Consider the following 69,995-nt stretch of genomic DNA (forward strand, 5'->3'; position numbering starts at 1 on the left):
ACGGCTTTGCTGCCGAACGTGACAGCTTCGAGCACTGGAGCGCGTTGTGGGGCAGCTCTGTGCTCCATAGGCACTGGGGCCGGGTGCTGCGCTGGGCCGTGGGCTCCGAGCTGTGCCCACACGGCAAACCAGAGCCCAGCACCTGCCTTGTGCCGCCAATGGAGCGGGCCCTTCTGTTCTCTGAGGTGTTGCTGTTGGCGGTGATGTTGGACTGGATGACGTCCAGACAGGATGCCCGGGGAGGTGGTGGGGTCACCGTCCCCTGGAGGAGTTGGAGGAACGTGGGATGTGGCACTGAGGGACACAGTCAGTGGGCATGGCGGGGGCTGGTTGGGCTTGTTGATCTTGGAGGTCTTTTCCGACCTCAACAATTCTATGACTCCAACCCTTACAATACTGTGTCTCGACAGCAGCAATGATTGCAAATAATGGCCAAGAAAACACCACTTAGGATCCATAATGCTCTGTGTGGTTAACAAAATGAATGATCCAAATATTATTGTAGTCAAGATAGCCTACAGATTGTATAGCTAGATTGTCACGATGGAAAGAGACAACTGAAACAAATGAAAATGCTCACCCATGTCCTAGGCTCGCAGTAGGAAATTACAAAGGAGCAATCTCCAGAAAGAGATCCTTCCCCAGTGGTGGTCAGCCCTTAAATGGGGTCTGGGAGAGGTGGAGCCACACTCCACCCGTTCTGGTCACACAGGTGCATTGCCTTCACCTGTGCTCCCATGCTGACTCGGTGCTCACCGCAGGTGATGGATCAGAGGTTCAGGCTGTGATTCAACAGTTCCCATATGCACTCTCTTAGAGTTCCCTTTTCTTTTGCAATTCAGTGTGTGCTGACACCTGGCACAGCACAGCTTGATTGCTCAGCAATGAAACCCCAGGCAGTGAACTGCCCACAGCCAGTGTGCGACTTACAGCCTGACTTACAAAGAGCCCCCCAGCACGCTGGGAAACCTTCACAGAATGCCCCTTGGAAAAGATGTGAGGCGCACGCGAAGCGCTCTCCGGTTAGCCCTCTTTCCAGGCTCTTCGTGCTCGGTGTCTGTTTGCACAGAAGCTGGCACTGGCTGCCTTGGCTGATCATTCACCCGAATCCAATATCCCACACCTGATCCCCGAACGGACCGCGACGCCTGGCACTGATATTAGCAGCAAGGCAAACAGCAGCGGGAGCCAAGTCCATGGCACCACCACCACCCCCTGTGCCTGTCCCCTGTCTGGCTGAGGGACAAGTGGAAAGGAGTGCCCTCACCCTGCCCCACCACTGCACCCCGAACTGGGGGAGAAAGGAGACTCTCTCCAGACCTGGAGATCAGAGAGCTGCACCGTGCTGCTGTCACACTGCTGCTTTCCCTGCTCAGCTGCATCGCTTTGTTTCAGAGGAAGACAGAGATCTCTCCCCCCTAATCGAGGTGCCCATCCAGGTGCTGCAGCTCTGAGCCCTCCGTGGTCAAACCCCAGGGAAACACGGGCACAGCAGAGGGACCAGAGCGGCATTTCCCCCACATCAAAGGGGCCCTTGCCTGAATCCTCCTGTCTGTAGCCTGGAGAAGGGGGAAGATTGGTTCCTATTAATAGCCCCGCATCCCACCAGATCCCAGCCTTGTGAGGAGCCATGAAAGACTGCGGCATCTGATGCTCTGAATAAATGAGGTAATTTGGGCAGAAATGTGTGCTCAGCAGCCCTGATTCCTGCCTTCCCCGGTCTGGGAGGAGATGACAGTGACAACTGCTCCGCATCGGTGCACTGGAGCAGAGCAGCTCAGAGCCTTCGTGCCCAGAGAGCCCACAGTGTGGGTGCTGCAAACCCCAGCCCCTCCCGACCCCACAGCAGACACCAGCAGCTCTCAGTGCTGATGGCTGCACCCAGCTGAGCTTTGCCAGAGCGCAGCCCATCCCCATCTGCCAAACAACACTCCTGTCCTTGTAAAGCACACCAGTACATTATCTTCATTTCACAGCTGAGGAAGCTCAGCTCCAGAGTGGCCAGCATTCCCACAGGCCAGGCACTTGGGGGAGGTACACATGTCATCAAACAGCCACGCAGCAGCGCAGACCTCAGAGCATCATTCTTCCAAAACACACTTGGTGTCACCCCGCGCTGAGAGCACAGACAGAGCACCGCTCAGCTCCCAAGCTGCGACACCGCTGAGAGCATCCTTGCTGCACAATGCTTTGGGTTGCCCTCCAAACGAGCTGGCATCGCCACGCACCGCACTCGGAGCAAATGAGACCTGGAAATGGTCGCAATTAAACACTAAAAGCAATGATGCGCTCCTTTCTGCTTGAGCAGAGCAGGGAAGGGCTGCGTGCCTGCAAACCGCACACGGCAGAACGCAGAGCACCCTGCTTGCCCTGCAGCACAGCCCCGTGTCTGGGCAGATAACGATCTTTGCCTTCGGACTTAATCTTCTGTAAATCTCTCTCTCTCTTAATTGCTTATCATCCGGAAATCTCTGAGGGAGCCAAGGCCACGCTCCCTCTCATGTGATGCAGCCGTCCTCTCCTTTCCTGCTGTGATCCTGCTGCAAGCATGCACCCAGAGTGCCCAGTGCTCCCAATGTGCCCAGAAACCCCACACTTGTCCCCACAGCACAGACATCACCCAGAGCCCAACCTGGAGCCAAGGGCTGGATGTAGCGAGGCCGCTGGGGACAGCTCTCACACCTTCCATCAGTGACACGTTAATTAATGGAAAGGAGAATCCTGAAGAGGGATGGAAAGCATCAGAGAAAAATGTCGTTCGTTTTTCCCTGGCTTCCCAAGAAGTCTCCCAGCAGCTGATCTCTGCAGCACCGCCATAATCCAGTGATACATTTTAATCCCATTACGTTGCCATGCGGCGGCTCACAGCCCGCTTGGCCTATGGGGAACAGATGTTCCCTAATTGGCAATTCCGCTGCCCAGGAGTTGACATCACTGAAAATAGTTTCTCTGCCTTTCGTGTTGACATTGAAAGCGAGACCCTGCCGTGGCTTTTACAGCCTGAAATTACATAATGGCAGCAGTGGCTCCCACTGCAATTACCCACCTCCAGCTGCTGCGTGCCGGACTGGAGCAGTGCTGCTGGCACCGGGCAGCCAGGGTAGCCGTGATGCTGTGTGCTTACAGACGCCTTTGGGCGATGCTATTGGAGGCAAAGACAGAACGCAGCCCAGGAGCTCTGCTGGGCTGCTCCTGGGTTTGGGACGAGCAGCAAGCAGCACTTTCCCAATGAGGAGCACGGGCACAGCCCCAGCCCACCGCAGCCTCCCAAACTTGGGCTCAGCGTTCCCACCTCCCGCTGCCAACTGGGACCATTCCAGGCACCTGCGCTCACCCGGCCATCCCCAGCTGTGTGTCCCCAGTGCCATGTGCCTTCAGCACTTCGTGCTATTCTCCATTTGTTTGTGTGCGGAGCGTCTCGTAACGGAGCTTTGGGAAAAGCAGTGCTACGGGGCGCAGGGCGGGAGCCGCCAAATCCCCACCGCTGCTCTAATCCCCTGATACATGTTAATCCCATTATGTCTCCATGTGGCTGTTTCCATTTCTAGCCTTGGAAGATGTGATGTTTCTTAATTAGCATTTTAGCTGGATGGGAGGGGGGTTCGTTTGCCATGAAGCTCTCCGGTCTTCCTTTTTCTCCCTGTTTGCACTGGTGTCAGGAATAAAAGGGCACAAACCGTGCTGGGCACTGTGCAGAGCAGCAGCAGGACCGGGACACAGCCGTCCAAAGGATGGTGGGTACAGGCTCTGCCATCCCCCCCACTGTTCACCTGGTGAGGAAAAATAAAGCTGAGTTTGACAGCCCAGGGAACAGCTTTAGCAGCAGTCTATTGGCACGGCAGCTGAACCACCCACAGGCAGGGAGAGCTGCGTGGCCGCCAGCACAGCATTAGTGCCACTGAGCAGCACAGCACATCTTGGGGACACCGTCAGGGACAGCCCCAATGGCACCTGGGTTCAGTCAAAAATCAAAGCGAGCAGCGGTGCCATGGCCCTGCCTGGCACATCCTGCACAGCCTCAGGCTTGAACACAGCTCTGGAGGAGTGCTGGGCTCCATGGGGGGGTTTCCATGGTGGCAAAGCTCTGCAGCAGCTGAGGGTGGGCGCTGCAAAGAGGAACTGCCATCACCCTTCAAAGGCAGCACTTACTGCTCATATCAGCTGATGGTGGGATGGGATAGGGTGGGATGCAAGGGGATGGGATGCAATGCCATGGAGTGCACTGGGATGGGATGAGATACAAGGGGATGGGATGCAGTGAGATGCGATGGGATGGGATGGGATGGGCTATGGTGAGATGTGCTGGGATGTGCCTTACCCTTGGCAGATGCAGGTGATGGGGCCAAGGTTACCAATGAGCACTGGTGAGTCAGAACAGGAGCAAGTGCAAAATAACAGAAGCACTTGCTCAGCGCGTTGCGCTCAGCCAGGAAATCACATCTCCTCCCACATGAGCCCCATGGCGGGTGGTGTGCAGCCCACTCCCATGCAGCAAGGCGCCCAGCCAGGGCCTCTCCTGCTCCTCCTGCTGCCCATGCTCTGCCCATGCTGTGGTGCTGCATCTCCTCGGGCCACCAAGCCCCAGGGACTGCCATCAGGAGGGACAGGTCCCCATGCTGCTGGACCCATTGGCTTCCACTGCTCCATCCCAGCGGGGTCAGAGAAAGGCAGCGCTCACATCACGCTGTGGTCCAGCACACGGCACAGTGTAACAGTGATATTTACACCCTGGGGGGCATGAGAGTGGAGGACAGTGGAAAACCCAACCTCAGCCACATCTGAGTCACCCCAGGCCCCATCTGAGCGCAGCGAGAGGGAAATCCCCCAGTGGGTCAGCTCACAGAGGATCCTCCTCCAACACACTCACATTTTCCCCTCCTGCTGTTGCTCCTTTCCCCTGAGACCCCCCAGTGTCTCCTCACCCCATTCTCATAGTGCCGTTTCCCTCCACCCCCCCCAGGTGCTGCAGTCTCCTGCTGACAGCCCAAACCCCACTGCAGGGACGTGGCAGTGACAGCAGCACACGGGCGATGTCACCGTGCTCATCGAACCCCCCATCTCTCCCAGCAGGAACGCTCAGGGCTGGGATCGTTCTGATGTTTTTCCCTTGGCACAGATTTCTGCAGGCAGCCGGTTCCGCCGAGGCGACGCAGTGAGGTGCTGCCAAGCACGACGCGCAGCGGGGCTGACATTTCCGAGCAGCATTTGGTGGATGATTAATGCAGCACAGTGTGGGGCCGTGCCAGAGCTGGCGGTGACGCGGGGCACAGGGGTGCAAAGCCCCACTTGCAGGGCTGGCAGCCCCCAGTGTCCCCATTTGGCTGTATCAGTGCCAAATCCACAGCAGAGCATCCATCCCCACGCTCCGGGATGTGCCTCCAGCCGAACCTGTTGGAGCCCACGTTCAGGTGCAAGCGATGCACCCACCCCAGCGGTGCCGCCCACCCTTGCATCCTGCAGCTCTTGCTCCTGGTGCAGCCCCACATGCGTGCACTGCAGCACACAGCCGTGGTGATGCTGCAGGGAGGGGGACCAAGCAGAGCTGCAGCTGTGCATCCCTTGCAGCTCTGAATGCAGCGCTGCACCAGAGCTGGCGCTCAGCTCAGAGTGTGAATGATTAAAACATTCTTTAGCATTGTTAATGCAAAATTAAAGGCTTGTTGCTGGTTAAAGCAGTTATTAAGCAACGCTATTAAGCATCCACAGTGCTTAAGAACTGCTTTATTCAGCACTGGGGTGCTCTGAGGACAGCAGTGCTGGCTGCAGGGTGACACCCCCCTGTAGCAAGGAGGGGACCACCGGGTGCCTGCGAAGGAAGGGCCCAGACAGCGACTTTGCAACTCCAAGCTTTATTCGGTTGCGGTGTGACTCACACGGAGGGAGATGGGAGGTGAGGCCGTGGGGGCAGCGGCAGGTGGGGGCAGCGCTCGGCCCCCTGTGCCCGGCAGTGCGGGGGCTTCAGTTGGAGGGGTGGTAAGCGCCGCGCTGGTGCCACTGCATGTCCCGGATGCGCCGCACCGATTGGATCTGGGGGTGCTGGGCGCCGAACTCGGAGCTGTCTTTGTAGTCACCCTTCTCAAAGAGGTACTGATAGCCTCGGTAGCCGGGGTACTGGTAGCCCACCCACCTGCGGGCAAGCATGGAGCATGAGTCCATGGCCACGGCATAGCCCGATGGCCATAGTGTGACCCATTGGCCACGGCACAGTGCCACACGGGTGCATCGCCCACTCCCCTCGCCCCGTACTCACGTTCCGCTCTGCACTCGCACGGAGGAGACCTTCTCCTGGTATCCGTGCGCGTGGAAGCTGGGCACATCATCGTCGATGATCTCGATCTTCTTGCCGGTGAAGCTGGGGTTCTCATACAGCACAATCTTGTGCTCCTGGCTGTCCTGCAGCGGGGAGAGCGAAGGTGGGGATCAGCACTGCCAGCCCCAGGGCTGGGCAGGGGGCAAAGCTTGGGGGCTGTGGGGAAACTGAGGCAAGGGGTCCCCCCGTCACACCCCCCCAGCAGCCGCTCTCCTCTCTCGGGGCACCGCCTCCATTCCCCATCCCAACCACCCCCCGGGGGTCCCTGAGTGCTGCCCCTCCGCCCACGGGGCTGGGGAGGGCGGGGGAAGGCGGGGGAAGCCGTCGGGCTGCAGACCTTGGTCTGGCGGGTGGGTAGTGGCTGTCGGGGTGCTCTCACCACTTTGATGGGTCTCAGGGAGGTGATGCTGTCACTTCTCCGGCTGTTGGTCCATGAGTCCCAGCGGGGGTACTCCCCCTTCTCAAACACAAACTGCTCACCCTTGCAGCTTGCCTGCTCGTAGCCCACCCAGCTGGAAGGGAGCAGAGGGTGGGCTTCAGGGGGGGGCTGGGAGCCCCCGCTGTGCCCCCTCTTTTCTGTGCTACGAAACACAACGAGCACCACAGTGATGGGGGAGCAGCCTCCATCCAAGGCAAACCCAGATCCCTTTCTCCCAGGACCCCCCACCCCCGTTGACGTACGGTCCAGAGTGCACGAGGATGGAGCCCACTTTGTCCACCCCAGCGTCCTTCAGGTTGGGGCAGGCACCGCTGAGCTCATGGCAGCGGCCCTGGAAGTTCTCCTGCTCGAAGATCGCGATCTGCAGGAGAGCGGGACCGTGAGAGCAGGGCATGGCCCATATTGACCTCAAAATGCAATCACTGACCATAGGGCCCCCACCCTCATAGCACAGCCAGTGAGGTGCATCCCCGCGAGCCGCCAGCTCAGCAATGATTTCATGGTTCAGTGGGGTGATGGGACAGCATGCATCACATCTGCAGGGACAGCGGGGGACTGGGAACTGATCCTGGGTCCCTGGGGTGCATTGGTCACAGAGGACACCCCGCAGGGCAGAGCAGCCGCACGGACACCCAACCAACCAGAGGGGTTAGGGTGCCCTGGCCCCACGCACTGACCTTGGAGCTGGCGGGCTGCTGCTTGGAGGCCGGCATCTGGTGTTCGGAAGCCATGCTCAGCCGGGCGCGCTGCTTCTTCAGAGGGAAGCTCAGCGTTAGCGGTGCCAGACAGTGCACCAGGGACTGTGCTTGAGACCCCAGCTCTGTGCCCACATCCACACCCCATACCCAGTGCTGAATCACGCTGAGCCCCAGCCTGACCGTGTCCCCACTGTGCTGCTCGGGGTTCAAAGCCCCATTCCCCATGGGGTGAGGGTCCCAGTGTGGAGCTGGGATGGGCCCTGTGCGCCAAACAGCCACAAACTGGGGCGGTTCTGGTCAAAAATAGTATGACTGACTTAGTGCCCAGCTTCGGGCAGCACTGCCCCTGGGTTGCCCTGTCCGTGCATCCAGGTGAGAGCTGCAAGATGAGGTGGAAACAAACCCAGAAAGGAGAGGACAAAAAGAGAGAATCCTTACCAGTGAGACCAGTACCGCCTGAGCCAGTGGAAGGTTGGGACCGAGGGGTGGAATTTATACCGCCTCGCAGCAGAACGGTGCCCGGACTATTTACCAAATAGTTAGAGCATGATTCAAAGCGAGAATGCTGGATTAAACCCCAATGAAAACCGCGGTCAGCTGACCCGTCGGGCCATTGTCTCCCGAAACCCCAAGTCGGGAGTTATTTCATTAGCTTTCACATTCGCCTCACCCGCTTTGTTGGGTTTGTTGGCAAGGAGATTTGGAGTTTGCATGCATCAGCCGAACGCATGCCAAGACCCAGCGCAGCCCCTTGCGAACAAAGGCCCGGCAGCTCTGCTTCAGGAGTTTTGGAGCCAGGGACTTGATCCCTCTGACAAACCGCCGGGAGCACCCAAACTGCTGCCGTCAGCGGTTTCCTCGTGCAATGCCAACCGGGGCACTGGAGCAGCAAACACCTGAGTTACCCATCCCCAGCCGGGGCATCCCCCAGCCCTGCGCCAGGTGGGGTGAGCTCTGCGGGGCCTCCTGTAGCCCCAACCCTTTCTGAGGCTCCCAGTTTTGACTCAGTGTGGGTTCCACCAACACATGGGGACAAAGACACTGTCGGATCCCGACTGGGTCGCATCCTGTACCTGCACTGTGCCCACGGGTGAGCACCTGTGGCTGAGCAGTTTTCCTGGGGCTATCAGCCCCACCTCTACAGCAGCAGACCCCTCCTGTGTCACCCCATGTGTCACCCCACAGAGCAGCACACCCAGGGCATTCTGTGGGGTCTGTGCTCCCCACCTGCAGCCCCTTCTGCCCCAGCATCACAGGAGGACCTTGGGGTTCCTCTGCCCAGCACTTGCTCTGATGCACACAGGAGAGCAGCACAAGGAGTCAGTGCCACAACCTGATTACAATGTGGGGCTCGGGAAGCCACCCCGTGGGGCCACATGGAGCTGTGGGTGACTGCAGGAAACCACTTCACGCGAGAGATGGCTTTTGGCAGCTCCAATGTGTGACCCATTGATGCAACAGATTCAGAGCAGGATCATTCTCCATCCCCAGCACCAGGAGCAGGGGCACACAGTGTGAGTGTGGCCACATGCCCAGCTGCCACCACCATCCCCCCATGAGGGTTCCCACAGCCCGAGGTGAGAGTACGTGCCCCACACCCATAAAAGTAGGTAGATACTAGTAGAATCGTAAAAGTAGGTAAGGACCTCATCCAGTCCAACCAGAACCCACCCCCACCATGTGCACTAATGTACCCCCACGTGTCCCAGACAACCACACAGGTGTGGGTGCTCAGGCAGCTGTGACCCATCCCCCATCTCTTCTGCCAGTCCCAGACACCACTACCACTTCCATGCCCCACACAGCTACTCACAGTACCCACTGCCACTGAGCATGAAGGCCAGGATGGGTCCTGCCCCAATCCCAGGGCTCACAGCAGGGTCCAGCAGTTGGCCCCAAGGCTCTGCCCTCCTTCCTGCTCCATCCAGGACAGCCCCATCCCAGCGTGGCAGGACCAAGTAGCACGGGGCCTGGGAGATGCCCCATGTGCTCCTATGGCAGTGCTGTGCATGCACTTGGTTGGCACCAGGGCCACATCCACAGCTGAGGTCACAGCATGCCCAGCATCCCTGGGGGCCACGCCAGCACCGAACACATTCACAACCAAAGCAGCTGCGGGGATGTGTCGGGGGGATCAGCCCAGGGAGCAGTGGCTCAGAGCTGTGGTGCACAGTGCAGGAGCAGCCCCAGGTTCTGGATGAGGGATGAGCAAGAGGCTGAGGGCCATGCAGGGTGCTGGGGGCTATACATGGGGCACAGCCCCACACCAGGTGCTGCACCGCGTGTGAGCTGCCCACGTCCCCAGTTGTGCTCCTGCCTCAGTCCCACTGTGTGCAGGGGCAGCGCTCCCACGGCCCGGGCAGATGCTTTGAGAAGGGAACAAACCCTTGGCAGGCGCCCCGAGCCGCAGCCCTGGGGCTGTTGGTTTTGGACAGCCGCAGCCTTTATGTAACACCGTGCCCGCTCCCCATCCCGACCACGCAGCGCCGCCGCCTCAGCTCAGAGCTTTATTGAGGTTTTTGCACAAAGAACACCAAACTGATGGCACCGGTGGTGGCATCACCACCGCCCATGGCGGGGCCGGCGCGGCGCTCAGCTGTTCTCAAAGCAGCCGCGCTGGTGCCACTGCTGGTCCCGCACGCGGCGCACCGACTGCATCAGGGGTTGGTTGGCATCCCACTCGTTCCAGTGCCGGTACTCGCCCTTCTCAAAGACGTGCTGGCGGCCCCGGTAGCCCGGGTACTCGTAGCCCACCCACCTGCGGTACGGAGGCAGCGCTCAGTGGGGCTGTGGGGACAAGGTGCCGTCCCCAGGACAGAGCAGCTGCCCCACCCCACCGCCCTTACGTTCCGTTCAGGGCCCGCACGCTGGCCACGCGGTCCTGGAAGCCGTGGGCCCACAGGCTGGGCACGTCGTCGTCCACGATCTCCATCTTGCGCCCGGTGTAGCCGGCGTTCTCAAAGAGGTGGATCTTGTGGTCGGGGCTGTCCTAAATGGGACACGGGTTAGGGATAACCCCGCGACCCCCTCTGGACCCCGCACTGCCACTACTCACGATCTGGAGAGGGCGGAGGGACATGAGGCTGTCGCTGTTGTGGCTGTTGGACCAGGAGTCCCAGCGTGGGTAGTCGCCCTTCTCCAGCACAAACTGTTCCCCAGCAAAGGCCTGCCGCTCGAAGCCCAGCCACCTGCAGGGCAGCGTGTCACCACCCCTGCACGGGGACATGGCCCAGGGTGGGTGTACCCCTGCCCCACCCCTGACTTACGGCCCGGACTCCACCTGGATGGAGCCCACCTTCTCCAGTGCTTTCTCGACCACGTTGGGGAGCTCCTCGCTCAACTCGCACCTGCGGCCCTGGAAGTTCTCCAGCTCATAGATGGTGATCTGGGGGGGCAGAAACAGCACCAGCTGCTGTGTGCGGGTGTGCATCCTGCGCCAGCACAGTGCTGAGCTGAGCACTCAGGGTCCTGGAGCCTGCTAGTGCCATGTGGGTGTCAGCATCGCATCCCCGTGCTGGGGACAGCACTCCTCTGATGGCAGAGCCCCACCACCTCCCAGGCGTGCTCCAGCCCTGGGAATGAGCTCAGATTTGGGTATTTTCACCTCAAGCCCAGCAGACGTGGGACCCCACTGCCTCACCAAGATCAGTGTGCAGCCGATGGGGGTGTCCCAGCTGCAAGCCCCCGTCTTAGGTCACAAAGTGGCAAAGGATGGAGGCGACACACACGTCCCTCAACCCAAACCCACCAACAGCAGTTCGCCACCAGCCGAACCGAGAGCTGCGGCAGTGCTCCACCTCCTGGAGCCGCACGCACTGCAGCCCAAGAGGAAAAATCACGGGGAGGTGAGAGATGCACCGGGACACAGCTGCGGCCGCAGGTGGCCACGCATTGCCTGCACTCCAATGGCACCAACGCAGCCGGGGGTGACGTTGCCACCACGCAGCACTGGGGTGTCAGCAACACCACGGTGACCAACCACGAGCGCAGGCAGCGCATCACCGCCATCCCCGCGTACCTTGTAATTGCCACCGCGCTCGCCCGCGCCCTCCCCAGTCACCATCTGCTCGGGGGGACTCTGCTGCTCGCTCATCATGCCTGGAAAACCCAAATCGCGGCCGTTAATGCAGCTTCAGGTGAGGCACCTGTCCCTCCCCCACCGCTACGGGGTTAATAGGAGCGGGATCCAAGCAAGCCCCACGCGTGGCGTTACGGTTAATGACGGTTAATCACACCCCGCGGCACCGCTCCTCGCCCCAGCCCGGCTGCACCGCACACCTCTCCCGCTGTGTCCCGCGGCGGTGCCCGGCTGCGGCCGCGCTATTTATGGGCTGTGTCTGCCCAGGGCAGCACTTTGCTCGGACGCTGATGCAGCAGCCGCGTCCGCCCGATTCCGTCCGTGAGATTTCCTCTGAATAGCGCGGGCGCGCGGCGCTGCATGGGAGCGGTGTTGGGATTTCTCGCGGCCGCCCCTTAAAAATGTGCCGCAGATTAACGTCGAAATCGGCGTCAGCACGTTCACGGCGCTTCTTGCCAGGACCTCTGGAAAACTCTCCCATCAGCAGCAAAGCACGAGCAAACACTGCAGAGCAGTGCAGCTCTCAGGGCTGCTGGAGGCAATGGTGAAGGCACACAGAGCCCCAGAGCCGTTAAATATTGCTCCCGACACCAAGCCATGTCCTGCCCTGATGGACACCTTTCCCCTCCTTGTAATTGATGAGGATGTAGGAAAGGCCACAGCTGCTGCCTTGCTCCCAGTGGCAGAGGTCAAATGATGAGAAAAACCCTTCACTCCTTCCCAACATCTGTACTTATTTGGGGCAGAGTGGGGCGCGCACCGTGGACCCCTCTTGAGGCAGAGACTGGGCCACGCCCAATGGCACCGGGTATGGGATGCTGCCCTGGGATCACACCATTAGGTTCCTCAAATTCATGAAGAACTGATGAGCACGCTGCTGTGAGGGCTCGTTCCCACCTCACCTGAATAGCAAACGCAACACACGGTGGCAGCAGAAGCAAAGAGAAATCAATGGGCGTTCTTTGGCGTGAAAATAAAGGTGCACAGGAAGCGTACTGCAGTAAGCTCTATCACGGATGACGTAGCAACATATCCACAGATCTTTTATTACACACCTGCAGAGAAGGAAGCAGGTACGTTCAATTCTTACATAAAGAAACAGAGCAGAAAAGACACTTTCCCATCCAACACCATTCTAAAGATGCTTTTTAATCAGACACGTAAGCATTAAACATTTCTCAGTAGTAGGTTGAACTACTAAATACAGTAAGTTTCAGTGCATTGTCCAAGCAGACGTGGAAATGCATACACATTTGTTCCCCAAACACAGAGCCAATGTTGCAGGCAAAGAATCTCTGCCTTGGTTTGTCGGGGCCCACAACGAGTGCCAGTGCTCCACCGCCAGCCCGCTGCGTCCTAGAACTCAGCCCTAAGCATCCTGGTAAGCAGGGGGGATTTACCTGATTTTCAGACCCTTTTTGAAGTGGGACAGAGCTGGTGAACGCTGCCTGAGCAGTCCCAAGAGGTACGTGCACAAAGCTGACCTCAGCTTTGCCTTTCTTCCACCACCATGGAACAACAAGAAAGAAGGAAAACATGTGCAATTTGCTTAGGATTGGCTACGGGCAGCTCTGCTGGATGACTCCAGTGGGGTGGACGTCCACGGCTCAGGGTTGGAAGGTGGGGTGGCGAGCTGGGCACAGCAGCAAGGAAGGGTTTTAATTAGGGGGTCGTACTGGTGGGGAGCTGCTAGTGAAAGCAGATCTGGGCCAGAGGCGTGCAGATGGGACCTGCCTCCTGCCGGGCTGCTGTCGCTTCCGACGAGCGGAGCGGGCTCCTCCGGGAGGAGCACTGGCACATGGGTTTGGCAGCGACGGGCTCAGCAGACAGCAGCGTGGGCAGATGCACCGCCACGGGAACCCTGCTGGAATCAGAGCCCTCTGAGGAGGATCAGAACGGGGGAAGGGAGAGAAGAGTTCAGTGCTGGTGCTGCATCTGCAGGAGCGAAGGACGCCCGCCCGACGCCGGCACAACGGACAGCTCCTTCGGGGCCGCCTTCCTACGGGTTTGATGAAAAGAGCACTTCACGGGGGAAAGAATCAAGCGTGCCCTGAAGGGACACCTTGCTCGGTATGCCAGAATCTGCATTCAAAACACAAACACACCGGAGATATCAGCGATATCCCTAGCGGCCACGTTAACACCTGAGGCGATCCGCACCGACTGGAACCTCAGCCACAGCAAAAGGAGGAAAAGAAAAGATTCTGAGAGACCGGAGATCACGTTTAGGCTATCCCACACAATCAGCATAAAAATAACGACTTAAAACTGGTATTTACAGATGAACGAATAAAAATATGAAGTGGGACTATCCAAACTGCTATTAAAGTGACATTCAACAGTTAACTGGAACCCTGATACGAGTAGAACATCCTCCCTCTTCTCCCTTCCTTTTTTGTTTTTTGTTATAAAAAAAACAGTATTTACATTGTTTTTTAATATATATATATATCTTTTTAAAGAGAACTGGTTGACATTATTGCTTGATCTTTTTTTTTCAGGAAAGACACTCCAATGAGGCAATTATCCCACATGCTGACAGAACACTGAACATACCACTTCCAAAGTGACCAAAAATTAACAATTTGTTCATCTAAATAACAAAAAAATGAATGATAACCATCTGCAGGATCAGCAGACGGCACGGAAACAGAAGCCAATCAAAAATACATCTTACAAAAACAATAATCATCAAGTTTCCTTTTTCAGTATGGCAGTAAACATCATTTGTTCTTTCACTCTCACCTTCTCAATAGGAGCTGACTTAAAAAAACAAAAAAAGAAAAAACAAGATAAATTTGATTACAATCCTTTTGTTCATAACCAAACACAAAGCCCAGCCTACCACCCAGTACATCCACCACAAGTTCAGGTGCTGAACATACGGGTGGGAATGAAGTCTTTGTTCAACAGTGAGGGGACTTCTTCAGTGCACAGCACTCCGACATCGTACGTGACAATCTTTTGAGACTTTCTGAAAGTTAGTGCTATGAACCACAGGTTCTTCTTCCAGGTAGCTCTAAAGTGACCATCGTCCCATGTCCAAAAAGATACAGCTTTGTATTTGACTATGAGTATTAAGCAGCTTTCTCCACAAAACAGGAAGGCACCATGCACATAGCAGTTGAGGCAGGAAGCAAACAGCAGCAACATGATGTGTGAATTTTAAGTTCAGATGAGTTAAGGCTTCTGTTAAACTTCTTTATCTTCTTCTAGATAGAATCGCTATCTGAAAAGGAAAAATAAAGAGAAACTGTTAAGTAACTGAATGACACAGTCAAGAAATATCACGGAATCATTAAGGTTGGAAAAGACCACTGAGATCATCTGATCCAACCGTAACAGCAGTGAAACACTTCCTAATGTCTGCAGACAAACATCTATTCACTGGTGCAGTGTCATCTTGCTCTTGTCCTATTTGATACACTAAACGTCCAAGAGCTGCCCAGAATGCTGCTGAAAAACAGCAAGCCCATACTGAGTGCAAGTCTCACTTTACAGAATCATTATCCTGGAATCATAAGAGTTGGAAAAGCCCTTGAAGGTCATCTAGGCCAGTGGATGTGTCGCTGCTGCTCAGTGGAAGCACTGTGGAATGGCAGCACAAATGGGCTGAGTGGTATCAAACCAAAACCAACTGCAGAGAATAAGAGGAAACGAATCTCAAAAGCTGCTCTGCCTCAGTACAGATTCTCTTTAATATAAAGATGTGTCCAGGAATACAGGTCTGCTTTAATGCTTACACTTAAATAGCTACTATTCTGACACGTTAAGGAGATATTGTCCACATCTCCCTTTATCTTTGCTTGCTTTCATTCAGCAAAGCCCTGCTTTCAGCATCAGAAGGTACCTTTATCAAACCTGATTCTCATAATGGCTCTGTCTCTTCTTTGATTTCAGCTCCTTAAGCCACTGAGGAGATTTTTCTTCTGACCTAGGATATAAAAATAGACTCTTTATTCTTTAGTAATGAAAATTCAACAATGAAACAAACCGAAAAAAGAATTACACAATTTTGTCTGGAGCCTCAGGAGCCCTCCTTGCATCTCTCTGACTCTTGTGGAAGTCTCTCACCTTTCTTCCTTCTCTACACTGGAGGGCAGTATTCTGCTACCAGGAGCTCCAAGGTGTGGTTTAGGGGATTTGAATGGCTGAGCAGAACTTGGCTCACCAGGACTCTCAGACTCATGTCTTTTCCGCAGCTGGGCCTAAAAAGTGAAAATAAAGAGCAGGAGTCCTTTTTAAGGCAGCAGTTAGGTTAGTTAGTGCAATGCAAAACACATCACACATTTATGAAAACAAATCATCTGACATATTCTGCCTTCACTCACCTTGAGAACAGAGTGGTCCATCCCTGGAAATATGGGAAGCCTCTGAGCTTGGACAGAAGACAATCTCCCAGAACGCTGTGTCTTTTCTTCCTCATCAGAATCTTCCTGTTGCATAGGTTTCTTCTCTTCTAAACAATTGGTTTTGTTTTTTCAAAAAAGAAAGAAACAGGAGAAGAGAAAACAATTATTCAGCAAGCTTTCCACCTCTAACTTGTTCTAGAACTCTGCCTCCATTCAAAAATGTATTAAGAATAATAGTAACACACCACTGAAATGAGTTCAGTGCTCCAATAAAGATCAAAGCAACAAACATCCTAAATACTCCGCAACAGGAAGATTTCTTGCTGGCAGACAGAAGGGAGAAAAAGGTACTCCTAAGTTAATGAAAGCTGCCCTGAAGAGACCTGAGAGTGACCACGCAGTATCTAAAGGGGCTGTAAGGAAGAAGGGACAGACTCTTGAGCAGGGCCTGTTGTGATGGGATAAGGGAAGTGGTTTTGAACTCAAAGAGGGGAGATTTAGGTTGGATGTAAGGAAGAAGTTTTTACACTGAGGGTGATGAGGCACTGGCACAGGGTGCACAGAGAGGTGGTGGTGCCCCATCCCTGCAGACACCCACGGTCAGGGGATGGGGCTGTGAGCACTGGTGGAGCTGTGGGTGTCCCTGTGCACTGTGGGCAGTGGGACCACGCACCCTTTGGGGGTCCCTTCTGACTCAAACCATTCTACAATTCTATGACCTTAGTTGATCACAGGACGTGAGATTAATTTAGATCAGAAGAAACGTCTGAAAGTTACCTGTTCTACCCCGTGCTCAAAGCAGGGCTCGGATACAAAGCAACTGAAAAGCAAAATCCGCATGCTACAGTTAAACATGCTATAGTATGGCTGTTCCACAGCCCCTTAACTTGTTATTTTCTCCACAAACAAGCTTGTCTTATGTCAGCTGCCAGAACTATTGCAGATAGAAGTTCTCCTTCACTTCAGCCTCCTGTAACTCAGGGCAGCAGAGCCTCCTTCCACGTTGCAAGGGATGGAGGGGAAGGTGTGATTCAGAGGATGGCCCAGAGGTGGCAGACAGAAGCTGTTGCTGGACTGACACAAGTCCAGGCGTCTTCACACGTTCAGAAACTACCCCCCTTGCAACCAAGTTGACCACATCTCGTTATTTCAGACAGTTGAGGGATACCTGTGGAATCTTTAAACATCCAGGCACTACCCGGTTCTTCCGTCAACGAAAATCTGTTTTCATACTCCAGCCCTCGGCTCCTCCTCAGAGAGTGGGAAAGAGGAGCCCGATGGCGTCTCTTCTTGCTGAGCTGTACACGGTTTTTCAGTGCACTGGAGTCCAGAGTAGTGGTTTGCTATAAAAAAAAAAAAAAAACAAAAACAAACCCCTCTGTTTCAATCAGAGTGAAACTAAAAGCCATCCCTGCCATAAAGGCCCCCCCACCCTACTTAGAAACACGAAACTACACAGTTTAACTAAATGATGTATATTTGCCTGATTATTATTCTCGTTACACAGAACTACAGTAAAGAGAATTCATGATGAGGATACCCTACACTGTGGCTGAGCGGGTGCAACGCTGGGCCTTTCATCTCTCTTGGCTGTGGACGTCTGAGCTGCATGAATTAGTTTCACTAAATGAATTAATAAATGGGATTTGGGTTCCTGAAGTGTTTTATGAATGCAAGCCTTGCTAGCTTGTAACAGTGAGGGCCAAGAAGACGACTGGGATCTAAAAAGGGCAACTACACTAAGTTCTGGTGTAGTTGAGGACTGTAATTTAATTGTGATGACAGACTGCCATCCACAGAAATCCCATGCCAGCTCACCAGCAGCGAGGAGACTGCAAGTGGAGCAGCACAGCCTTGAGAGAAAGCATTACTCCCTAGATGCAAAAGAAAGTTATTTATAAACATCTTTAGCTATAGCCTTCACCCTTAACCTTTTCCAAGCAGGAAGACAGCTGGAAAAATTCAGAATGATAAAGAAAAGACAGAAGACGACTGAGGGCAAAGTCTGCATAAGGAAATGCTTTGCAGTGGCTGGTGCTGCTAAAAGTACAGATAACACTGAAGGAGAACTCATGGTAACTCACATCAAGGAAGGAGAAGTCAGTGGTCTTTCCATCAGGATAGGTGTCTCCTGGAGGAGGTAAATCGGTCCCGTCAGTAGAGTCGATGTCAGTGCTCGAACGGTCCAGACTTGTGCTCCTTTGGTCTTTTGAGAAGTCACAGCGGTCAGCCAGGGAGGCAGGTTCTGTTTGAGAGGACAGGGATGATGGCTGGCTGCTTGGTGGCTGCTTTCTCGTGGAAATGGCATCATTTTCTGATGAAGGAGATTCAGGCACAAAGCTGCAGACGAAGAAAATGAAAACTGTGAGACTTCACTGTGAACGAATACATGAAAGGATATTTTGGATCACACACTAGCAGTCGTGAGGTAACCTAACACACTGGAATCTAAACACACTTTTTAAACAATAGATCTCAGCACGTGAGACAGTCCAAAGGCAATTGAAATCCCAGAAGGAATGCACTCAGGAGCCCATTGCTGAAAAACTACCACCACCAGCCACTGGGACGTGAGATAATTTCCAGCCTGGCACAGGGAACGCTGCACAGAGTGTTCCAGTCTGTGGGCAGTGAATGCTGCTTCCCTCCTCCACCAGTGGGCCCCGGGATAATTAAGGAACAGTACTAATGAGCTCCAGGGGAAGGCTTAGTCTCATATTCTTTACCTCAAATGATATTTGCTATCTGGAGCATTAGGCCTTACATCTACTGAAATGCAGAAGAACACAGAGGAAAAAAATAGATGGTAATCCGAAGACTCAACGCCTTTCATGGAAATTAAAATGTATGAGAGCTGTGCTAAAGGATCCTCCCTGATCTCACACATCCACAAAGCCTCTCCCCTTCTGCAGCCCAGCACTTCAGCTGGTGCAACTCAGTGCAGCACTCACCCTGAAAATCTCTGGGAGAATGCAAGGAGAAGCACAGCTCCTCTCACTCAACCTGCACTGCATGGTGATTTCTAATTCATCACGTCTCCGATGGGTTCTCCTTGCACAATTCCATCACAACGCAGCTCAGCACAGAGAACAGCACAATCTGTGTGTTCTGCACAGTGTGCTCCTCAGCTGAAGAGCAGATCAGGGGGGAAGATTCCCCCTGGAACAACAGTCAGATATTGTAACGTAAAATATGCTTTCAGCTCCCGTTATTGAAAGGGACTATGTATCTTTTTCTACTGCTTGATTAAGGTTTCAGATGTGATGAATATATCCACACACTGCTTTGAGCACATTACCAATGCTTGCAAACACTCGCCCTATGAAAATCTATCATGTGCAATCTAAAAAGCAGTCTGTTTCCCATGAAAGTTAATTGTTTTTCCTTATGAAGTCCGTCCCGATCTGAAACAGAGGATTTTCTATGACATCAACCTGGAAATGCTCACTCAAGTGCTTGAGGAAACAGCTATCTTGTAGATACACTAATCAGGAACCCAATTCCTGCCCCCAAATTCAACCACGTCCCTCCATTCCAAGAAGCTTTAAGCAGTGAGCCCGGAGCAGCCCTAATGCCTGATCCACAGTGACTCAGCCCTGGGTGACAATGATCCTTCCTCCCCCTCCAAGCAGCTCAATGAGCAGCAGGACCATGTATATATCCTGTTGCCACGTAGTCACGGTTCATTTTGAAATTCCCTTCCTCTCTCAGAGAAAATGAGTTCATACGCAGATGCATCAATGAAATGCTCCTGAAGGGGATAAAAGAATCCCCTTCACAGCTCTAGTACTGGAAAATAGCAGAAGGTGGAAGCTTCACGCAGAGCTATAGGCATCGTTACACTGTAAAGTAATTAAAAACTAAACATTTGCTACAGAGAAAAAAAAAATTCCAGGATGCAAGGACTGAGAGTTCAATACTTTAATAAACCAGAAATGTTATCTGCTGCTTTTCTAATCCTCCAAGTGTGAAATAGCTGTCTCTTCAGGAGCTGAGAGAAGCATCTTGGTTAAGAAACTGATTTCCAAAAACACCTATAAGGTACTAAAAATCACAGGTTTTTGGTTTTTTGGTTTTTTTACAGAAGAGCTGGATGCTGGCATGTCACTCTTTCAGCTAAAAGCTCCCCTTGACTTTACAGGTGATAATATTTATATATATATCTATTTATAACTCAGAGTTCTCAACTGTAAAACACACCAAGTGGAATTGACATTAATGTCTGCTGTAGGAACTCAACAACACAGCATTAAAACAGAGCACGGAAAACGCCATTTTCCATACTACCTTGAGCAGAGAAGACATTGGCTCAAGCAGTATAGATCACAGAATCACAGACTGGGTGGGCTGGAAGGGGCCTTAAAGATCACAGAGTCATGGAATCACAGCATGGTAGAGCTATAAGAGATCTCTGAGCTCCCCCAACCCCTGCCATGGGCTGGTTGTCCCCACCAAGTCCCAGAACTGCTAGCATAGCTTGCTTAACCATGGTCAGACCACATCCTTACCTACCTGAGGTGGAAAAAGTGGACAGTTACAGCAGAACCTTTGCCTACCCCCAGCTCTACAAATTAGATCCCCACACAAGTAGATAACCACTTTCTAAATGTGCCAATATACGTTTCTAATTGTAATTACAGAAACAAATGCAAAGCAAAACTACACTACCTAACTTAGTTAAAGCCACTTCATGCATTTAATGGATAAAATATACTTTTCTTGTCTCTTCTATCATTTTAGCACTATGAAATACCATTCTGCTTGTGTTTCACGCGCCAGCAGACTTGTTAGATCTATTCCAGTCAAAGCTGTTTTTGTCACTGCCTATAGAAGTGGTGATACTGCTTTCTCCCTGGAGGATGGAGCTTAAATTCCAAACCTCACTGATGCTGGTGGATACTCGAGAAATACCTCTTCACCTATAGACTAAAGAAACCTTACACTCTCTGCAACAGGAGCACGTAACTTTAGGAATCCATACATGTGCATGAGGGGACACACACTTGAGTGTATGCAGCAAAAAGAAAAAAAAAATACCCAAAACAGAAGAGTGTCTGCTCCCCATGAAGCAGCTCAGGCAGAATGTGTGCACAGGACAGAGGGGACAGTGCTCACCTGTCCCCACTGCGCCGCTGCTCGCTCCAGGTGCCGTACTGGCTGTCGGGCTCCTGCACCAGTGTGTCTGTGTCCTTGGCTTCAGGGGGCTGTCTGGTGAAGCACTGCTTCAGCTGGTCCTGCAACAGAGCAAACGAAACCCACCATCATTCCTTTATCCCTTGGCTGAATGGCTTTGGTTTTATTTCCCGTTCTGGTTTTGAATCCATCGATTCAACTCGGACAAGAGAAAAGCAAGAATCAACTTAAACATGGAAAAAAGGCTGCGAGGTCTGAACCACAGCTCTGTACAAAATGAGCACCAGTTTCCTGGGCAAACGACCTGTCCTAAAGGCAAAAACCAACTAGTCCATTTCAGCAACCCTTATCTCACCCATGCAACAACAGTTCTGCACAGAGCCTCCCAAGCACACAGGGGAAACATCAGCTCCACTGACATTTCAAGCTCCCTAGCTTTAAAAAGCGCTTTCATTTTTAAATGCTTCCTTTGGAAGACCTTCAAAATAAAAATCATCAATAAATAAATAAGCAGAAGGCCAGACACTAGAAAGCCTTTGGCAAATGGATGGGTGTTAGCGGAAAGTTTAAATACAACGCACAAAGTAGGGCAGATTGCAGAGCTGGTGGGCTGGCTTTCCCCCACCGTGTTCTACTCTGACCTTTCACGCCCCCAAGGAATTACCTGAAGGAGGCAGGAGGCCCATGAAATAAAAAGGGAATCAGTCATCCAAGGACCCTTCTCTTTCAGGGACAGAAGTGGGCCAGCTGCTGCTGCTGGCACCCTACAGCAGATTGATGCTCCTTTGCTCCAGAACACAGCACTGCTGTGCCTTTTGCTTTGCACTTGCATGGAGATAAGCACCGAAGTTAGAGTTACCCAAACACTCACACCTGTTGCCCTGCACAGACACAAACACAGCTCTCAGTGCTGTACCACCTGCATGGCTTCTTTTTCCTTATCCCCCCAAGTATACCATCAGCAATTGCCATTTTCTAGTTCTATCGCACCCCTTGCTGCTGACAAAGTGGTCTATTTTAATGCTAAGTAAAATAAAGCAATGAAAGCCTTTGCTATTTGTTCCAATATTACAAAGCATCATCACCAGACAAGTCAAATTCTCAGCCTGCAGTACTTGAGGTGCCCATTTGGGGAGATACACGAAACAGGTTCCTTGCTTTTCATCTTTCAGACATTCCTCATGGCTCATTCAGTGTTATTTTTAACCTCCATTTCTTCATATACCCACGGATGGACAGGAGGAAGATGAACTCCTGCATTTTTCCATCCGTCCATCCCCACACAAGTCTGCAGCAAGGTGCTGCCCCTGGCAGCCAGAAGAACGGCAGGAGAAATTGCCTTGTTGCTCTTAGAAACTACGCAGCATCTCCTCTCCCTTGGCATGGGCAGTGTGGTTGGGTTTCCACTAATTCCCCCTGCAGCTCCAGGCCCCACACTGGGGCAGAACCAATGCTCCTCCAACAGACACGAGCCCTCAGGGCACATGTTGCCCATTGTGTTTAAAAAACACTTATCATATAAATTGTGGTTGTAAGGAGAAAACATGCTCAACACAGATAACAGCAAAGACATTCAGACACAAATGTGCCACTCAGCTGAGGGTTCTCCAAGAGCTCTACATGAGTGTTGCTTCACGGCTGAAATGCTTTTAGACAGGAACGATTCCAAATTAGATTATACAGATACATCTGATTCTGCTGGCATTACTGCTTCCCTTGGAACAGCTTGGTGCTCCTGACAAAGAGCATGAATGGAAACAGCACTCAAAGCTTTAAAATACGACAGTGTAGGGAACGTAACAGAACACTTCTGGATGTACAAGTGATGTTCCCCGGGTCTGCCACCAGCCCGGCACATCACGCAGCTCACAGTGCACTGTGCCATTCGCTCACACAAAACACAGCGGACCAAAAACCCCAGCAGAACTGACCTGCTCTGGACAGGGTTGGTTTGTTTTTCACGTGAGATAATTATTAACACAATGAAGTTTGTCTATCCCTTGGAAGAGACCAAGCTCGAAGGTCGAGGTGTGCATGACCAGAGCTGGGCCAGACACTGCAAGTTCCTCAAGAGTATCGTCTGTAAAAACAGATTTTCAACAGGAAAAGGCAATAAAAGCGAAGGGCTTTGGTCTCTTCTTGGCATATAACATAAACCCAAGTGAAAAATTTCCTTACTTATAGTCACTGAAAGCACACAAGGAAGATGTCCCCAGTCAAACAAACACCACTCTCCATCATCCAGTACTTGAATGCGGTAACTGTCCATGATTTGACCAGTAACTTCCTCATTCCAACAGCAGCAGCCACGATAAACACAATTTAATTTTCATGTGGAATAGAGCAGCAGAGCTGGACACTGACTCACGTTTCACTCTACTTCTTCTAAAAGGAGACGTCACGATTAAAGCTCTTTCAGGACACTCTTGGAATTAAGCTGCTTTGGCAATAGGCCAGGATTGATTATTCCTGCCATTTCCAGTTCCTGAAAATGATGTGCACACAATATTGCTCCTGCCAGTGTCAAAATTTACCATAACTGAGAATGAATGCATATATTTACGTGAAAAAGACATCCGTGCTGCTGCGAAATAAAGACTTGGCACGCGAGGAGCACCAGTTGAAAGAGATCTCATGAGGCAGAATCTGCACAGACAGCTTCAAAAATAAATCTTTGTTTGCTAAAGAGGCTGAGACATCAGACAGCCAGCATGACACCCTGCAGCTTGATGTGCAAAAAGGAGAATCTGAATAGGTACCCGCATAAAGGAATGGAGCTTTGACCATCCACGTTATCAACGTGAAACTCAGAGAAAAGTTCTGCAGCTTTTTAAAAAGATTTTGTGTATGCAGATACACACACATATATACACATACACACAGATATATTGCTACACATTAAACGAAAGCCAAACAAAATCACCAGGTGGGCCTTAGAAACCATGCAACGTTGGGTGGGGTGGGATCGGGGGGATGGAATGGGGCCCTGGACAGCCTGAGCTGGAGGTTGGCACCCAACCCAAAGCAGGAGGTTGGAAAGGGGTGATCACCAGGCTCCCCTCCAACTTCAGCCATTCTACAATTCTGCAACATGGATATTTCCACTTCCTAAGCACCGGAGCAGCAGTGCAGGCAGAGGGATGCCCGTGGGTACTTACTATGCGGCGGACGAGCGCTGCCCACAGGGAGAAGGTCATGGCTGGGACCAGGCTTGGTGCTGTGGGGCAGTGGGTCCCACGGAGCAGCTCCCGCAGCCGCCCGCCCCACCCAGCCCTGCTGCTGCAGATAGCGGTTCCAGGAACCGCAGCTTGCTTTCTGCGAGGTTTAAAGAGCTCCAACTCCACCCGTGTGCATGGATACGCAGGACTGCCCTCCGCAGCCCCAGCAGTGCTAAGCTATGTAAGGTCCTCAAACAAATGCTGGAGTATTGACAGAAGAAATGGGACGAATCCATCTCAGATCCCTTGCATCCCTGCTTGGGGCACTCCCAGCTTTTTGTAGCCCCACTTGGAGCTTTGCAAGGAACCAGGTGACCACGTGCAATGCCTTCTAGCCACAGTTTTCACACAATTGCAATCCACCTGCTCCCTCCACTGAGGATTCCAAAGGCAGTTTGGAGTTTGTCATGCTCTCTGTACCCCGAAAATAGAGCTGCTGGGACTTACTGCAAACTCACCCCACACCCACCACGTGGTCTCAGCACAAGGCTCCAGCGCAGCAAGGGATGAGCCACAGCACACAGATTTGATGCTGTTATGGTAGGAAGCGAATCTATTTGCTTCTTTTTTTTTTTTGCTGCATGCTTGAAATCAACACCTCCCACTTGGAATGCTGTATCTCGCAGCTCTTCTGCACAGTTAAGGTTTTTCCAGGCAAGATGCAATTTTAAACCTCAAACAAACAACCCTGGGAAAGAAGGCTCTTCACTTCCAAGTCTGGGATTTAAAATGCACATACGGCAGTGGGATTTCCTGCCAACAAATGAATATCTGGAAATGGTGCACCGCTCGTTTAAAGCGAAGTCCCAGACAACCTAGGAGCTGTGTGCATCATCTCCCTGAAACAAACCTGAGGAATATCAGAGAGTCCAGCTGTCAAAACAAGTTGGGAACAAGAGGCACTCTGCTCAGCACCCATCGCTGCATGGCCCACGTTAGTGCTGCCAGCCACATTCATGGCCCGTTAAACCAAAGAGAAGTTATTAAGAATGAAAAAGCATGAGCTGCCTCCGTGCTGGCCCTCATATCTTCGTTAATTAAACCGAACAGCTCTGCCCCCCTCCCCCAGCCTGAAGCGACACAAACACTCCTTTCTGAAAGCCCACTTGCTACAACTCCCTTCTCGCTGCCACAATGGCTGTCTGCAAATTTAACGATAAATGGACCGGACACAAAGTATTTTTTGAGAGTGATTTGTTGGGCTTCCAGAGAACACTGGGGCCAAATAGGTCTATAGCAAAACAGTTGAGCTCAGAATAATGCCAGCGTGCATTTGGTTCTCTTGCAGAAGGAGCTGGGGTAAAGCAAAGCTTTGGTGCAGATGAATGCTCCCCAGGAGATGAACCAAAGAAAAGAAGCAACTTGCCATACTTCTTTAGCAGCATAAGGGGATAGCTGAAGTATTTACCACAGGGTTTATATGATGACACAACAAAGATGTAATCCTCAGGCTTCTGAACAGAAGCGTTCCAACTTTTATGACCTCCAGCAAGGAAATAACCAATGACACCAAATCCCTTCCAATGCTGAAACCTCTCAGCGGCGCCCAAGAATCCCCTGCACAGCCCAGAAGCATGGCAGTGATTTACCCATGAGCTCTTTCCCATACACAAAGCAAGCAGGAGCAACCACCAAAGGTATGACTTATTACTAAATAAGGAGCCAACTTGCCACCTTCCCCTCATGTACGAATTTACAGCGGTGCAGGTTGGTGGGGACCTCAAAGATCACCCAGTTCCAACCCCACTGCAGCAGTGCACTGGAGAGCACAGCGGCACCAACTCTCCACTTCCACAAGTGCTGAGTGACCTTAAGTTGGAGCACAGGAGCTGAGCACAAGCTGAGCTAAATGCATGCACAGAGCTAAGCACGTGCCAAAAAAATGGCAGCTCTGCTGCTGCCTTCAGCAAGTTTGCTGGAAAGGTGACCCCACACCCCAGGGCTCCGTGCTCCACAGAGCGAGCAGTGCAGTTGCCCTCTGCAGGTTCCCCATTCCCACACTGCAACCCCATCCATTTCACTTGTTTAAACAGGTTTCGTGTTCGGGTGGTTTTAATAAACCCAACACCTCAACTTCAATACAAATGTCACCATGCTAACAGCGTAACAATGGTTACCAAATATTTTCCTCCTCGTTCTTTTGTGCTCACCTGACAATATTCCAGCACGACCAAAAAGGAGATTAGCAGAGAGCTGGGCCAAAAAAACCGCAGAGCAGAGCTGATAAAAGCAATGCTGGAAATGGCCCATCGCCCGATGCCACACCTGCCCCAGGAATGTGACTTGGATCACAGCGAACAACTCTCCCTGAGCCCACATCACACAATGGCTGAGGTTAGAGGGGACATCAGAGATCCCCCAGCCCCATCCCTGCCGTGGGCTGGCTGCCCCCAGCTCACAATGCCCAGGGCCCATCCATGGCCTCGGGCACCTCCAGGGATGGGGCACCCACAGCTCTGGGCAGCAGTGCCAGGGCCTCACTGCCCTCACACTGGGGCTGCTTGTGTATGTACAGCTTACAGCAGGTAAACAAACCCAGAGCCCTCCTCCCCATTCACCTGAGGCTCACAGCTTCTATCCCATAGGAAAAACAGCCGGGGCTAATCACTGACTGCAGGGCAATGGCACTCGTTTCCTTCCAAGTGCAACTTCAGCCACTGCAAACACAGAGGGGCACGCAGAGTCACGCCGACCTGTGACAAACGCTCACCCCTACCTTACACCAAAACACTTCCCCCACTGCCAAACCCCTGACAAAGATTTCTACCCGCGCTCCAGCCAGCTGGGAGCAGACATCTTCACCTAACCAAAAACCACCTCACAAAGCCGAGATTGTGCGTGGGCTGCCCACCCCCACAGCCTCCCCTGGCTCACGGCTTACAAGGTCGGGCGGCTCCGCGCTGCTCTGCCTCTTCCTCAGCGAGGAGAAGCGCTGCTGGCTGCGCACCGAGAAGCGGCGGAAGGACTCACGGCTGCGGGAGGCGAAGTGCCTGAAGGAGGACGTCCTCTTCAGGGGGGTCCGGGGGCCGGCAGCCCGCTCGTGGGCCACCGCTGCGGTCACCAGGTTGAGTGCTTCCTGCAGGGATCGGCGCACCGTGCCCATCCACTGGGTCATGTGAGTTTGGGCCACGGTCAGCTTGTCTCCCAGGTAATCCATTTTTAATTTTTTATTTCTTCTTCCCCCCCAGGATGTTCAGCAATGTATTTCTTCGTGGCAGCCCCAGTCGGATTCTGCGAAAGGATTGTGCTTGTAAAATATCTCCCGTGAGCGTAAATAGCACTAGGCTAGCGCTGTCAGCATGCTTCTGTATTTAAATGGAGACGTGTGGCTGTAGACGGACATTTGTCAAGCAGGAAAAAAATAAAAAGATTTTCCTACTTACACTCACGTTTGCTCAAAATATGCTTTATTCAGCCATGTTAGGGAGAGAGAAACGAAGGTCTCAGTCCTGGAAGTCCATCTCGTTTACCAGCACGGATCAGTCTCTTACTTTCTCATTTTGGAGCTGGGTAAGCATCTTCCTTCAGAAGCCAACTTTGCACGCTGCGGGCAGTATCAGAAGGACAGCATCCTCCCAGCAGGGCAGCAGTTCAGCACACCGCGCCGCGTCCCTTCCTTGCAATCCATGCGGTCGCCGGGCTGCTCCCTGCCCAGGGGCTCCGGGCACACTGTCAGCAGCAGCCACCACCCACTGCCCACGGGGCCATAGTCACACCAGCCCTGATGGACCCAAGGCCGTGTGCACGTGAGAGCTGCAGGGCAGCGTGCTGAGCGGTGCGGAGCTCTGCACTCCCCAGGCTGAGTGCTCCGGAGCACCGCTGGCTCTGGCTGCTGGCAGCTCTTGGCCGTCCGCCCGGCTCCTGCGAGCTGCTCCCGAGCGGGGCGGCCTGCCTGGAACAATGCGCGGGGTGACACAGCCGCAGCGCCGGGAAGGAGCTGGGCTGGGCCCTGTGCAGGCAGCGTTGCCATGGCGACGAGGAACAGCATCTCTGCCTGCAGCCGGGCGGGCACGGAGGGGCTGGGGGCCAGGCCGAGCCCCCACAAGGCGCGGGTGGGGCTGGGGATGCGCAGCCCCTTCCTCACGCCGTTCACTAAGCAATCCAGCCATCCCATCAGCACCCGTCAACGATTAACCCGGGGCTGGCCACATCCCACATGTCACCTGGGCATGGTGACACCGCGACCTGCAGCACGCTGGCTGTGGAGAATGGCAGCAGTGTACGGATCTGCCTCGCACAGAGGTGCTGGGGGGGGCAACACTTTGCGTGCCCTTCTCACCCCACAGGCCAGAGCTGCTTGCCGTCCTCAGGGCTTCTTTTTGTTTCAATGCACTGCATCACTCCCCCCATCCCCTAAACCCTCGGGGGGGTGGCAGATTTAATGGAATGAATAACTTCTAGGCAATACGACATGAAATGGTGCTGCTTTAGGGTTTCACTGTATGGGGAGAACTGCCTGGAACCATGCCTACAAAGGGAAGAAACTCCATTTCCTCTGAGCTTAAAGAGCTGAACTCCCATCAGCCAGGAACTTCTCTCTGAAAAAAGCTGTACTAACAACATGGAATGTACCATATCCCGTTTCTTATCCCAAAACACCTTATATTTTTTCTGAACATCCTCAAATTAGCAGTCTAACTGAAACCCTCCATGCTACAAGGGAATCCAACCAACAGGAGAACTCATTCTTCCTTACACAGCCCTTCCTCTGAAGAGCTGCTGAGCTGGTTTTGCACACGAATGGAAGGAGATATCCCCGATCAGGTGACCCTAGAACAGGGCTTTTCTTATATTTTTAAAGTAACAGGAAAACAAAAAATTAACACATTATTCTGACTCAGTTCAGTGATGTACAACTGCATCCCACCAACAGCATGGGCTCCTGAGCTCTGCACCCAAGTTGGCTGAAGCTGACAGATGGGGCTCAGCTCAGCTCCCCCTGGACAACCCAGAAAAATAAGCTAAGTATGGAAGAAGGGAATTTTGGAGGAGCATCACCTCACTGATATGCACCTGTATATCAATGCCATGGAAGAAACATCTCCAAAAACACATTGCAATGGACCCTGCGAAAACTGGAAAGCTTATTGCACAATTCTGTTTTATTTTTCCCCATCAAAAGCTTCATAGGCTGACTTCTACAGCTCAGCCCTCACCCCATTGCAAGGCTCTGGGCACACGCTGCATCCAGCGCTGCATTACTAGTCACTGCAGCAGCAAAAGGGGGCCTCATGCCAAGGTTGCTGGATGCTTTTGTTATCCACCTCGACCCCACCTACAACCTTGAACAAAGAAATGAAAACCCTCATTTTCTCCCCTCCTTCAGGAGAAGATTAAATTCTATGGTTACATTTTCCAAAAACCTTCTTCCAGCTCTGAGCTTTACCTGTTCTCAAACATATATAATCATGCTACGAAGGAGAAATGAAAACCAGGCTGCACAGAGCACACACTGCTATGGCAGGCCACAATGGCAGCACGGCCCAAGGAGTGGTGGAGTCACCATCCCTGAAGGAGTTTAGGGAAAGGGTGGCTGTAATACTTGGGGACATAGTAGGCATATGGTGGTTGGTGGATGGTTGGACTGGATGATCTTAGAGGTCTTTTCCAACCTTCACAATTTTGTGATACTCCCTGGGTTCATCAGACACTACAAAATAACAGTGTTTGAAAAAATGTCCTTATTTTTGCCCCAAAACTCTCTACTTTGCCAACCAACACAATTTACATAGACACCTATGCTGATCTACTTGCTGCAACTCCCATCAAGTAGAAAAAAAGACTGAATGAAAGGAGTGTTTTAGCACAAGAACTTTGGACAGTGTCTATTAGCAGTGAAATCTCTTGCGTAAGCTGAAACAACAGGTATTTTGTTAATATTTACATCGAATATAATCACAGAATGGTTTGAGTTGGAAGGAACCCCCAAAGGCCATCTGGTCCCGCTGCCTGCAATGCACAGGGACACCCACAGCTCCATCAGTGCTCAGAGTCCAGCCCAATATTTGGTTTCCTCTCTTATATTCATTCCAATCTGAAACAGAGCAACTTAAGTTCATGTGCAGTTTTAATTTACGCTTATTCTGAATTATTGTTAATGACAATGGCATCAGAACTTGACATTAAAGCTGCTCCCCTCATACACGTACCCAACTACGAGGGAGATAGACATCAGATTCTTGGCCTGTTCTTTCCAACATTTGGATATTTAAAAGCCAAATTCACATAGCTATGCAGAATGAGGGGAGAAAGCAGCAGCAAAGACCAACCACTTGCAATACCTTCCATCCTTCAGCTCATAAAAGCAGCATGATCCAGCCCTGAGCTCCACACACGCACTGTGTGCTGTGCTGAGCTCCCATCCACATTCCCCTCCTGCGACCACCGCCCTTCCTCACACACTTCACTATCCCATGCGATTTCGGCCCATTGTTTAAAGTCTGAGCAACTCAGGGAAAGTGCCTTACTGTTTCTGCAGGGCACAGGCAACACTCAAGAACTTCACAATACATATCAGAGCGCTATCAGCTCAGCGAGACAGAGCTCTGTACCTCTTCTGCCTCCTTTAAGAGAAGTCATATTGAAGTACAGTACTTCAACAGCAGTCTATACATGGAAGAGTTTAACGAGTTGCCATCAGATGAAATGAAAGAGGGACAGATGCATGAGGTCAGCAATAATATGCTTAATGCACCTTTTCTCTGTACAACTGCTAGGTTTAAATATGATTTTTAGTAATCACTGCAACGGAAAAAATGCCAAATGTTTCTGAGAACATCAGTCCTTCTGTCTGCCATGAAGCAAGGCGCAGCCAAACATCCTGTCCATGCACTGCTGCTGGACCTTGAATTGTTTCAGCGCGAAACAAAGCTATCAACGCGAACGCTTAGGGAACGTGCTAAAAATACATGATGATGTTTGAAGGCTCATGTCCACAATCATTCAGCACTTCCCTTCTATCTCAGCTGAGGAGGAAAGACTGAAAAACAAAGCAGAAACAGGAAACTCCTACAGCACAGCTCTTCTGGAAAGTACTGAGAACATTTTCTTTACATTTACGTACGCCAAAAGGATCGAGCCAAGCAAAACACGGATAAATAAAGGTTGTTGGGTTGTTTTTTTCCTCCTCTCCATTTATACTGATAAAAAAAACCTACTGTTACAAAAGGTTTTTGTTGCCCCATCTCTAAAGGCGCTGCTCCATTCCTGGAGGTGCTCAGGGCCATGGATGGGTGCTGGGCATCCTGAGCTGGCGAGGAGCGGCCAGCCCACAGCAGGGACTGTGGCTGGGTGATCTTTAAGCTCCCCTCCAACCTCAGCCATTCTATGATTGCTAATAAGTATTACCACACCTCCACAGCACAGACTGAACATTGCACACCAGGTAGATTCTACTGATTGGCCACTTCTATTTGCAAATGAGAATTGGTCATACAAAACCAAGAGACCCCCAAAGAATCTTCCTGCTTTGCTTGCCAGAAGTTTTCATTGCTGCCTGGCTAGAGAAATTCAGTGTAATTTTTCTTTCTCGTAGAAGACGAAAACTAATTGGGGCTACTGAAAATATAAATCTGACTTCGGGAATTCAGAAATGCTTAAAGGAAAAGCACTCTCGTGCTCGGAGTTGCAGGGCTCTGTCCAACTGGATCAGGTTCCCTGCCCAGGTGGGGACTCCATGGTTGCAGAGGAGATGAAGGGCACTGTTCCCCCACCAGGTCTGGGGCTCTGCAACCCCTCCCTGCTTCTCAGCCAGACCTGCTGCACTGCTGTCCCTAAAATATGCAGCACTGCAAATCAAATCCTGACAGACATCCACTCACATCTGACATCTGCAACCTCCAACTTAGCGACCAGAACTTTCCAGGTATGCAGTTAGCAAACAACACACGCCATCCTTACCAGCCCCGGCCATGAATCACTAAACCAAATACTACATTTTCCCAAGCTTCATTCGTGTTTAAGTTTAACTTGGGAGTTAATTTTTAAGAGAAGCTGCAGCACACAGTCCCTGTGCAACTCGAGGAAAGTCCCCCCAACAAAGAGCTACTTTCACCGCGCTCAAGCCGCTCTCTCCAAAATGCCATTTCCTTTCAGTACAGTAAACACGCGCTGCTGTATTAACGAGTCGCAACTGCTGAAAGAACAGAAACAATAGTGGGAACTTGGCCGTCGCCCAGCGGTAGCGGCATGGACAACAGCATGGGAAAGCAGGAATTGAGTCGAACCAACTTTACAGCAACATATGGGCAGCAAAGGTTACCCATGGGCCGTACGTGCAGCTGTGGCACAGCCCAGCATCAGCAGCCTGTCCCACTGCTCCCTGCACAGCTCAGCCTTCCCAGACGTGAATGCAGAGCACGTTACTTCCTCAAAGCATTTCATGGTAAATTGAACTTAATCCCTTTCCTATCACAGCAGACGAAGGATGCTGCGTGTTCCCCGGTGCGAGATGGGATGTGGCTGCAGTGACACACAGTGGCAGCGAGCTCCAACATGCCGGGGAGGCAGCAAACTGCTCTGCAAGGACACAGCAGCTGAGACCTTGTCAAAACAAACTCTGGATCTTGATTTCTAGCTTCAATAACCCAAATGGCTTTCAATTTTGTGATTACTGTTCAATGACTAGCAATAATCCCAGCAGGGCTTTAGCACTCTCCAAAACTAGAGCTGAAAAATTGTCCCGAGTTTGAAATAGAAGAACAAGGTATGCTGAGCAGGAAGAAACCCAGCGCTCTTCTAACCCACATTTTGACCACACAGTTAAGGATATTTTTAAAGTTCATCACCCTGCAGGTTAATCAAACACCATCTTAACAAATGGAAGAGTGTCTGAATCAGCACCCAAATGGGGCTGTAGGAAAGAAGGGGACAGACCCTTGAGCAGGGTCAGTGTGATAGGACAAGGGGAAACGGTTTCAAACTCAAAGAGAGGGGATTTATACTGCGTGAAAGGAAGAAGTCTTTATTCTAAGGGCAGTGAGGTGCACAGAGAGGTGGTGGTGCCCCGTCCCTGCAGAACCCACGGTCAGGGGACAGGGCTGTGAGCACTGATGGAGCTGTGGGTGCCCCTGTGCACTGCAGGCAGTGGGACCAGGTGGTCTTTGGGGGACCCTTCCAAATCCAAACATTCTCTAAGTCTATGATCCTAGGAACGTCCCATAAGCTTATTTGAGATGGCCCCTTCCCAGTACACAAGAAAACATACAAGGAACAGTGTTGTCCCACAAGCTTCTGGGAATAACAGTGAATTCGTGTTATAGTGGAACAATGGCCATGCTTAGAGCATCTCAACATTTTTCAAAGTTTTCAGCATCTTCCACCACTCCCCTATCCCAGATGTGGTTCCTGTCACCTGAAATTAACAAAACATACTGCATGACATGCTGGGATGTAACTATCTACCTACATGGGATATCCAGAAGAGGCCAACACCTTGCTTTCCATGGCAGCATGGTGCTCTCTGGTAGCTGCTCCCAGCTCTGTTGGCTCCTAACTCTCTCCCAGCCAATCTGACTGATGCTCACGTAGCTGTCCATTGAGCCCCCAAGATTTTGACTGCCTACGGCCTCAGACACCCCAGCAATAGTGCAGCTGGAAGCCCCAGGGCCCTGCATAGGGCTGAACCAAGCTCCCACTGAGCACCCAGCAGAGCTGCTGCTCGGAACAGGAGCCCATCTCTTCTGGAGCCAATCCAGAGCTTTCCTCTCTTTCCAGCTCTGTCCCCACTGCAAGAAGCCTGGCCTCTGTTTGCAAAGCTGGCTTAGATTACCTGGTTCTAATGCACCTGATTAATTGTTTATCAATGTGCTCCTACAGCTACATTAAAAAGAAATTGCATCATGATGTTGCAACATCCTGTAAAAAACCCCAGGGCAGAGCAAGAATTGCTGATAACTATGATGGTTACGGACAGGAACAGAACCACCTGAGACCAGTGGCACTGGCCATCAGACACTGAGCAGCACTGCAAGGGCTTTCTGGGCAAGTCAGATCCAAAGACGTCTTGTATCAGCTGCAGCAAAGCTTCTCACCAGCTGTAAAAGGGAGGATGAATACACCATGTACCCTGGAAAACACTCAAATATCATCAATATAGCTCAGGTCACTGAGCGACTGGCATTTGAATACATGATTACAATAAACAGCCAATTAAAGATGATGAGCAGATCGGTGCTAGGAAAAAGGTATATGACAGAACAGAGAAGGAAATGACGATGTGATGAATACTGAGAGCAATGACTCAGCCCCCACACTTCAGCTGTGGATGTACAGACCATGGCAACGTGCTGGTGAGGAAGCCCTGCTCCTCCCCTGCTCCAAGAGGCATCGCTTCATCTGACCAAACCAGACCCTTACATCATCAGTCAGGAGCCTCTGCATTCCTGAACTGCCATTGCAAAGATTCATAAAGCCTTATACAGCCATCTGCAAGGCTCCATTGACTCTCCTAGCTTTTATCCCCCTTTATTTACTTTCACCTAGCGGGTACAGTTGAAAGAATAGTTCTCAGAAACTTCTGTTAGTCCATCTGCTGCCACCAAGAAGCACAATGTTTGCTCCTCCCCCAGGAACTTGGCTTCTCAGCAACCCCTGATCCGATGTTATGCATCACAAGTAAAGGGGACACAACCCTAAAGGGAAGAGCCATGGTATCTCAGAGTGCTGCAGCATGCTGCAGTAACGGTGTCAACAGTCCTGGTTTGATAAGCTTGCTTATCTCCTTGCTATTACAGCTCTCATTGAATTAATGGATGGAACACTATGGCCCATCAAGGCATTCTGCCCCCAACACAGACTGCTTCTCAGGAACACTGAGCTCTCACCCCAAGCACCATGCTGACGTCTTGGTGACCACTGACCGCTTCCCATGTGCTCAGGCTGACCACAGACGTTCCTGTGCTCAAAAAAAACCCACCACCAAGATGTTATTTTGAAAGCTTTCCTACACGTCACAGCAATAAGTGCCCTATTTAAAGGTGAGGAGAGGCAACAGCATGTAGTTAGCCAGTGGTTGGCACTCAGCATGTCCAACACCACTACTGTGCAGGACAGCAACATACATGACAGAAGAGATGTAATCTACCAATAACTCCCAGCAGTAGCTTTAAAAATGGATTTTCATGATAATGTTCTTTAATTAAGAGCTGTATCTTCTCCAGGTCTACCTAATGAATATCTTAGCTGCCCAAGATGGATTAAATAACACAAAGCTTGACAACTAACCCTGACATCTCTGGTTACTCCTGATACAGAGAGAACTGATAATTATCTCCTTTGCAGCCTTCACACACACACACACACACAAAAAGTGAATGCTGTGCTTTCCCCTTAAAACTTCTTAATACTTATATAAGTTTATATAATTCTATGAATATCACACTTATTCTCCAAGAGTCTTTTGCAACACTGAGAGGTATACAGTAACGCTTATGGAATATTTCCAGGTCTCTAAAAGACCACATTATACAGTCTGAAATGCCCGAAGAGTTCCACGTTCCACAATACTACAGCTTCCCAAAGACTTTACAGTAGAAAATCTCATCTCACTGCCAATTGAAGCACATACACAGCAAGGCTTGGAAAAAATTAAAGAAACTAAAGCGTGACATTGGACCTAGTACCTATTGGACCTAGTATCTGTTCATGAAGGCTTACAGAAATTCATTTCATCTCTTCAAATGTGACTCTGTGTGACAAAGTGAAGCCCCCTGTGCAGTGGCAACCCACCCAGCATGCAGGGAAAGCAGCACGCTAAAAGGAGCTTGTCACTCAAGAGGGGCCTCAGAGCTGTTCAAAGAGGAAGTGCACGCTGAGAAAGAGAAACCTACCAAAACAGTCACATTAGAAATTGTGAAAATACACAATTCTGACGCTGTTAGCACCGGCTGCTTCACTCACACAGCCAGCAGCAGCCCTGGTTGCAGCAGGGAAAGGGAAGCTCTGGGAAGCAGAGCCCAAGGGTTGCTCCTGAGCAACGGGAAAGGATGTTGCGAGTGTGCAGTATGCAGAACTACAACTCTTAGACACAAACAAGGAAGAAATTCCAGGCAGAGCATTTTTCAGAAGCACCTCTAAGCAGTCCACAGCCTCCTCGTTTTAAGCTGGCATGAAAGACAAAGCAGCCTGTTGCATCAAATAAACCTCAAGATCAGAGAGACCATGAAAGAACAAAGCAACACCACTGCTGCCTACGAACTACCTTGCGACTTTTGCTAACAGCTCAAAACAGCCCAGCCCTGAAGTGTGACGGCACCGAAGAATCCACTTACCCACAAATACTGCAAGAACTTCAACAAACGCGGGCAGTAGTAATACTCCATTCTTCCACGGGGCTCAGCTAACGCTGAACCATCGCTGCCTGGGCCGGGCTGCCCGCGCTCCCCTCCTCCAGCAGGAGCCAGGAGCACACCCACACACTTAAAGGCAGCGCGCCTCACCAGCGACACTATCTGCACCCGCATCGCCAGCTGAGCTCTGCGCCTTTAACAGATGCTGGGGCTACTTATGGGCAGCGCTGAGCTCCCACGTGACTTCCCCACTTGTGATTGAGCATCTCGGAGTTTGCCCATCTCGTTAATCCGCGGTCTAGATCGCGAGCTGACCTTATTTGTTCTCTAATGTGCAAGGGGAAAAAAAGTACAGATGTGAAAGAAAAGCTGCTTTTAATATAAAAATGCCTTGCGTCTATTTCTTCTCGGCCACAGAAATGTGGGTTGTTGGTTTTTTTTTTGTTTTTTTCTTATAAATATATATATAGGGCTGGAGTGCTCCCAAGAAAGCAATATTACCAAAAAAGGAAAAAGCCTGGAGAAGTGAGGCTGCCACCCAGCACCCATCATCCCCAGGGCTGCTGGAGTAGGAAACCAGGGTGGTCGGAGTTTGGTGGAAAGCACCACTGGGGACACAGCACTACGAGCTGCTTCTGCTTCCTCCAAGCCATACCCTCAGGTTTTTCTTCTAGGCTGACTCAGTTTTCAGGCTAGCAGAACAATCTACACACGACTGGTTTCTGGTTTCCATCTGGAGAGGAGCTCCCAGAGGCTTTACACTATCAGAAGACAAGAGAGCCTGCTTTTTGCTGGGCACAGTGGAGCGGCTGTGGGCAGGCTTGGGTGCACTGGTGAGGTAGGATGGGCCCCCACTACCCTTCATCCGTGCATGTTTATAAAATATTTACCTTCTTTTGCAATTCTGTTTTAAAAGTCAGATCATGATTTTTGTAAACCATTCCCACCCACACATCAGCCCCAAATAACTGTGTTTGTGTATCGCTGCACTATGGATACCAGATTGTCTCACCAAAGAAAAAATGAAGATGAAAATAAAATGATAAATCAGATTAAAGAACCAGAGGCTTTGGAAGCTGCCGCGCTCACCCCAGTTCCAGTATCAAGCACTTTGCTTTTAACCATACATACGTTGGTTTTAAGCCACAGCTGCACCCAGGTTGTCACTTCATCATCATAGAAGGGTTTCAGCCAGAAGAGACATCTGGTCCCCCCTTCTGCAGGGCACAGGGACACCCACAGCTCCACCAGTGCTCACAGCCCCATCCCCTGACCATGAGTGTCCTCAGGATCGGGGCACCACCAACTCCCTGGGCCCCTGCTGTGCCAATGCCTCAATGTCCTCAGTGCAAAAGCTTCTTCCTTACATCCAACCTAAATCTCCTTTCTTTGAGTTCAAAATCATTTCCCCTTGTCCTGTCGCACAGACCCTGCACAAGAGTCTGTCCCCTTCCTTCTTATAGCTGAGACAATGGCACAGGACCTCCAGGTCCCCCAGCCCCAGAGCTGAGCACCTCCTCCTGCCCAGGACCCACATGGCACATTCCTCACGTTTTACCTCCCAGGACTCCTATCAGCCCTGATGACTGAATCAGACACCGAGGTTTCTGACCCAACGTCAGAATTAGAGACCTGTGTCAGCTGAGATGGAACAAGTGATGAAAGATACCACTTGAAAACGTCTTCCATGATTCACATGGCTCACCACAGCACACTGCAGCTATGGGATCGAGCTGTGGGTGCCCCTGTGCACTGCAGGGGAGTGGGATCAGATGGCCCTTTTGGATCCCTTCCAACTCAAATCATTCTGTGATTCTGTGTCAGAATGCCTTATAGTGCTAAGCTACAACTTCTACTATTTATAACACATTCAGTCACTAGGTAAAAAAAATAATAGGAAAAATTACAATCAAGGTTAGCTAAGAGCACGAGTTGACCAAACCATTTATTTCACAGTGGGGAAAATAGAGAGAGATAAAGTACAGTCTAGAGCTTTAAATCCTAGGATTTTTATATTTCTTCCCGCACTGATTTTATAGCAGAAATTAAGTTCTCAAGTTCATTCCTAATGAATAAATCACCAAGAAAGCGTTGCTTTCTCTACTGCAGGAAAGCAGGTAGAACAAGGCTGTAGGCTGATGAAAAGGACAACTGTTGTGACCCTAAGCCTCCACTAATAAATTTTCCATTAGGGAAAATTCATTCTCCCAAAGAGCAGTCAGGCATTGGCACAGGCTGCCCAGGGAGATGGTGGGGTTACCATCCTTGGAGGTGCTCAAGGAACATGGAGATGTGCCACTGAGGGATACGGCCCATGGTCATGGTGGGGATGGGTTGATGCTTGGACTGGATGACCTCAGAGGTCTTCTCCAACCTTAATGATTCTGTGATTCTAAGAGTGAGCATGGGTTGGACTCCGTGATCTCAGAGGTCTTTTCCAATCTTAATGATTATGTTCTAATCCTCAAGAAACAGGAAAAACCAAAAGATTCACACAGAGGAGCACAGACATGGCACTAAAAAACATGACCTAATGACAGCACTCAGGAGGAGGTCAGCTCAATGGCTGCACTTGATTTTGAACCTAGATTTTCCAGCACAGTGACTCTAGGATTCCATTCCTCCACCAGAGGGAAGCATTACAACATATAAACAGCAGAAGTCCTCTTCCTCCAGATGAGCACAAGGCATTATTGGCCTCAGTGCTCTGCTCCACAGCCTCCTGCAACATCTGTGTGGGGCTCTGGGCCACATGAAGAGCAAGTGAGCTCTGTTACCCCAAAACTACTTCTGACAGCAGTTTTCTCCCTCATGTTCTACCTCGTCAACAGCTCTCTTTGCATATTTGCACTACAAAAAGGTGACACAGTAACTCTAAGGGACTGGATGACAACTACCAAGTCTATAAGCAATCCAGACTTCCCACTCATGTTTAGTCAATCTGAATCCAATGCCAAGAATGAGAAAGACAAGTGGATATCAGTCCTCTGTACCTCCTGTGAGGTTTTAAGCCTAGAATCATAACAGTATGTGCTTGTTTCCAAAGCTTTTGTTGGGAAACTTTTTTGCAAAGCCAATATAGACTGTCAAAAGTCGTTGTGTCAAATTTTCTTTTCCTCCAGTAGCACATAATATAAGCCCACCAGCACTTTCTCTCCTCAGCTGCAGCAACAGCAGCATGAGCAATTACAAAAAGCTCTGAAGTGAGCAATGCATCCTGTCGCCACACGAGTGTGCTGGCAGCCCAAGAGGATGGATGAGGATTGACCTTGGGACAAGGAATAGTGGCATCTTTCTGTCATCTTCTCTACAAAAATAGAACAAATTTTGAGAAGATGCAGGACAGACAGATTTTCTAAATCTATGAAGATGTGCTTTTAGAATTATAAGAGTGCACTCTGAAGTAGCTGCAGGATCGATTCTAGTGCGCCAGAACTGGTTTTATGCACAAGGTTAGAGAAGAAACAAAAACACAGCACCTGCAATGAACCAGAGCCAGTCCTTCGAGTAAGGAAGGATTTCATTGAGAGCATCACCACCTTCCATAAAATGAGAGTTCTGTGTTACTGATATGCTATTTAAATCCCTTGTTTTCCACAGAACACACTGACGTTTCATTAATTTTCCAACTTTTGAAAGATACAGATCTTTACTCTGCATTTCAGAACATTGGGAGATAGGACATTAAATGTGTCCTCAAATCAAGTGCATGTGTGGGCTAACATCATGAGGTCCTGCAATTTAGGATAATATTACCCAACAACTGAAGAGGGAATTTACCACACTAAGACAAAAATTGGACTACTGAGAAAAGTAAGCTGTGATTACTCTTGTAATTAGTTGTCTATTGCCTACAGAATGAAAATTAAACCCATAATTTTTCAGACTACGATACAGTTCTATTTGTCCACAAGGATTTCCAGAAAAGATCTCAATCACCAATTTTCATTATCTAAGCTGAGAAAAGCAAGCAGCTTAATGATCTAGTCCCACGCCTCAAGAGTTCAGGATGAAAAATCTCTGTTTAGAAAGAAGCATAAACAAGCTGTACAGTTAATGCTTTATGTTTGGAGACCTGGCATAGACCAGAGCGGTGGAAGTGTTCCCTACTAGTTAAACCACAGGAAGAACATCTGCTCCTCCTGCTAATAAGGCACATGCTCTCCTTCACAGCTATTTGCATAACAGTGAAAACAGCTCCGAATGGAGCAAGCCAGGCTGCATCTCCATTCTCTCTCCCCTAACCCAAGGACCTCCTCCAAAATGACATACCGTTCCGCTCTCCGTCCTCCTGTCTTTGTAAAAAAAGCTGTGACTTCTTCTCTGAGTAGAAACGAATGAAAATTCTCTTCCATCTGTTTTTTCTGAACTCTGCTTGGTCCACTCTCTCCTAGGAGCCTGTTAAAATAAAGGTATAGGCATCACTAAAAATACATACGTAGGCGTATATAAAACATCCTTTGAAACTACAAAATGGAAAAACATTGTACCCATCAGCACCCAAGTGGCTGTGCATTCAGGCATTAACCTGTCACTGTTAGGGAAACTACCTGCAGTTCCCTAACATTGACACCAGCACTGAAGTTTCAGGAACAAATGAGGGGAATTCAATAACCTGATATGTACGTATCAAAATCTCTCCCTGGCTTTCATTTTTAGTTACAGGAAGCAGTTAGATACCATTTGGCAATACCTTTTTATCCTCATGGAAGAAAGATTCTGACTGAGATGAGACCTTGGTTTTCCACTCATTATCCACGCTCTCTGGTGGGAAGCTCTGCCTGGAGCGGTATAGGTCCTTTCTTCCCCTTACTTCATGCACAAGTGGCACACTGTCTTTTCCTTGGCGACTCTTTTCTGAATAGGAGCGTCTCAATTCTGGGGGTGCACTTCCTAAGCCAGACGTGTAGCTCTTCCAATCTTTTGTTTTACTTTTCACGTTGGAAGAGTCATTGGCACAGGTCACCTTACTCGCACCACCTCTGTCCTTTGTTACAGAGCTTCTTGCTACACTTTTGCTCCAGTCACCTTCCAGAGTCACGTCTGAGAGCTGTTCTTTCATGAACACCTTCTTCTGTAATAACCCATCGTTGGCCTTTAAGGACAACCTGGAAGCAAAATTAACTTCCAATTTTTGGTCCACACCAATCACATGTACAGGCTGTACCTTGTCAATCACAACTTGTGAACTTTGGTTCCTGGAAGTTAAGTTCACATCTTGATCATCATCAATGATGAATGTTTTCTTCGCAGTGAACTCCACAGGAGAATTGACAAACTTATCTGGAAACAAGCAGCTCGGATTTTCCCAGGGAGGAGGACTTAACTGTTTTCCGTCTTTGGACTTCTGTTTATCAGACTCGAGCCCGTGGGAATCCAATTTCTCTTTGCTTTTTTCATTTGGAATCAATTTCTCTGGCCTCTTGCACTCTTCCACACACTCACTCTGTTTGTTACTAACAGCATGGTGATCTGACCCCTTCCACTCTTTCCATGTATAGGAAGAAGTCACCCTGTCTGGCACGTTCCTTTTGTTCTTTGATTTGTTCCTAACAAATAAACTATGCTCCTCGGAGGCCTTGTCTTGAATACTACTGCCCTTCACCGATTCTTCTTTATATTCTGCCATAAGGGCATCAATATCAAGAACCTGGGGTCTGTAACCATCCTCAGCCTTCCTTCCAGATACACCATAACTGCTTTCACTGCTCTTCCGCATGACTACTTCACCATCTTTGTGTGGCTGTGCAAAATGCAGGGTGGACTGGGGTTCATGGTAAGAGGACACCTTTCCTCTGCTGCTTTTGAGATCGGTTTGAGCCATATTTTCCCATTCCTGTTTTAATAGGAAAGCATCAACATCTATAATTTTCTCTTTCGACTGATCCAGACCTTTTTCATAACACTTCTGGTTATCCTTTCCAGATACATGAAAATTACCAGATGCAATGTTTTTGGAAGATGCATTATCTTTATCCTCCCCTTTTACCCAATCCTTTTTAACGTACACTTCTCGTGACTCTTCTCTACAATCCGTACTCACTATGCTTTTATCTGCTTTGGACCTACCAGAAAAAACAGGATCCACATTAACTGTTCCTCCCTCGCTTGAGCTAGAAATTTTCTCACTTACACTTGTGCTAGCAGTACCAACAAAGCTTTTCTCTCTTTTGATACCGGGAATTTGATAAGTCACTGCAAAATACGTTGCCTTTGGTTCAAAGGTAGAACTCTGATTTTTCAAGTACTCAGCAGAACTGCCAGGAGCAGTGTGGTTTGCCTCGTTTCCCTCCAACCGCTCTTTGATATTTCTCTTTTTAAGTGAACCTTCTTCCAATTGCAATGAATCTGTTCGACTCAGCCTTTTTGAATTCTCAGGCATCAGCCAGCTGATTTCCTCTGTCTTGACAGAACCATGAGGCAAGGTTTTCCTTCTCCACCTTTCAGAAATCTTCATCTCAGAAATGCTACTTTTAGTTCTCCTGACCCTTTCTTCTGAATCTATCGCTCTGATTTTTTCTCTGTTTTCAGGAGCAGTACTATGTAAGCCTAAGTCTTGGTCCAGGCTTCTCCTCACAGCAAAAGCTCTAGATTCCTCTTTCACATCAGGATGGGGGCTACTGGAAGATTTACATAACTTCCCACTTAGAAGCACTGAAGATGAATGGACCTGATGTTTATTTATACTGGTTGAGACAACTTCATGACCAAAGCTGGTTCCAGATTCATAGTCTATTCCTCCTTGTCTAAAACTGCTTTTCTCAGAAGAGCACTTCATCAGATTAGACCTCCCTGTTTCATCAATGGAAGAGTCTTCACTCTTTTCTGATTTAATTTCAGCATGTAGCTTGCTTGTTTTCTCATTTATTCCAGAGCATTTACTTCTGCTTGTAGAGTAAGGTATTTTCTCAGCTATTAATACTGGATCAGTTTCAGTTTTACCCAAGTCTTTTTTCTGTTCAGATAAAGTGCATTCACTGGAGAAGAAATCATTAGGATCCCTAGAAGCAGACTTGCTTGGAAAAGCTTCTCCCACCCACGAACGCCTGGTATGCCCCAAGGTCACCGCACTGGGCTTCACTTCGAGCTCACCACTTGTTTTCGGTGGCAAAGCAGTTCCAGGAAGGTCATCAGCAACATTGTGCCTTTGAACGTTATGGTCAAACATGGTGGCTCGGACAGTTTTAAAGCAGGTTTTTTCTGTCACTGTGGTTGGTTTTAATCTTTTTTCAAGGCTGCTTGTGAATGAGTTTTCGCTTTGATGAGAAAAATGTTGGCCTTCTTCGGGGAAGCTCCCCTTTGTCTCTGTCTGATCTGTTCTGTTGGTTATTTTTAAAACCTGCCGTGATTTCCAAGGGTTCCCAGCAGCATGTGCTTCAGTGGAATCTGAGCTATGAGCAAGCATTGTCATCTCCTTGCTCTGGAACAAGAAAAAAAACAACAGTTGTGACTGTCACACACCTTTAGATAAAATGACACATACTTATTCCTACTACACAGCCTTTGAGACACCAGTAATCTAAGCAGCAATGTGTGGCACCAGCCTGAATTACCTCACAGCTTAATTTTCACCACCACGTCCTGCAAGGGTGCAATCATTTGTTCAAGTTAAAAATTATAACATTTAGAATTAATTTAAAGGTCTTAGAAAAAAAAAAAAAAAACAACACCACCACCACAACACTGAAGAAATTGAGAATGATTTTTAAATCTCATCTGTACTTCTCCAGGCAGAGCAGGGGAATGTTTTTAATGCTACTTCATTGTCCAATTCTGAAAACAGCACTTCCGTTAATGGAAGATTTTCCTTTTAAGGTGAATTTATCTCCTCTAAAAGGAAATTAATCTATGGCAATTTTTTAATCAAGCTGTGAGTTTCTTTATCACACACACTCCTGACTTAATCCTACATAGGAAAAAAAACACGCAGCCAAAAGAACTCGTAAGAAATATGCTCAAAACAACATTAAATCTCCAGCGCCATGAAGTGTCAGCAGAGAAGTTGTTTTGAAATGCCAAAGTGCTCCTTAGAAACAAGGACAGACGAACAGCTTTTACAGCACTGTGCTGTCTGTACAGTATTCCATGGTCAAAACTTATAAAATAAACATCATTTAGGAGACTGATAAGAAACACACAGCATGTAATAAGGAATTGTGACTCAGATGTGGAAATTTGCTCATGCTATCCTTATGGAAAACAAAGGATAATTGCCATGTGGAACCACAACAGCTGTTGTCTACATACATTAAAAGTTCCATTAAAGTAGTATACTAAATATGTTTTACTTTATACCACTGCATGCCTTTAACAGCATACACACTTAGCTTTTTAAAACCTCAACACCGACACCATCCACACATACTTCAGCAGTGCATCTCCATCCAGTGTCTAAAGATAGACTTACACAAGTAAACCTATTAGGATTATGCCATTCCTAATACTCCTGATGCCCATTTTAAAGTCATTGATTGGTAAAGATGCCTGGGCTGCAGAGGCTCTTTGCACTCCAAAGTAAAGCCTAACTGAAGGCTGATTCCATTTTCTTACTTTTTGATGTTCTTGTGTTTCGCTCCCAGAGCCATTCCTAATTTCAGCAGCTTTCTCAGGCTTCACTTCACTGGTTGATGATGTTGGACTTGAAAACCTAAGACACAAAAGGGTCCGTTCAGTTCTTTCAGATCCACTTAGTTAACATTTACACTTTCTACCAAAGCAGCCCAATGATACATCATCTTATCTGAAAAAGAAATCACCCAGAAAGTATTTATTAGAGAGGAAACATTGCTACTTCATGCCACAACTAATCGTATTCAGTGATTTTACTGGGTCTAGACCAAAGGACTAACAATTTTTCAAGAAGCAGTGTAACTCTAAGACTTTTGAGATGCATGATAATGCAAATTAGTAAAAGAAAAAAAAGTTATTAATGTTCTCATGCCTCAGTTATATTTATTTTCCATATTTCCATCCCAGTGCTGGAAGGGATCCTTGAAGGCCACCTGGTTCCACTGCCTGCAATGCACAGGGACATCCAGATCAGGCTGCTCAGGGCCTGATCCAGCCTGACCTTGAATTATGGAAAACAGTGAAGTCAAGAGAACTAAGCAGGACTTTTCTGAAACCTACATCTTTGTCAGGTCTGCAGAAAGTGGTCGCGACTGAAGTGATCTGCGTAGATTTCCTGGCTTAGCATCAGTGCTTTCTGTTGTCAGTTCTTTGATTCTCTGCTGGATGTTCACGCACTTGTTTTCCCTCTCAGCAGTTGATGGGACAGCCTCTGAATCTACAGAGGTAGTGGGATTTTCTGACATGAACAAACTGATGTGTTTTTTAACGCTACCTCTTACAATACTGTTTTCCTTTTCTGAGGAAGCTGCAGGGCTTTCACAGCTGAGAAACACACACGTTTCCTTTTGATCCAACCTCTTCCCTTCCCTGCTTGTTCTGCTTTCACCAGTGGTTTCAAAGGCTCTCTCAGAACTATGCAAGTTAGTCACTACACCTGGTTTTGTCTCAGTTTGCTCAATTTCAGATTTATGCTTGGTTTCCCATGTGTGTTTTCCTTTATTTAGGATGCCAATGTCCTGACTACTGCATTTCAAATTTGTTTTTGAAGAGCTGCTTCTATTAAATTCAATTTCTTCACTTTTTGGCCGCATTTCAGACTGATCATGGCTGCTCACATCAGTAAAAGAAGTTACTGATACGCTCTCCTTGCTCTCATGGGATGAGCAAGTCTTCTTGCTCGAAGAAAAGTCTTTAAGTTCAAATTTAGCTGTCAGGTCCATGGACAAAGGCCTTGGTTTCCTAACCCAAGATTTCTCTGTAGGAGACTTTTCCTCAGAAGCTTCCACAGTACGCTGCTTTTGATCTCTCAGAGACTCCAGAAAAATAGCAGATACTGGTCTAGGTTTTGGCCTTTGCTGCACATCTATAGATATATCAACTTTATTGTTTATGTTATTTGCATCAGCATTGTTTTTATCCCCTGGAACATCTTCAGTAGCATCTTTCCTTTCTCCAGCTTTGAGGGAGTTCCAGGCAACTGGTCGAAGACTGGAGGAAAGTGATATCTGCCTGTGAAGAGACCCTTCAGGATTCCTGGACGTCTCAGGCGAAGGCTGAGTTGGTTTCTCCAGCTTCACACTGCACTGAGGCTCTTTTGTCTGCAGAGTACTCAACACTCTGTGGTCATCAGCAGCCCTTTTTCCTTGGGCCAGGCTTACCTTTGACTGCTCTGTGCCCGCCGTCTCAAAAAGAATGACAGTATTTGCATTGTGACCACTGTAGTATGTCATGTTTGTGACAACTTCGCTGCCAGCCTTGCTTTCATTTCCAATTACTTTTTGATCTACTAACGGAGGAACATTTCCACCTGATACCTTAGCAGATGGTTCTTCAGAAGGCTTTCTAATAAGACTGCTCGATCTGAACGCTGTAATAGGGGCTTTTACATTTGCAAAAGTATCTGAAGGCGTATCTTTAGAGAAAGGTTTGGGGAAGAGTCTTGGCCTTGATCCCAGAGACGGCATTGTTGCAGATCTCAAAGTGCTCCCAAATTTGTTCTTCTCTTCAAGTGTTAGTGATGCTGAAGGCTCCTTTGTTTTTCTGCTTACATCTGAAAGCACGCTTACATACACTCGCTGTGATTTATCTTCACTTCTGATCTCATTTAAGTCAGGTACTGTCGTCAAAGACGCCAAAGTAGAATTTATTTCAACTCTTGTTGCCATAGTTGTAATTACACATTCAACAGAACTGAAAAATTCCAACAAAGAAGAATCTGCAAGGAAAGAAAACACAAGCATTGCTGTAGAGTCAGCACAAACATCAAACAAGTTTATTCTAACTGTAATTCAGGAGGTAGCTAAGCTCAAATTAAGGCGTGGTTCAGATACGCATGTGCATCACAGAACAAAAAGCTCACTTCTCTTAAAAAAAATAAACAGCAAAACACACCATTATTCATCACTTAGGCCCAACAAGCAAAAAATATGGCAAAACCTACAAAAGCATCTGTACAGCACTGAGTTATCAGTACTCAGGCAAATTTCACTGGTTAAATTGCTCTAAAAAAAAACCCAAAGAAACAACAGAATTTCTTTGGGAAGCAGGCTTCCCCATGTTAATGTACAAAACCTCCACTTCTTTTTACAGTACACATAGCTGGGAAGTATATTCTTTCACACTACCAAAAGTATAGAGGTCAGTGTGACAGAAACAGCTATGACCTGCAACTAAACAGCAATACGCACATATTACAAAATACATGTCTAAAAACTCTGCTGCTACTCACTGTGATGTGCATGTTCTGCTGCAGCTGATGGATCTGAGCCCACTCGCTTCTCATAGTGAAGAGCAGCTTGCCAAGATCACACTAAGAATGAGGGGAAGGGATCACTTCAGCGGAGCCCATTGGTTCTCTCCTGCAAACAAGGACAATTCAGAGTGTCATAGCACTCAGACCTACGTGGGTAAAACCACTGGAGACAAAAACCCTGAGCATTTCAAGGATAAAAGCTGATTCCTGCTCAGAAACAGAGGCATTGGATTTAACTGTATGGAGTAAGAGAACGTGTCATTTTCAGTTACTGAAGAATCAACAAAACATTACCACCCAAAGCCTGCTGCAGCTGTGAAGGGTAAATAATTTGGTCAGCACACAGCCATGACATGCCAACACCGTTAAACCCACATTTCAATGAGTGCTGTCTGCAAATTCTAGTGTTGCCAATCACTGGTTAAACACTGAGCTCTGTGTTACTGTAATCTCAATTACTGTAATTTACTTTCTATTCTAAATCTCCTTTCCACGACAACGTTATGGGAAGGGCCTACCTGGAGGCTGACCTTCAAATGGCCCATTTTCAACTTAAACACGGCTTCTACCGTGACAAAGCAGTTCTTTCCAACATCTCACTGATAAAGGCAGGAGATTAGTTCTGCCTTTAATCACACTCTTACTGAAGAGATGAGGGAAAACTAGCAGCAAGCACCTCCCCTCGGCCTCACCTTGCCAGGCCCCTTCACCCACCAATGCACTTGCAGTTCTGCCCTAACTGCTCACCCCAAGCCCCTCCAGTCTGTGACCTCTTCATTCCAAAATAGTCCTCGACCCAATCAGCTTATCAGAATCAATCTGTTCCTTCCACGATCTCACAGATCCTCATGAAATCTTCCTCCCTCTCCCGCTCCTTATTCTAAGAAACACCATCGAAATCCGATTAAAATGCTCTCACATTCCAAGGATGAAAGGCTTTGTGAAGAGCAGCTATGCCCTGAAAGCAGAAGAGGAACACTGCTGAAACAAGGGCGATGCTGGCAGGGAATAGTGCGAAGCAGGAAATCAAGATGCACATTTCATAGAACCACAGAGCTGTTTGAGTCCCAAGGGACCCCCAAAGCCATCTGCACCCATTGCCCACAGTGCACAGGGACGCCCACAGCTCCATCAGTGCTCACAGCCCCGTACTCTGACCGTGGGTGTCCCCAGGGATGGAGCATTTAATGGTGCCTTTCAGTACTCAAGCATCAAAGTTCTTTTTCTCCAGAAAAGAAGGGAGCACAGAGCTTCTTACACGGCGTAACAGTTGATCCGCAGTGGAACGCAAGGTGGTGGCTATATAATGCGGGACATAATCCTTGCTCACAGCATTCAGCGCCTTTTCCCCAGCCAACATTCCTAAAGCACCATTTACCCATTCCCCTTATGCTCACTGCTTCGTTTCACTGCACTGCCCTCAGCTTCCAAGCTGAAACCTCATTTTTCTGCGTGAACTCACAAAGTCTGTTTCCGGGTTTTCAGTTCAGATAACTCAGCTATCCTACAAGAGAAATGTGACGCCAAACTGAAAAGAAGAATAAAAACATCAGAAGCACGGAATTGTTTGAGTCGGAAGGGACCAATAAAGCTCATCCAGTGCATGGATATTTGGGGGAAAGAAGCAGCACTTCACCCTGCTCACACTGCATCCCACACATCCTGCTCCCTGTATCCTGATGCTGCCATGAGCCCCGCACGTACCGACAGTGCTGGTGCCCAGTAATGCTCCTTCTGCCTTCAGCACCTGGCAGCGGCCTCTTCTCTCGCTCCTCTTCCTCAGCTTCAGCCCACCCATGGGTGCGTGGGACCTTCCTCCCCTGCCAACCCACTACGGGGTGCAGCCGACATACGAGCCCTGTGTGCACTCAAACCGCCTTCAATCCTTCCCGCCCTGAGGTGTTGCCTTCATTTCATTTTGTTTTAATTAAGCAATCTATACTCACAAAGCACAGCGATGTTGCACAGCAGAAACCAAAGCGGATTACTCACTGCAGGGCATTATTCTGGCCATGCTGGGGAGGGAAGGGCTCCGCGCAGCTGCCTGCCCCGCCGTGCCCACCAGCGCACCGCTGTTACTTACATCAGCACTAAGTCCTGTAAGCCTATTAGGACAACAGGAGCAGCAGCCTGCAGATAATTTTTCCACCATGAATCACGTGATTACGGCCAACTTCCTTGCTCACAGACAAGCATGCTTTAAACAGTACAAAGATTTGTACAGCAGAGTGGCAGCAGCTCCTGAGCAGCCCGCGATGCTGTTGGTGCATTCATTTGCTCTTTGTCAGTACAGCAAAGCACAGGAGCTATCACCAACCATTCCCGTGTCAGTGCTGGATTTATTTCATTGCTTCTATGAGAAGGTTTTCCCACTAAGTGTTTCTGTCTTGAAAAAGTTAATTTTTCTTCCCCCCTACCCACTGGCTACGCATTGGAATCAAAGCCTACAGCAACCCTTCTTAAGCAGCCATCCTTCTGCTGCCTCCTGCAACGCTCAGAGCCACTGATAGGATCTGCCCTGCTAATTATTTAATCCCATCACTTATCATGCACGTATGAAGAAAGATTGGCTTAACCGTGTGCGTGCAACCCACCAAGAGCATAAGGCTTAGTACAGCACAGCCAGGAAATACAAGGCATGGTAAGAGCTTCAAGAGAACACAGCTCGTTCTGCTGCCAGTAGTCAAAGTTTACTGTTAGAAATCCAAAAATAAGTACTCCACATCTCACCAGATAGAAATGACCTGCAACGTCCTGCATGTCTTTAATGCTGATAGTTCCAAGAACTGCAAGACCTCCATTCTCCATGTGCAAACACGATTAAAGCTTTTAATCCATAAAAGGTCAAAGCACTTTTCTTTAGGAAACTGAAGTCCAGTCTCATCCCAAGGGTGAACTGCTCCACCCTGACATTTTCTCCCATTGCAGAGAAAGGTTAGGGCTTTGTTAAATGAAGAGCTGGCCTATAAATAGCAGCATTTACAAGCACTTGTAAATCTCTAATTGCTACTGCCAGCGCAATTGCATAACTATCATCAGTTAAAGCTTCACTGAGACTCAGACATGCACTGAAGAACAGAAATATTTTCCATCTATTTGATTACGTGCTGGCATCTCAGTGCTGGAGGGGCAACCCAACACCTTGTATTTTAATATACATCACATCACTAATTTCAATATCCTAACCTGTGTTCAACAACGGAGTTAAACAGGTACAAGTCACTCAGCACATAACTTCCGTAATTACACGCGTAATCAAGTCATAATTGTGGTGCTAAATACAATGGCATGCCTGCGTAATGGACAACATAAATCTAAGAGGACCTCCTTGAAGCAGCAGGACAATCAGTTGGTGGGACTATCAGTAAAACATACTGTCAGAGTAGGATTCAGTGGGAAAATGCACCCAGATGTAACGAGGGGATAACCTGCACAAAAAAAGTTAATTCAAATTGTCCTCTTCCGCAGCTGTCAGCCCTATGCAACTTCCGCAATGCTGTTTGTGTCACATCTAAAAAGTGACCAGACAGGATCTACCCACAACAGCCACCACTGCTGGCAGCGAGCAGCGATGCTCCCAGCACCCTGTACCGCTGTGGTCGGACAACAACTCCACTGCTCTGACCAACTCTGTGCAAAGCAGAGTCCTGACCAGGTCCTTCCCTCCCGCTGCACCCTTGCCAGCTGGCTCTCCCTATGGCAGCCCCACCAGGAGCACACTCAGCATTTCCTCTGACCCACACCACTGCCTTACTGCGCCCCATTCTTCTGTCATTTCATCCTCCTCACCCATCTCATTGCAGACTTTGCTTCTGAGTTTCACAGAGGTCCTCACTTGTGATGAGAGTTTCACGAGAGCCAGCCAGAATGAACCTTACCCGAAGGAAAAATGCTCTCAAACTGCGGTGAATCAGGAGTTCTTGGTACCCTTCCGAGTGAGTCATCCCCCAATTCCCAGCGAGCGCTCTGCGGGAGGGACTCCACCTGCCTCGTTAGTGGGTGGGTATTTTCAGAAACCTCAATTCTTTCAGCAATTGAAACAGAGAACAAAAACAGAATCTCGATTTCTGCCAACGCTGGATGACATCCAGCAGGAACAACGTGAATTACTTGTAGGGCTGAAGTCAGACTAGGAGCGTGCTCGTGCAGAAGGTCAGCACTCCCAGCGGGTCTCAGAAAGCTCTGCTCTGTTTGCTCGTGTACATCAAACATTTGTTTTTTGTGGTCAGCTTCAACTCCTGCTAAAGTTCCTATAGGCTTTGTCCTTGGAAATGCATTCTGCCCACAGACAACGCCTGCAAATGACTTCCCCAGCATGACATGCAGCTCTACATGAAAACAGACGTTCCAGAAGCACTTGTGCTGCATACCAGATGAAACACTAACGACTGGGTTTTGCTAGGAGCGAGAAAACTTGACTGTGGAACTCAAGGAAAAAGTAGGAAAAGACAAAGCAAAGCACTTACAGGAACGGGGCTGGTTGGTTCAGGTCAAGCTGTATTCTACCTGCAGCTTTGCAGAAGGGGTTACACCCCTGGCACACAGAGTGTGAAGAGTTAAACCAGTGAGCTGGCACTTCTCCTCCAACCTGTTCGGAATCGTTATTATTCAGGGGGAAGTTATATATTAATTTGCAGGAACAACAATCTCTTTGTGCGTGAAGCTTCACTTCACACTTCTCCATGTTTAAAATAAACATTGCGCGGACTGGAATGGAAGAGGGTTAATCCCCCGGATACATCTCTCTTTTGTTCTCATACCACGCTTCGTATTGCAATGAAATTAACCCCATGCTAATTGATGGGCACCCCCTGGACTTGAAAGACAGTCACTACTCCCCTGCAGGATGCCGCCTTCAGGGCTGAGCTCTGATGGTAACAGGAGCTCGGAGACCACCCCCACCACGAGGCACTCGCTCCACTTGTGCTCCTTCTCATCCTCTTGGCAGGAGGGGAGCAAACCCACAGGACCTTCAGGTCATGCCACTCTCACTTTGCTTGTGTGATGGATCTGGGCGAGCTGCAGTGGCACAGTCCAAGTACTGAGTGCAACACATCCGTGGGCTTGGGTTTATTAAAAATAAAAATAAATCCACCCACTCGTCTTCGCAGAGTGAGCAAAGGCTCCAGAGCCTTCAAAAATAACCCCCCAGCACACCATCCCACACCCAGGGAAGAATCAGAGGGAAGGGATCATTTGATAGATTGAGACTCCAAAGGTCACCATCTCACAGATATAGCACGGTACAAAGAGCCATTTCCTGCTGGCCTCCACGGACAGGTGCTTTTGTGTCAAAGACACCGTACAGGAGGACAAAGCCCATAATCCTCTGATCTTCCTCTTCAAATTCTAACAGGATTTTCAGAACTGGAAAATACATTTACGACCCTGCCCAGGAAAGCACCTTCAGAAAGGACGACCAACTCGGAGCTCCCGGCACTCATTTATAAACGCTGTCCATTTCGTACATTCATCTGATGGCTGAAAAAGGGATTAAGGTATTAACATAGGGAGAAAGCACGAAGTCGTTTCATCCAGTGTTTAACATTAAGAAAACCTGAAAGACAGTGATGGCTATGAGGTCACTGGCATTTGACCTTCTGAAGAATACCTAAACCAAAAAAACAAGAGGACAAAGGGAAAAAAGTGGGCACTGACATCTGCATCTGAGGTCCAAGCTTCTGCAGAAAGACCCACACGGAGTTTTACACCTGCCCTTGTCTGGAAGGACAAGCTCTGAAGCTGAACCACCAGGAGCAGAAAGACTCGTGCATGGAGTACACCAAGCTGCTGTAACAGGTTATGCTGCTTCCCAGCTTCCATCTAGCAAGAGCAGTTTGTCACTGCATGTATTTGCTTGGAACATTACGGCCTGCTCTGGCTCTTACAGCTCTACCACCCCACGTCTTCACTTGCTGATTCTCCACTTGTTTTCTTACGATCACATGCTGTGTTCAGCAGCTCCACGTTTCACTTCTAACCACACATCCTCCTTCAGTTGCCCAGCAGCAGTTTCTCCACTCAGTCCACCATTCCACCTTTCGGATGCTGGTGTTACTCATGACATGAGCACGTCACCTAGCCTGGTCAACAGGGCTCTGTATTCAATCCCTAATACCAATCCCAAACATCACCACAGAAGGAGCTGCACGGCACTGGCACCCAGTGTGGGCCTCACGATGGGGCTGTCCTCCTCTGCTACCAATTGCAGATTGGCTTTGGATGGAGCGGTCCTAGAAGATCACCCAGTTTCAACCCCATTGCCATAGGCTGCCCCTCCCCCCTTCAGCTCAGGCTGCCCAGGGCCCCATCCATGGCCTTGGACACCTCCAGGGATGGGGCAGCCACAACTAAGGAACATCTTCCAGCTCTCATCCTGATCCTGGTAGGAATTTCTGTCTTAAAGATGACAGAACTGTAACACAGCTGTACCCATTCTAAGTGAACAATAACAATACCTCATCGTTAGAGAGCATTGTTCCTCAGAAACACAACAGTACATGGAAAATTGAGGCCTGCAATGAATTACCAGCCAACACGCTATCTAGAAGCTTTATGACTTCAACGATCCCCTTCATCTCCTTATATGCTCAAGAAAGCACAGAAAGAAAAACAACCCACGGACTGAAAGTCAACAGCTCAAGCACATAAAGTCTTAACTTGGGGTGGAGAGGGAGAAAAAAGAACAGCAGAGACAACACCACCACACTGACACGGCAGCACTGAGAACACAGAGGAGATGGAGCAGGAGAAAATGCCAGGGACTTCCCAGCCAAACCTAGTGACAACCAGAGCCAACAGAAAGCAGTTAGACAGGATGGGAGGACAGGTCTACCTGGACAAAACTACCATGTCCAACCAGCATTTTGGGTACACCTTCATGACTGCAGATTTTAAGTGCCCCTCCCATACACACAAACTTTTCCATGCTCCTATCAGCAGTGAGTCCTGGCAGACCCAATATAATTACCAGGATGCTGAGATGTGGGGTTCCAGAAGAGAGTTGTCTCAGCACTTCAAGGAGCCACCACCAGCAGCAAACAACAATCAAGCTTTATAAAGGTTTTAAAGCAGCAAGGAAAACCCAGAACGAAGGGGCTCTAAACAAGAGGTGGACAGAAAAGTGAAGGAAGTCCCACTCTGAGAACTTGCAGGAAGGCTCCAACCATCATATGGCATGACAACGCCTCTAATCCACCAGGAGCAATTTGTTATTAGGAGGGATGTAACAGAGATAAGAGTGCAACCATTTCCAGAGCCAAGCTGAACAGAAGAGATGGCTATTTACTTTTTTTAACCGTACAGTAACCATTTTCAGCATCCACAAAGGCAACATTCTGAACATCCACCAGGAATTAAAGCTATTATATTTCCAACAAGAAGAAACCCAGTGGAGCTGAATGGAAAACTTTGGAGAGAAAACATAGCAGCCTTCTCTTTACAGAGCCAGGCCTGTGCACAAACCACCCCCATCAACCATGCAGCTACAGTACCTAAAAGCAAATTAACTAAAAATCAACTGTGTTTTACCTTGTGTGCAAAAGTCCAGTACCAACAAACAACACTGCATGCATTCACATAACAGACACCTATTTTAACGTACTGCAGATGATCTCTAAAGGCATTACACACGTGGGTTAGGAAACAGCGTTCATTCCCATTCCAACAATTCAGGACCAAATATTCCATACTGTTTGAAAGAGGCAGTCAGCAGCTGGACCTGAGTTACACATCCGCTTCCATCCACAGCCTGATGTCTGCACTCCATCAGAGAATTAAATCATCACAGCTACTTTAGCCTTTTACCTCAATTAAAAGTGTCTTCCGGGAAGAAAAATGCATGCTCCAATTTATGCTGGGCTTCAACCTCGCTCAGCCCCTCTTCACACGTAAGCAAGACACCAACACGAGCCCAGCTGGGTACAGACCAGCACCGGCAGCCGCGCTCCCTGCGCGGTTAAGGATGCTTCTCTCTGCCCAGACCAACCCTCAGCACTCCAAGCGCTGAGCAGAGGCTCCGATGGAATCTGCAAGCACTGCAGAAGCAAAAGGAAGTGCAATTCCAATATGTTTAACAGCCGAATTAGCATAATGCTCATCATGCAGAAACTGGCCTCCCTGACCTTCGCAAAATGCTGACCTGTAGCTATCGACGAGTCTTTCCGATGGGTGAGTCAAGCACAGCTATGGGAGAGGCCAAGAAAACATCCATCGCCCCGTCCAATTGAGTGAGGACGGCTCAGACAGATGCAGAAACCTCTCCTGCAGCCGCACAACCACAGAGCAATACTGAGTAAAATCACAATGAAGCTCTGACACAAGGTCAGAGCTCGCAGCAGAGCCCCTCCTGCAACCGTACCCCCTCCTCACTCCATGCAGCGACCAGAGAGAGCAAACAGTCATCTCTCACAACAAAAAGAACTGCCTTTTGTGAGGAATGCAAGCTGAAAGTTGCCTCGTAGGAATTACAAGATAGATCCGCTCAAACATGTTTTAGAAACAGTTTGGATTCATTGCTTAAGCCAAGGCATCTGTTTTCTTGAACGTTGCTGTTGGTGCCGGCTGGAATATGGCGTGCAAAAGGAAATCTCTGTGCCCAGGGGGTGGTGGGGTCACCATCCCTGGGGGTGCTTAAGGAGCTGGGTACAGTACTTCAGTACATGGATAGTGGGCAGTACTGGCGGTAGTTGGATGGTCACACTGGATGATCACAGGGGTCTGTTCCAACCTTCATGATTCTGTGATTCGTATACGTGTCCTGCGAGAACGGGATGATGTGTAGGTAACCATTAGGCTGCTTTAAATATTCTGAAGACAAATCATACGAACACCCGACATTTGCAAGTGCCAATACAGTCACAGCACTGTCTGACAACAAACAACAAAAATGACATTTCTTGCCAGCTCGCTAAATAAAGGAGGAAACCAGCCGAACCACACAACTCCAGCATAAATGCCCATTCCAGAACAGCATCTGTGCTCGTTCTGTTCAGTGAAGAGCTCCGAGCGTTCTCCTGAAAATCAAATGCTATTAAGGAGGCCAGAAACTCCAACTCTAATTAAAAATGTATCATGGCTTTACTGGGCTGAAACGCTTTCATTTCGGATGAGATGGCTTTGTCCATGGAAAGCCTTGTATGGCTGAGCAGCACATAAACACTCCTCTTGGGTGCTGGCACAGCTCGCTCCTACCGAGAGGGACTGATGCTGGCGGCAGCCAGGCACGAGTCCAAGCTGAGGCCTGAGCTCGCTGCAAGAGAACAAGACAGACTGCAATCCCTATGTGCCTCTTTCAGATTCTAACCAGCATCGCAGAATGAAGCCCTCCTACTCCTACAGCAGCAGGAAAAGCAAAGCACAAGCTTAGTACCAAGAGCAGAAAACAGCCGCTACGAAAACATAAACACGGGGCTGATGTGTACAGCAGCAACTTCATCCGCATCAGCAAAAATGCACGCACACACTCCTACGTTTCACACGCCAAACCAAAGCAAAGCCAGACTTCACCCAACGGAGCTGCTTTCTTTTCCTCCTCTTTTGCTGCAGCCCAGCTGCCCGCTTTCAGGAGCGCTGCTAAGTGGGTCAGGGCCGCGGCGCTGCCCCGAGCCCAGGGCTGCTCCGCCTGGGAACACGCTCATCTCCCACCGCCCCACGCTGAGCCTGACACTAATTCTCTGCACCGAGACAATTAGGAGCTGCACAAAGCTCGAGCTGCCCGTCCGCTGCATGCTCTGTGTGAGGAAAGCATGCTCCGTGTGCTCTCTGCTGAAGGAAACTTCTGGAGCGCACCCATCTGAGCTTCCCCACTCCCCACCCCCCCAAAGTGAAAATCGGGCAGATAACCCAATTGCTGCAGGTTTGGTTATCTTTCCTACTTGTTGCAGCAAGCTAAAGACCATCCTGACTCATAATCATTACAACAGCAAGAAGCTTTCCGTGCTCACACTGTTGCAAGTCCAACATTTATCTCCTTCCAGGTACACCACAGCTTTATGCTAGCTCAGAATGGAAAGTTGGGGCAGTTAATGCTGATAAGAGGTTCTAATGAGCAGCTCTGTAATTGGCTTTCAGGAGCCCAGATTCCCCCCAGCCGCAGTGCACACGCTCCTAGCACAGTGCTCACAGCACAAACCAGCAGCACCAAGTCACACTGCCACAGCCCTACGGCCTGAAAAACACCATGCTTCCCTCCCACGTTTCGTAGGGGTGAAGAGCGTAGAAAGGAAATCGAGCTGCTATTTACAGCATCCCTCAAGCCTGAGCAGAGCAGTGGGAAGCACAGCAAGCCCACGCACAGCACTGCACGGGGCACAGGTGCACCCAGGGTTCAGCAAGGGCTGCTCCCAGCGATGCTGTCAGAGCCATTAAACCACAGTGCGCTCCAAAGGCTGAAGTTTGCTCCTGCGGCAACGCCCGGGCTGTCCCCATGTGCTCCTCCAGCACGGGGAGTCCTCTCTTCAAGAGACAACTGACATAAAAGCGAGAAGCTCATGCCTTTTTCCATAGGTTGTCTTTGGATGATTCCTACATTAAAAAAAAAAAAAAAAAAAAAAAAAAAAAAAAAAAACAAGAAACACACCTAAAAGATTGCAACACCCCCAGGTTCCCATCACCCCTCATGCATCAAGCAGACAAGTGATACGGGCTGTGCTCACAGCATCACTGCAAGCCTCATGCCCGGGCTTGCAGCACAGCTCACTGCAGCCCAGCTTTTGCAAACAGCCCACTGCACACCAGGAGAGCTGCTCCAGAAATGTCACCCCCAAGCACTCAATAGACAGCACTCTCCTCCCAAAAGCTGCTTGCTGCTAGCAATCAAAGAGTCCCACAGTACAGCACCTGTGTTAAGAAATGCTGTGGGAAGACACTGAGTATCTCCCTACCAACTTGGAAGTACACCAAGCTACAAAAGTAAAAGAGACTTCCAAGCAGCATTATTCACATCCTCCTACAGGAAAACATCCTACAGAAAGTAATAGCTTGGAAATATAGACAGGACAGTGGCACTGCACGTAACTGGAAGTGAACACTTAAATCTTGCATTTAGTCATTCATGCACGCACACACCTCTTCTGCTAGTCACAGCTTCATAAAACCACGCAGCGTGACAAAGCCATTGCCAAAGGAAATGTCCCCAGGCCGGCTAGCAACACAACTACAGCTTCAGAGCACCGATGGGACGCTCTCTTACTGCTCCAAAGCAACTCACAGCCAGCAGGGAAACCACCCAGAGCTGCACCAGCTTCATTCCGACGGCACTGGGAAATGCTGCCAGGAGAGAGAGCTCTGTGAGCACAGCTCCAGGACAAACTGATCCCAAGGAGAGGACAAGGCAGTGCACAGCAATGCATTCGCACCACAGAAAAAAAGCTCATTTTTTACTCTGCAGTCACCAGCTCCATGTGAAAGGGAAGGGAGGTGCCAAGGTCAGCTGCAAAGAGAGCCAGGGACACGAGCAGGGACTGAGCAGAGCCTGGCAAAACTCTCTGTGTGCCAACATCCCCATACCGAGGACCCACAGTGTGAGGCTGCTGCTCCCCTTTGGGATTGCTCAGGAACACCGTGCTCCTAGCTGCTGGCAGTCTGCAGATAAAGCAGGTTCACATCCAGGGACAAAGCGCTGCACGTGGCTGAAAACAGCACGGAAAAGAAAAAAGGAAAGGGGACATCATCACTGCCCATAGCTTGCAGCACAAAGGGAACCAACTGCTGAATTATCAGCCCTCAGAGCTCCTCCAGCACACCGATACCAGGCGGGAACTACCAGAGTGCTTTGGCCACGCAGGAATTCCAGCATCACACTGGGAACCAGAGCAGAGCACAGCCTGAAAGCGAACAGAGCAAGGCTTATGGGTGAATCTCCCACAAACCACATACCCATCACAGGTGAACCGTGGGCAGCATCTTCAATGTAAGCAGCTGCTGGCCTCCTTAACAGTTCTGAAGCAGAATGGCTCAGTAGATTTACTTGATCATGCATACACTTGGCTGTTTTTGCAAGAAAAAGCACAGCACACAGTGAGGAAAATCCTACAAAAGATGGCGAGGAGAAAGTTTACACGTTCTTGAAAGCTTTTTTGGATGATCCCCGGCTGAAGCCGCCTGCCAACTTCATCAGCATTTCTGCCATACGCTGCCTGTTTCCCTACCACGCCCTAAAAATGTCACCAAACCATAACAAGATTTTCATACGACTGCTAGAACGAAGAGCTGCAATGCCTTCCAACGACAACAAAACACCACCAGCACTCCCCAAGGCCAAACGCACCTCCGAAGCAGCTGAACAACCCCGCGGTTACCCTGGAAACATAGTTTACCTCTTCTGCCTACCACGAAAATCGCCCGTCGTTTACCATAATGGAATAAAGCGTCAGTTTTGACAAAACCCCACGGCCGCACGCTGCGCTGCGCTGCAGGAAGCCTTTACCTTCCCGTGGGCAATCCGTCTCGCCCCGAATCACGCTTCCCGAGCGGCGGAAGGCACAGCAGCTCGGTGCTACCCACGGAACGGCTCTCGGATCGGCACGGCAGCTTCGTGCTGCCCCCGGGCACGAGTGCTCCCTATCCCGCGCGCGGAAATCACACCAGGGCACAAACAGAGGGCGATACGCGGAGCACGCACCACGGGCCGGGCACCGCCCGCAGGCCGCGTTCCCACCGTGACCCCGGGGTGCGGCGGAGCCCTGCGGCTGCAGCTCCATCCCTCCCCCGGGCAAAGCTCGGCCCCGAGCCGGGCCCAGCCCGAGCGCTGCCCCTCCGTCGCAGCCCACACTCACCCAGCTCCGGGCGCCTCGAGGAACTCCCCGACGAAGCCGGGGCGCGGTGCGGCCTGCCCCGCGGACACCCGGGCACGGCCGGACGCCCCCACCCAACGGGGGCGGGGACGGGGCGGAGCGGGGCCGCCCCCCGCGCTGCTCGGCCCGAGGGGGCTGCTCGGGGGCGACGGGAGGGCCGCGAGGGGCGGGGCAGGAGGCGGGGGAGGACCGTGCCCGTCCGGCCCCGTCTCGTTCCGGGGCTGCAGCGCCTCGGGCTGTCCCGTCCCGTCCCGTCCCGTTCCCCCGCCCGGCGCCAGCACCGCGGCGCGCGGCCCAGCCCCGCAGGAGGCGCCGCTGTTGCCACGGCGACCATGCGGAGCCGCCGGGTGGGCGGGGCCTCTATTCTCCCTCCTCATTGGGCGATTGCTCGCGGGAAGCCCCGCCCCACTTCCACCTGCCCCCGGTGGTCCGGCAGTGGGGACGCCGCGGGTTCGCGTCCCGGCCCCGCCCCGAGTGGGGCGCGGTTCCTGGGCCTCCCACCCCGCGGGGAACGGCTCCGGGCTGCGGCGGGAGCTCGGGTGGCGTGGGAGGGCGGAGGCCCGGGGTTCTGCTTTTCACTCCTTTGAAGCGGTCTTTAGGAACCTCTGCGGAGCTTCCGAAAGCAATGGGAAACAGCGAGATAGCCGATGCGTTATTCGGGAACCACCGGCACAGCATCGCCCTCCACGAACAACCACACTGCACCGCTGCCGGAGGCGAGCTGGTCCCGCCGGGCCCCGGGGCTGCATGGCAATGGGCGACTTCAAGGGGAGCAGACGCCTTCCCAGGGAGCTGCTGCCTCCTTTCCCACCGTGAGGAGGAACCTGAGCGTGCCCGGGGAGCTGAACTACAAAGCAGCCACAGCGCTCTCCACGCTTCATGTCCCGGCAGGCTGGGGCTGCACCTGCGGGGTGCAGAGCTGCGGTGGGAGCACACGCCTCTCCCCAGCGGCCTCTGGTGTGTGGCTAGAGGGACCGTGTCCAACCATCACACGGCCCCTGCTGCCCTGGGGTCAGCCCTATGGGAGTGGTGTGGGTCTGGCGTCACAGGGATCCCATAGGAGCTGCAGGGCAGCTGCAGAAAGCCGTGTCCCATGGCACGGCCTCACAACTAGATGATCTTTTAAGTCCTCCTTCTAACTAAGCCATTCCATGAGCTGGTGCTCCCTCCCCGCCTCCAAATGAGCCCTTTCCCCTACACATTTATCAGTAGTATTTGGAGTTAACCGCAATCTAGGGGCAGAGTTAAACGCAGGGCCCTGCTCTGGTGCCAGCTGGTACATAAATTAGAGCTGTAATTCCACACTGCGGTGTGGATGGCGACAGCAGACACTGATGGACCCAATGCACGTGGATGTTTGAGCTTTGGACCTTTGGTTTATGTTTTCAGTGGTACTGTCAGTGCAATGATAAGCAAGCAGCATACAGTGAAGGAGTGCTCATGCTTGGTGAAAATGACAAGCCTGGGGAAGCTGTCATTTTTAGAACACAAACACTCTCTGCCATCACTCTGCCAGGTGGGTTTGCTGGCCCACAGCAGCTTGGCTCGTTCCCATGTGGGCAATGCCTCTTCTGCTCCTCTCTACAGCACAGTTACCCCCAAGGGCAGGACCCTCTCCCAGTGAAGTGAGGAGCTGTATGGAGCAGTGAATGGCAGAGAGCACGGTGTGCAGCAGCAGGGCTGCTCCAGCACTCTGCTTCCTCTCACACAGACTGTCAGAGCCCTGCAGTGGAGAAGTGGGTTAATTGCACATGCCACGTGCAGCGAGTGCCAGACTGCCGTGCTCCTGCATGCAGGGGTCAGGCAACAGCAGCAGCTCAAGGTGACACCGCTCCTGTCACCTCCACGTGCAGCAGGTCCCCACCGGTCCCACTGGTGTGGCTGCAGGAAGCAAAGGCACGATCCCTCTCTGCCCCAGTTACCACTGAGCAGTAACTTCCATTCTGCAGGCTTCTGCTGGGTCTGGGGACAGGAGCTGCTGGAGGCCGTGCCCTGGGAAGCACAGCATTTCAGAATCCAGCCCTGCAGACCCTGGAGTCACTGCCTTCAGCACCTCTAAATCCCTCCTCAGGAAAGCAGAACTTGGGCAAGGTGGAGGCTGCCAGGCCTGCCCCATCCTGCAGCTGCAAGCAGCCACGGCCACAAATCCTTGACAGAAAAACAAGGATAATTGAGCATCTAATTTGTGTGCATAATGTTCTTCAGCAGGAGAGTTGTTGGAGGTCACACCATGGCAGAAGTTTCACTGCATCAGAGCCACAGAATAGCAAGTGCAGGGGTTTTGCAGTGGTACAACCTGACAGCTCTGTGAGGTCTGGGGAGGCTGAGCAGCCCCATCCCAGCCTGCTATCAGCACACAGAGCATGGTTTGTGCTGGAAGGACAGGAAGCAGAGTTCCTGGGAGTCAGCCTTTGTTTTCCCAGGCAGGAGAGTGACTCAGAGCTCAGCCCGTGCTCCTGTACAGCGGCCAACAACAACACGCTGTTCATAGAAGTGATAAAGGCAAATATCTTGGTGCCGTTTACTGAACTAATAAAGGCCCAAATAAACCTCTCTACCCCAGGGCTGAAACTGGCACTGAGCCCCAGCCCCTCACTCCTGTCCCTGCAGCCCACAGTGCCAGCTGTTTCCCTGCAGCTTTTGGGAGGAAGCATCCAAAATTAAAACTAATGGCACTCACTGACAGGATCACTTCCTCTCCTCCATCTGAGCAGCGTGAGGTTTGCCTCTCCCTCCTCTCGATGCACGCAGAGCATGTTTGCACACCGAGGACCTGGTCTCGTGATTAGATTGCTAATGAATATCAGGTAATTAACACATTCACAAGGGCTGGTGGAATCCCACCCTGACATTTCCAAACGGTGTCCATCTGGGGAGCATCTTCATCAGCCTTTGAAGTTCTTTGCTGCAAGTTCAGCAATCAATTAAGCCTGCACTAAAAACTGGTGCTGTGCCATTAGAGCAAACATGCCCCGAGAAGCAAACATATTAAGGATTAATTAAATACCAGGTTTTATTTAATTAAGCCTCTTCTCATAAGTATGTAAAAAGCAGGAATCTGGAGCAAGCACCTGACCTTGCCTTTTCTTCCTTCCTATTTTTAGAAGTGCATTTAGGCTCGGCTCTGCTTAAGACACTGAGTTCAGGCTGATTCATACCTGTTTTGCTGCTCTGTGTCTGAGCACAAAGCCATGGGGGTGCTGGAGGGCACCAAGTGCCTGCAGTACCCCCTTACCTGCAGCAGGAAGGCACCACAACTGCTGTGCTGCCCACCCAGCTGACACCTTCCCCATCTTCAGATGGGGAATGGCAGTGGGCCATCCTCACCCATGAGTTCACAATCAACAAAGGTCAGCCCGGGCTCAGCAATTGGAAAATACATCAATCATAGAGAATAGAGTTTAATTTTTCTTTCTGAACAACATTAAGGAATGGTTTACATTAAAAATAAAATAAAAGCATGAATAAAATAATATAAAACAGATATTATACCACAGTGTGGAATTTAAATCATCTAAGAACATTAGCAGCACTTCTACAAATATAGTAAAAGTTATAGTGCTCATTAAGCTCAGGTATAGCAACTCCCAGAGACCAAAATGGGATCCAACATGGAAAAGCAGCAACCAGTGCAGCACAAGACAAAGTCTGATGCTGGCACACTGTTTCCATTCATACATTCACGTCCCAGGGGTCCAAGCACGAGGGAGGTGACAATCGTGGGCCTAAAGTGACACCCAGGTAGGTCTTTTCCTTCCTGGGAGTTTCTCTACTCAGCATTCCTACAAAATGTACCATCTCTGTGCAAGGGCACTGTGCCCCCAGCCCCACTCAGACCCACAGGCACAGCTCTGCCAGTCCCTGCTCGATCCCCATGTGCAAAATCAGTTTTTAAAAGGAAGTTATTAAATGATTGAACTGGACATTAAGGTTATGGGAGCTTATCGCTCATCTAAAATTAGAGCACACTGAAGGAACAAGGCAGTTATTCCAACAGTGTACATTCTCCAGGAAGTTCAAGGTTCAGCCACAGGTTAGAACAAACCCAAGTGCCCCAGGCTGTGGGAAGCTACAGCTCTCAAACAATCTCAGCTTTGGCCCACAGTGCAATAAACACAAATGTGGTGAGTGAAACCATGGACCATGGGGACGTCAGGTGTCCCCATCCGGGGGGTGTGCTCACAGCAGGCAACAAGCACACTGACCTTGAGCAAGGTTACCTGAGGGCCCAGCGTGGGGCACTAAGTGGCATTTCATCAACTTGAGGGTATCTGAATATCTTTAGAATGGAGTCTTGAAAACCAGGTTCTGGTGGGAGTTACAGCACGTCCACCTTGCCAGAAATTGTCACCTCGTCTGCAGGTTGTGCACTTCCACCATCAATTTGTGCTGACACAAGGCTAGAATGCAAAAAAAAAAAAGTGCCCAGAGCTGCTTGGAATCAGTGAAAATTCCCAAACAGAGAGAAAACATCGGACAAGTGTCCTGATGAAACTGCTGTGGGTACACTGAGCAGTGGGTCAAGGCTGCCATGAGCAGAGCAGTGGGTCTGCAGTACCGAGCCTGGGCTGTTTGCCATTGCAGCTCCCAGTGCAGGGAAATGGGGCAAGAAAGGAAAACTGGCCATCCACTTTACATGAGTATAGTAAGAAAGAAGAAGAGTCTCATTCTGTGACCTTGCTCCTGGTCACCTGTGTGGGATTCAGGGCCAGGCTCACAGCTTGCCCATTCCCAGCTCCAGCAGCAGGCAATGGAAATGCTGCATCGCTGCAGCTGCCCAGAGCTGGGGAGCACATGAGGCCAGCCCCAGCTTTGCAGCCATCACATGGGGTGAATCACAGCTCAGGGCACTGCTGGGATGGAGCATTCCTCTCCTGAGGAGCTGGACAGGATGACTGTATAAGGGCAGGCATCCCCACAGCACGCTGCTCCTGCTTGGCTGCAAAGGAGAGTGGCTTTAGGAGCAATTGACATGGAAACTGGCTGGCTGTATTCTTTGGACTCTCCAGCTGCTTTGCAACCTACAGCAGAGCTCTGCATCATGCACTCATGTTAGCCCAGGGCAGGCACAGCCCTGCACAGCTGCAGCGGAGCTCTGACCACGTGGGCTGGAACAGAGCTTTCCCCCCACGCTCCCTGTTTCCTCCTTATCCACAGTTTGAAAATCTGAGCTAAACTCAAGCCATGTGGAGGGGACAGTGATGCCTCTGTACACACCAGAGCAGGGATTTGGGCACAGCATGGGACAGCTGCAAAGAGACCACACAGTTCTTAGAAGCAATGCATTTCTTCTCCCTTCTCAAAAAATAACCCACTTAGTTCATATATTTTTCTCTGTATACCATATATATATATAATATTATATATAGACACTATTCTCTGGTAAACATTTACAAGATGTGTTGGCAACACTGAAAAGATAAATCTCCATTTGCATCACAGCACACACTCACACACTTCAGTGCACACAGACACATGGGAATTTACAATCAATAAATACTTTCCTTCCCTAAAAGTTACTCAAAAAACAAAAAACAAAACAAAACAAAAAAGCCCAACACATTGCAATTGAGTGACCCAAAGACACTCTGTTCACACAGACAGCAAATATTGTGCAGAATTTCTTGGCTGTTTTTCTGTTTTTGTTTGAAAACCAAGAGAAGAAAACCAGAAGCGTGAAGGATAAAGTGTTAGCAATGCTGCTTGTCAGGACTGAGTTAAGCTACCTCCTGGCTCCTGTCCTTTGGAGGAGATGGAGCAGAGCACTCCCCCTCTCCCTTGGAAGGGGCCATGCAGGCAGATGCTGATCAAAAGACCCAGGAACAATCTGGTGGAGGCACAAGCATCCCACCCTGCTCTATGCAAAGATGAGAGACTGGCATGGAAACCTACAGCTGCTCTCCTCCCCCCGCAGTTCTCCTCCTGCAGGTTTTGGTGCACACCGCTGCTCCCTGCAACCTCTGCATCCCAGCAGTGCAGGTAGGCTACAGCTGATTCACTCCCACTGCAAACTCCTTCACCACAGAACTTTCCTGAAACAAGTTTTCTTTCCTGCAGCTGTCTGCCTGTCTTTTTTCTGCAAGCAACATCTAACGCATGCCATGTCATTACAGAGCACAGCCAGACGTTCCTCAGAAGAAGGGAAGGGCTCCTTTTCCCTTCTGGCGAGCAGCACTCCAGCAGCAGGAGAGCAGGGCCCTATGGTGCAGAGGGCAGCATGCACACATCATGTGGAGGGGAACATATTTCTGCAGCAAAACTCAAGAGAAAGGGTCCTTAACGACAGCTGCAGCCCAGCATCTCCCTGATGTTCCTGGAAGCCTTCTGTGGCCATGGCAAAGCCTTCCCTGGCTGAGCTGGATCTGCCCATCTCCAACACCTCTCCTATTCCTCTGTTATTTATTTTTTTTTTTTTTACCTGAGTTGAGAAATGAATCCAAATCCACTCCACAGCCATTGCACAACACAGATGCTCAGCTCCATGCTGGCGATGCTGCAGAGGCACTTCACACAGCATGCTCCAGGGCTGCAATGCTGGAGAGCCACTGCAGGAAAAGTGGCTGCAGTGTATCTTCCAAAAGCAAAGACCACTCGGATATGCTAGGTGAAAGCAGCCCACCAGGACCTAACTGGAGATTTTTGATGGACTCAGGGGGCTTTCTGAGCAGCCTCATAAGCACACAGAAACCAGCGGGTGCCAAAGGGACCATCTCCACCATTCAGCTGTAAGCAGCCAGCCTTTCAGCTAAGAGAGGAAGAGACAGGCACCTTCACAGGGGAAAGTCAGAACAGCCACTAAGTCAGGAGCTTCCATTTGCCTTCCAAAGAGCTCTCCCCTAATGTGTTTGCAGAAGGATGAGCAGGAGAGAAGATCCTTAACACAAGCAGCTAGAATAAGGCAGGTATGAAAATTTCATATCTGGAGCTCCCAGATAAGGCCAGAACCAGATCTTGGTGTTCAGAGGCATTACAGAGGCTGAATTTTGAAAGAGAAGCCCAATGCTGAATTTGGAGCTCTTCCAAAAATCCATCTGCAGGCAAAACGTTTGTGTGCTCAGATACTGTAGTAACAAACAATGTAAAAATCCCAGGGAGAGAACAGAGCCCTAAAAATACTAAGAGGGATGCAATGCATCAAGGGACAAGATCAAAAGAAGAGGCATTTCTGTGATTGAAGTCCCTCTCTGCTACTGGCAGAACCTCAGATGTTAATAAGAAACTGAGTACTGGCAGCATCCCTGCCTTGCCCAGGCTCGCAGGGCTGGCTGCATTCCCCATGCCATGGGTAACAGCCATGGAAGGAAGCAGCTTTGTTTCCTCAAAACAAAGGATGCAGAGTCTGGGTTGGCCCACAGCAAGTCTGGCAGCCCTGCTCTCCCAGCCCCCCAGCGCTGATCCAGGATGGCAACTGCTTCTGCAGCTGGGGTGGTAACCATGTGCTGCACCTCCACTGCAGCAGGGCCAGGAAGGGACTGCTGGGCCCTACCTCCAAAGCAAGTCTTTAGCAACACAACACAACTGTACAGATCTTTGGTCAAGTCACTGGAGAACACTGTGCAGACCTGAGCTGGGGACCCCAGCCCTAACGCTGAGCACAGCACTTGCAGAACTATACGTACTGCCAGTTCAGACAGCAGCATGTCCAACTACCTGACTTCCACAGGTGTGGCACATCGAGAAAAGGGGAGAGGAAGCATAGGAGGGGAGTCCCAGCCCTTTGTCTGGATGCCTCTTCTCCCCAGGTCCTTCACTTTTTCTTGATCAGGGTCTGTACTTTGTACACAAGGTCTCGAGCCAGCTTCATGATCTGCTTGGTGTTGTGCAGCACAGCCATTTCTGGAACACAAACAGAAGGAACCCACATAGAGGCTACAAACAAGCCACCCATCAATTTGAGGAGCAATCCCAGGTCCTCCTCTGCCCCACAGCAGAGCTCCAGGCAGCAGCAGAAGCTCTGAATTAACAGCCAAGTCCCCAGGCATCACCCCTCGTGGTCTCCTGACTCTGAATGGCCCTCGTTGAGGAGTCTGCAGGAAGCACAACCCATGTTCATTGAAAAACTTGATGATGTCTGTAAAATCCATGTTGTTCTCCAAGATTATATCCCGGCACATTTCCACCCATGTGGAACGGCTGTGAAGAGCACATAGTGTGCAGAGGAAACGTGTGCTGCTGCCCAGATGGTCTCGCAGATGGCAAACACATCATCATACACCAGCTCTGTTAGGAGAGGAAAAGCCCAGCAGTCACACATCAGCCACAGGCTTCCATCAGCCTGACTCACAGCAGCATTCCCTGGGGAAGACGTGCCAGTGGCTTCTTCCCACAACAACCTGTTCCAAAGAACAAGTCAGTCATCTGCAGAGGCAAACATTCTGGCCTGCAGCAGGTGGTACAGACTGCAGGACACAGACTTGCTGGAAGCTCAGCAGCAATTCTGGAACAACAGGTTCTGATCTAGGCAGAAAAGTCAGCCACGATCCTAGCAGGGAGAAGCAAAACAAGAACACGTGGCAAAAAATAAAGTACAGACAAATGAAGTCACAGAGTGTATAAAGTGTGGAAGCACAGCAGACCCTGCTTACAAAACCCCTCCACTGGTCTCAGCTGCCCCCCTCCCTGCACACACCTCTCTTGAAGTCCAGGAGAAAGCAGAAGTAGAAATGAGTGTAATCACCATTCTGGTGCATCAGCTCAAAGAGCTCAGAGTCAAGAATCTGCCAAGAAAAGCCAAAGGAAATCTATCAGTACACACCGGTGACACCAGCATTGCTCTCCCTGCTCCCATTGCTCTCCTCCCATACTTTTTGTCCTGGCACAGGTTATCCCCAGGCTCTCCTTACAGCCTCCCTGCTCCCCCCTGCTTCCCACAGCAGCCCATCCCAAGAACAGCTCTCCCTTGATGACTTGAGAGGATGCAGAGCCCAGGCCAGACCGCCCTACCTGGATCAGGGATCTCATGTTGGCAAAGTGAGTGTCCATGGCTCCTCCATGGGGAGATTCTGATTCATCCTTTCCATGAGCTCAGTGAAACAGCTGAAAGCCAGGGTCTCTGCACAGGGAGGAGAATGGTCACTGTACCGCTTCACATCACTGCAGCTGCCCCGTGCAGGGACAAGAGCATTGCTCTCACTGAACACACACACACACACACATCCAGGAAGGCACAGCAGGGAACCCCCCAGGGCTCCCCGCCTCTGGGCACGGGTGGGATAATCCAGCAGACCCTCTGCACACCCCCACTACAACTCTGGGGAGGGGGCAGAGCCCTCCCACTCACCGTCATCCAGGATGACCAGGAGGGGCCAGCAGGTCGCACATCCCCTGCACGTAGCCGATCTCAATGTGCTGCCAAATGTAGCT

General features: G+C 50.0%; 3 protein-coding genes across 8 annotated transcripts; all 3 read right to left on the reverse strand.

Moving 5' to 3' along the window:
* Window positions 1–5,864: 5,864 nt before the first annotated feature.
* On the reverse strand, window positions 5,865–7,948 carry CRYBB2 (crystallin beta B2). 3 transcript variants are annotated; one of them, XM_065739073.1, is made up of 6 exons: window positions 7,886–7,948; window positions 7,427–7,498; window positions 6,992–7,110; window positions 6,648–6,822; window positions 6,251–6,393; window positions 5,865–6,127 (listed from the first exon to the last, which is right to left on the reverse strand). In XM_065739073.1, exons 2-6 carry the CDS (start codon window positions 7,478–7,480, stop codon window positions 5,959–5,961), a joined length of 660 nt encoding a protein of 219 aa, XP_065595145.1. In that variant the 5' UTR covers window positions 7,481–7,498; window positions 7,886–7,948; the 3' UTR covers window positions 5,865–5,958. The 3 variants fall into 3 exon arrangements, with proteins under 3 accessions (XP_065595145.1, XP_065595146.1, XP_065595144.1); XM_065739074.1 differs by having other exon boundaries at window positions 6,690–6,822; window positions 7,427–7,501; window positions 7,886–7,933; XM_065739072.1 differs by having other exon boundaries at window positions 7,427–7,501; window positions 7,886–7,933.
* Window positions 7,949–9,957: 2,009 nt separating this feature from the next.
* Window positions 9,958–12,022, reverse strand: CRYBB3 (crystallin beta B3). The gene is made up of 5 exons (XM_065739075.1): window positions 11,466–12,022; window positions 10,714–10,832; window positions 10,503–10,635; window positions 10,294–10,436; window positions 9,958–10,205 (listed from the first exon to the last, which is right to left on the reverse strand). Exons 1-5 carry the CDS (start codon window positions 11,541–11,543, stop codon window positions 10,040–10,042), a joined length of 639 nt encoding a protein of 212 aa, XP_065595147.1. The 5' UTR covers window positions 11,544–12,022; the 3' UTR covers window positions 9,958–10,039.
* A 1,911-nt stretch (window positions 12,023–13,933) lies between these two features.
* Window positions 13,934–47,294, reverse strand: KIAA1671 (KIAA1671 ortholog). 4 transcript variants are annotated; one of them, XM_065739022.1, is made up of 11 exons: window positions 45,645–47,294; window positions 45,066–45,162; window positions 41,209–43,935; window positions 40,788–40,913; window positions 20,993–21,111; window positions 17,962–18,217; window positions 17,046–17,220; window positions 15,857–15,984; window positions 15,600–15,733; window positions 15,376–15,459; window positions 13,934–14,754 (listed from the first exon to the last, which is right to left on the reverse strand). In XM_065739022.1, exons 1-10 carry the CDS (start codon window positions 47,249–47,251, stop codon window positions 15,381–15,383), a joined length of 5,448 nt encoding a protein of 1,815 aa, XP_065595094.1. In that variant the 5' UTR covers window positions 47,252–47,294; the 3' UTR covers window positions 13,934–14,754; window positions 15,376–15,380. The 4 variants fall into 4 exon arrangements, with proteins under 4 accessions (XP_065595094.1, XP_065595096.1, XP_065595095.1 ...); XM_065739024.1 differs by lacking the exons at window positions 40,788–40,913; window positions 41,209–43,935; window positions 45,066–45,162; window positions 45,645–47,294 and adding an exon at window positions 36,498–36,704; XM_065739023.1 differs by lacking the exons at window positions 40,788–40,913; window positions 41,209–43,935; window positions 45,066–45,162; window positions 45,645–47,294 and adding an exon at window positions 27,110–27,389.
* Window positions 47,295–69,995: the final 22,701 nt, after the last annotated feature.

This window comes from Cyrtonyx montezumae, unplaced genomic scaffold, assembly GCF_038088225.1.
Source record: "Cyrtonyx montezumae isolate F1298 unplaced genomic scaffold, pur_monq_1.0 scaffold_23, whole genome shotgun sequence".
Taxonomy (NCBI): Eukaryota; Metazoa; Chordata; class Aves; order Galliformes; family Odontophoridae; genus Cyrtonyx; species Cyrtonyx montezumae.

Coding starts and splice junctions, on each gene's coding strand:
- KIAA1671 (XM_065739022.1), bottom strand. CDS start 47,251: ATGGCAACAAGAGTTGAAATAAATTCTACTTTGGCGTCTTTGACGACA. Junction 15,985..17,045: donor GATGTTTAAAGATTCCACAG/GTATCCCTCAAC, acceptor CCAATTGTTTAG/AAGAGAAGAAACCTATGCAA. Junction 15,460..15,599: donor AGTGTAGAGAAGGAAGAAAG/GTGAGAGACTTC, acceptor TTTATATCCTAG/GTCAGAAGAAAAATCTCCTC.
- CRYBB3 (XM_065739075.1), bottom strand. CDS start 11,543: ATGATGAGCGAGCAGCAGAGTCCCCCCGAGCAGATGGTGACTGGGGAG. Junction 10,437..10,502: donor CCCTCCGCCCTCTCCAGATC/GTGAGTAGTGGC, acceptor TGTCCCATTTAG/GACAGCCCCGACCACAAGAT. Junction 10,206..10,293: donor GTGCGGGCCCTGAACGGAAC/GTAAGGGCGGTG, acceptor TCCGTACCGCAG/GTGGGTGGGCTACGAGTACC.
- CRYBB2 (XM_065739073.1), bottom strand. CDS start 7,480: ATGGCTTCCGAACACCAGATGCCGGCCTCCAAGCAGCAGCCCGCCAGC. Junction 7,111..7,426: donor AGCAGCCCGCCAGCTCCAAG/GTCAGTGCGTGG, acceptor GCTCTCCTGCAG/ATCGCGATCTTCGAGCAGGA. Junction 6,394..6,647: donor TACCCACCCGCCAGACCAAG/GTCTGCAGCCCG, acceptor TCCCCGCTGCAG/GACAGCCAGGAGCACAAGAT.